Source organism: Plectropomus leopardus, chromosome 7 (genome assembly GCF_008729295.1).
Source record: "Plectropomus leopardus isolate mb chromosome 7, YSFRI_Pleo_2.0, whole genome shotgun sequence".
NCBI lineage: Eukaryota > Metazoa > Chordata > Actinopteri > Perciformes > Serranidae > Plectropomus > Plectropomus leopardus.
Genome location: NC_056469.1, coordinates 757,077 through 829,165, shown reverse-complemented (window position 1 = coordinate 829,165; position 72,089 = coordinate 757,077). Strand labels below are relative to the sequence as shown.

General features: G+C 39.7%; 2 protein-coding genes across 2 annotated transcripts in view; both read right to left on the bottom strand.

Annotated features, from left to right (window-relative positions):
* The window catches only part of LOC121945791 (IgGFc-binding protein-like), a 67,916-nt gene extending 31,097 nt beyond the window's left edge, over nucleotides 1–36,819 (bottom strand). Inside the window, exons 1-21 of the mRNA XM_042490126.1 lie at nucleotides 36,747–36,819; nucleotides 29,812–29,868; nucleotides 29,587–29,720; nucleotides 26,606–27,264; nucleotides 25,488–25,921; nucleotides 23,979–24,142; nucleotides 18,629–18,805; nucleotides 17,163–17,388; nucleotides 15,068–15,313; nucleotides 14,528–14,629; nucleotides 14,018–14,165; nucleotides 12,569–12,689; nucleotides 12,102–12,431; nucleotides 9,974–10,145; nucleotides 8,309–8,406; nucleotides 7,120–7,250; nucleotides 5,110–5,279; nucleotides 3,658–3,872; nucleotides 3,342–3,536; nucleotides 1,572–1,760; nucleotides 814–1,250 (exon numbers count right to left, since the gene is read on the bottom strand). Of these exons, the coding sequence (XP_042346060.1) occupies nucleotides 814–1,250; nucleotides 1,572–1,760; nucleotides 3,342–3,536; nucleotides 3,658–3,872; nucleotides 5,110–5,279; nucleotides 7,120–7,250; nucleotides 8,309–8,406; nucleotides 9,974–10,145; nucleotides 12,102–12,431; nucleotides 12,569–12,689; nucleotides 14,018–14,165; nucleotides 14,528–14,629; nucleotides 15,068–15,313; nucleotides 17,163–17,388; nucleotides 18,629–18,805; nucleotides 23,979–24,142; nucleotides 25,488–25,921; nucleotides 26,606–27,264; nucleotides 29,587–29,720; nucleotides 29,812–29,866 (4,403 nt within the window). The 5' untranslated portion in view covers nucleotides 29,867–29,868; nucleotides 36,747–36,819. The remainder of the gene's footprint in view (nucleotides 1–813; nucleotides 1,251–1,571; nucleotides 1,761–3,341; nucleotides 3,537–3,657; nucleotides 3,873–5,109; nucleotides 5,280–7,119; nucleotides 7,251–8,308; nucleotides 8,407–9,973; nucleotides 10,146–12,101; nucleotides 12,432–12,568; nucleotides 12,690–14,017; nucleotides 14,166–14,527; nucleotides 14,630–15,067; nucleotides 15,314–17,162; nucleotides 17,389–18,628; nucleotides 18,806–23,978; nucleotides 24,143–25,487; nucleotides 25,922–26,605; nucleotides 27,265–29,586; nucleotides 29,721–29,811; nucleotides 29,869–36,746) is intronic.
* A 6,034-nt stretch (nucleotides 36,820–42,853) lies between these two features.
* cnot10 (CCR4-NOT transcription complex, subunit 10) lies at nucleotides 42,854–71,056 on the bottom strand. The gene is given in 19 exon segments (XM_042490708.1): nucleotides 42,854–43,269; nucleotides 43,952–44,027; nucleotides 45,011–45,138; nucleotides 45,400–45,432; nucleotides 45,516–45,646; nucleotides 45,739–45,852; nucleotides 45,960–46,040; nucleotides 48,182–48,357; nucleotides 53,839–53,964; nucleotides 54,374–54,576; nucleotides 55,886–56,035; nucleotides 56,263–56,380; nucleotides 57,609–57,692; nucleotides 59,503–59,586; nucleotides 60,863–61,002; nucleotides 64,276–64,426; nucleotides 64,569–64,730; nucleotides 68,026–68,117; nucleotides 70,879–71,056. Coding segments are annotated over 19 exon segments (2,208 nt in total). The 5' UTR covers nucleotides 70,895–71,056; the 3' UTR covers nucleotides 42,854–43,126.
* Between the last annotated feature and the right edge of the window lie 1,033 nt (nucleotides 71,057–72,089).

The following is a 72,089-nucleotide window of genomic DNA, read 5'->3' as shown; positions in this document are numbered from 1 at the left end:
AATAATCCCTGATCATGCAGGAGATTGGCCTATGGCATTGGCCTAGTATTAAGGATGCAATATAAAAAAATCCCCAGATGGATTCCTGGTTGTTCCTGAAATGGAAAGGGCTCACAAAGTATTTAGGAAATAATGTCAGGACAACAAACACAGGGAGATGCAGGGAGGAGAAGCTGGGATCAGAGTTAACGTATGTTATACATGCATCACTTTGACATAAGACCAGAGATACTCAACTTGCTTTACTTAGGGCCACTTTTACAAAATGACAGGAGCCCCATACATGTTTCTAGGATATAAGGATGTTTCTAGGATTCAAGGGCATTTCTAGAATTTTAGGACATTTCCAGGATTTTATGAGGTTTCTAGGATTTTAGGACATTTCTAGGATTTCGGGATGTTTCTTGGTTTTTAGTATATTTCTAGGATTTTATAATGTTTCTAGGATTTTAGCACCTTTCTAGGACTTTAGGATCTTTCAAAGAATTTGGGACGTTTCTTGGATGTTAGCATGTTTGTGGTATTTTAACACGTTTCTAGGATTTCAGGGGCTTAGCTAGGACCTCTGTCGGAGTTGCTGGAGATCTTCCACTAGCACTTTTTTTGATCAAGAAGCTCTATTTTGATGCTGGTATATGCACTCTGGCATCTTATGTATACTAAAAGTACAAAAACAATTCCCATTGTGAATCACTTTATTTTTATTATGTGTTAGAAAATGGTTTGGGGGCCACCCTCACACACTATCTGGGCCAGATTTGGACTGCAAGTTGAGTGTCTCTGCATTAGAGGTATGTTCAGATATTTTCTTGCCTGATACAAGCTTCATAGTCGGGAGTTGGAGACACTGTCGAGTGGCAATCTGCAAATGGGCCCTGCGGGGCTTCAATGATGTCACAGGCCTTTTTGGCTTTTGGGACCTTCTCTTCATCTGGGCCAGGGCAGGGACTGGGACCACAGCCCGTCTCACATGGAGCGTCATCCTTCTTTTCTACCCAAAGTGCTGCTGTGTCTGCAGGCCCCTTCCCTGCTGATGCCGGCTCATCAGACAGGTCGCCGTTATAGTTGCCACAGAGACCGCGTGTTGAGCTGCCATAGGTGGATGGGATTTGTAAGAACACACCTGCCAGAGTGTCAAAGGCCAGCTTCAGATCAAAGTCCGTCTCAATGATGATGTGGATGCCGTTTTGACTGACTCGCATTTTTCCATCATTGAGTGACGCAGGAAGGAGGACTCTGATGTCATCAACCTGAGACATTGAGAAGAGTGCGCACGTGCATATGCGCATGTGCGTGTGCACACACACACACACACACACGCACACACACACGCACACAAAGACAGTATTTCATTAGATGAGCAGGTACCATATTAGTTCTGTGCCTCTTCAGGAGCTGCAGCAGATTTGGATGGTGTGTCCACTGCTGAAAACTAAAGTTCATCATTGTCTGGAGCCTCACAGAAATCAATCATGACCTCCTAACTTGTAGAAAGATCTAGTCCCTCCCTAATTGTCATGTTCTTTTAAAATCAGTGACAATCCTTTGAGGAAATCACATGTCATTCATACCTTGACTTGCCAAACCACCCCTGTCTCCAGAGTGATTTCCATGTCGTAGACCTTGAGCTCCACACTGCGAGAGACGACACCACTCTTAGAGGTCTGCTGCTGGACAGAGACAGAGAAGGCTTCCATACCTCCTTCCTTCTCCTCCACTTCTGCCAACAGGAACAAACAGTCGCCCCACAGAGGATATGTCTAGAGGGTAAGATAATTCATGTTATGTCTGATCTCAAACTGTGATGGTCTTGAGGGTACAGAAAACTTTGTTAATTGCTAAATGTCCCACCAGCAAGTATCTATCTGTGTCTGTCTGCTGGAAACAGCTGCCTACTGTGGCCTAACAATGTGAGGAGAGGTGTGAGGTTGTGAACTGCACACAGAAATCAGAGCTAACCTCTGTAAAGCTCTTTAAAGTTCAGGGGAGCTGCAAATTCAGGTGACATTTTTCTGTAGGAACATCTCGCCACATTGTCATTTGAAAGCCTACATCATTCTGAAAATATTGAATATGGGCACTTTTAAATGCACTTTTATAAATAAAAGTGCACACTAGACTCATTTTGGGTTGTTCAGCTTTTCCCAATAGGAGAACTCTTTGTGGTTCCTGGTAGAACTGTTTTAGAGGGTCAATATTATAGCTTACACTAGGAACCCACCCTAAGGGGTACTACCAAGAAACCTAGAAACAGGTTAGCTTGGGGTCAGTGGAATCACATCCAGCAGACCTGGTTTCTTGGGACTACTAAATGGCTGGGGCTGATGTGGTCCAGCACAACCTACAACGCTCAGGGTTCACAGTAAAGGATCATGAAATGATTCCTAATCCGTTCCCCCCATCGACAGTGGTGCAGTAGGGTTCAGAGTAGAAACTTGGTCAATAATTAGAACCAACTACCAATCGCCAAGTACTGGTATCCATAAAAATTTCGGCAGAATGTATGGTGTTGTACGGCATGAAATGATGTTAAAGATATCGACAATGACAGGACACAAGTAAAGTGAATTGATTTAGGGGATTTCAGATACATCTATATTTAAAAATGCCATTTCAAATATGGTTATATATTTGAATATTTGAGGGCGAGGATCTTCATTGCTTTCAACAATTCCTGAAGAACTTGTTTTATTGAAAATGGACAAAATGTTCTCTAGATTAAATGGTTCTTAATGGAACCCTCTGTCTTACAAAGAACTCTGATTTCTTCAAAAAAGAAGCAAATGTTTCTGAATAGAACCTCAATACTTCATGAATAACCTTTATTTCTCAGAATGTATTTCCATATTGGCTTTTGCCTCCAGTTGTGCTGGTGTGTAAGGCCTTCACTTTTCTTGTAAAATAACCAAAGTAGGTGTTGACAACAAAGGTATGACTATGACTTGGTATTAGATATGGACATATTCCACCACGTATTGTTGAGAAGATTTTAAACATTGCTTAGATGAAAAAGGATCATCATTACATCCCTAAAAAACTATGTTGATGGACAGATCAGAACAGTTAAATAAAATCCACAATGTCATCATTTAAGTAGATGGAAATAATGTAAATCTAAAATGTGTGTTATATATATATATACATATATATATATATATATATACATATATATATATATATATATATATATATATGTAAAGATTAAATATTATTTTAAAAGAGTTTATGGATTTTATTCCAATAGATCCAGATAAAAATCCATAGCCCGTTGATACAGGTTTTCTACATAATGAAATAAATAAATAAATAAATACAAATAATTATTAAAAAAAGTACTTTACCTGTCCATCAAAGGACCTGACACTTCTGACTCCACTTATAGAACAGGTACCAACGCTTCTGGGAGCACAGGTGGCGGAACCATCTTTCACAACACACTTCTCATTGGCTGAACAGCGGTAGCTATGATCACATTGTACTACTCCAGCTTCTGAACATACACAGCGAACCTTACATGAGTCTCCAGGATAGAACACCTGAGGAAAGAGGAGAAAGCAGAGAGGAAATGTCAGTGGCAGTAACAGTAGTGAGAGAAGTTGCAGCTGTAGCAACGTTATTCATTAGAGGTGACAGTTGATATTGTTGCTGCTCCAGTACCTGTCCATTTTGATAATACTGTCCTTCATACAGACAGCCACACTCTGCCAGAGGTACACACTTGTCATTACTCAACATGAATCCATCATCACACACACAGCCTTCTGTGCAAGGCGCGCTGTCATCACAGCCATCGGGAGGAGCGAGACCACTGCAGGTCAGCTGGCAGGGGGCGGCGCACACCTCATAGTGACTGTTTGCACCACATGATGGCGCTGGCAGAGAAACACACATGGAAAGTGTGTTAAAGTGAAATACAGAGGGATTTTATTCCTTACAAACATGTTTGTGACTTTCCTGGGACGTTCATGATCCGAACATTAACCCTTTGAAACCTGGAGCAACATCACTTTTCTTGTTCTGCTTTCAGAACACCGCTCACAAGTATTTTAACCTCTGAACCCTGAGCAAATTGGTGCAATTTCTTTCAAAAACATTGCAAACTTTTTTTTTAAAGCTAGGGAAAAATGTCTTTTGGGGGAATAAATATTTATAATTAAGTATTTAATATTATGTTGCAAATTTTTTATCAGTTTAAACAGCTTTCCAAGTTTTGTTTGTTTTTTATTTATTATTCATTTTGCTTTGTGTTTCTTCTTTTCTTTTCTTTTTCTTTCTTTCTTTTACTGATTTTCAGGTAATTTTTTGGCACATTCTACTAATTTCTTGCTGATTTTGGGGTCATTTCTTCTATCCCTGCTCTTTACCTCCTTTCCATGTTTATGAAAGAAATCATGTCAGTTGGCTCAGGTTTCAAAGGGTTAAGTAGAGTACATTATCAAGACAGTTTGCCATCTCTAGCAAAATCAGTTTAGAAGACCGACATCATATGTATCTGTAGAGGGAGGCCTGGGTCGAGCTTGACAAAAGACTGGGAACACTGGAAGCCTCTGTCTTCCATCAACTCCAGAGCTGTCTTATTTATTTCATAAACTATATGAAGGTATGTTAACCAATGAGCACAAGCGGCTCTGTGGGGAAGCTTGGCTTGTGTTGTGTAGTCTGTGATGATAACCAGCTTCAAACAAACTGTAGTACAAATGGTTGTCTGAATCAGGTGGGTTGATTTGCAGTTTGGGATCCTTGGTGAGTTTGAAATCAAAGTTTCAGTTTTTAGAGAATGTTATTATGCGTTTTAAGCTCGAAGCACAGTATGTCCTCAAGAAATGTGAGACCAACAAGAGCAAGACGGGTTGACCAGGTACAAGTGGGCTTGGCAGGTGATGAGAGGTGTGGTTGAGGTGGGCCCTGCTCCTACTCTTAAACTCACAAATGGACTTCATCTTAAAGAGTGGCCTTAAAAGTCTTGTCCTCACTCAGGGGTTTCCAGGTTAGTGCATGGTCTGAACTCTGAACAAAACACAGGTAACTCTTGGATAAATTAATGGACGGTGTAGTTCTCATGTTGTGTGTGTGTGTGTATTTTTTTGTGTTTGTGTGTGCATGTCTTACGACAAAACTGTTCGGTCCTCCAACTCTCCACTTTAGCTCCCATGTCTTGACAAGAAGTGCTGAAAGCCTCTAGGCTGTTGCAGAGGGCGGAGGCATGGCCTTGGTACATGCACAAATCAAAGACACAGTCTGTGAGGAAGGAGGTGATGTCCAGTTTACGTTGACACTGTCTGTATGGCAGAGACAGAAAAAGAGAAAAGACAGAGTCAAAGTGAGGGTGCAGTCTATACATATATATATATTTAGCAGGCATTGATCATTAATATTATAAACCCATTCACAATGTTTATTCACAATAACTTCCAGGTAGATCACTGATTGTTTTTAAGTTTGATGATGGCTGATGAAACTGATTTGTTTCATCAGCTGTTGTGGAAGGTAAAGCTGAGTAAATGTTTAAATATAGTGTACATTTAAATTGATATTTATTTTTTCAGGTGGCTAATATAGTGTATGCCTTGCAGCAGCTCCATCCACAGGACATCATTTAGCTTCTATGCCGGTGTTGTGTTGAAGCCTGTTTCTCCGTTGATATGTATTACTTCTACCTAAACCTGACCTGAATACTTTATTTATTAGAGGAGGGGTGTGGCAGGGGTGTGACTCATTTTTTCATGTTGACCAAAGCTATAAATGTTCTTCCACATCAGTCACCCTCTCTCCCCCATAAATAACTTCAAACATTTTTTTTTGTATTTACACCGAATGTAGGTCTTCCTGGAGCCAATGCAACTGCTAAACACCGCGACCATTAGTTATCATCAAAATGAACATGAAATTTTTCAAATTAAAATGCAAAGTCTCCTTTAAATGACATGTTAAAGAACCGTTGGAAACTTGTTTTTCTGTGTTTACAGTTTCTGGCCATGATAAATGCTGTGATTTTGCAGATTTTAAAGAAAACATGCCTTTCAAACCCTGGAGCAGGATTTGGGGCTCAGAGGTCATTTCAAATAAATGCAAAATACCACCACTCAAAGTTGTATGTCCCTCACCACCGTGGTTGACCCCATATCTTAACATGTTACAGCTACGACTGAAAATGACAACAGAAATAAACAAGTTGGCTGAATTTACATGTCCTCAATTCAAAAAGTCAAAATAGCAGCAAGTTTTCTACCCAGAAGTGACTGTTGTTGTCAAAGTGATTCAGTCTGACATCATCTAATCATTGGTTTTTATATACTAAGTATATATTGTTACTTGCTGAGGAGGAGGTAACATTATTAAACTGTTATTGAAATGAGAGGCATGTTGTTCTTTGAGTATCGTAGGCTGTGATGGTAAAAATTAAGTGCTTGATCTGAATGCAATTCTTTGGTGGAATATTATTCCTTTTTTAATATCTGCAGCCAGTTGTGCTTCCATCAGGAGGATGAGATACAGTAGATTCTCCTCACCTTCCTTCCTCCATTCCTCCAAAACACTATTTTCCAATAAAGCGAAATTATGTAACTTTTGCTGAAAGGCAGCAAAGATGCTCCTACAAATGGTAATTACAGACACACTGAATCCTGTTGATATGTGAGAGGGTGAAAGCACTGCACTATTCTAATGACAAAAACACTTTGACATGAAAAAAAGAAAAGAAAGGAGAGGAGACTTTACTTTTTATTATACCACTGTGGCCTCCTTTGTTGTATACTGTATATGCCTGATCAGATCACCATGACAGAACACTGGAACCAGTTGTTTGCTAATATGTCGTTGCTAATAGTTAGTATTACTTTCCAAAGGCCCATAGCCCGAGGGGGTAGCAACAGATAAGGAGAAACAGCCTGATATAGCAGGAAGCTTAATGCATTTACGAAAGATCAGAATCCTGCCCATGTGTATTGTTATTTTGATGATTATTTTCCCCGGAAACACAAATGTATGGAGACAGTGAGCTAGCATGCACAGTATGTGAAACCAGCCAGCATTAGTATTATGTACACCTGTGCTTCTCCTAATGTAAATGTCAAAATGGCCTCTGTAATAAAAGCCCGTCTGTCCTATTTCTATACCTACCTAAACGGTCCAAGCTTGTTAGCAATGAGGCCACAGTAGTTCTGCCCCTGGTATCGCAGCAGCAGCGCAGGCTCACATTCAGGACATTTACCACCAGGACAGTCACTAGTGCAGCCAGCTGTGCCTCCTGCCTGCATTCATACATACATATGCAAAACTGTCAATATATATAGAGATAGATAGATAGATAGATAGATTGATACAGAGAGAGATAAATATACAACCCCAGTTCCAGATGTTGAGACACAATAAATGCAATGACTTGCAAACCTGTTTTGACCTACATTCAACTGAATACAGTACAAGATCATTGTTGTTTTTGTAAAATTATTATTTTGAATTTGATGAAAAAAAAAAAACATGTTTCAAAAAAGTTCAGACATTGGCACTAAAAGAGTGGAAAAGTGGTAGAATGCAAAAAGTCATATTTATATTATTATTACAGTTAAGTTAACAACTGTAATGATAATAGAGATGCTTTATAGTTGCAAACAACTGTAATAATAATAATAATAATAGAGATATGAGTCATCACAATAGACATTAAATTTTATAACTGTTGTTGCTGTGCATCTCTCTCTCTCTTTAAACTCAGCCAGCAGAGGCAAATGGTCACCCACCACCGAGTCCTGATCCTGTTCTGTCTCTGCCTGTTAAAACGAAATATTTCCTTGCCACTGTCACACCACAGAGAAAAATAGTAAGCGCTTGCTCTTGGTGGGAGTTCTTTAAAATGTTGGGTCTCTGTAAATTTTATAAGGTCTAGCTCTGCCTTATATGAAATCTGTCCCATGATATGTTATTATTTGGCGCTATATAATTAAAAAATTACTGACTTATATGTTCAAGACATCCCAAGAAGTCTGCTGCTACTTCTGGAATTATGTATCAGTAAAATAGTTTTATTTCAGATACTTCATAAATTTTTGTAGCAACACACTAAAAAAGAGCTTTCCTTCAGTTAGAGCCTCTAATAAACCTTTCAATGCACATGCCTGTCACTGTTCCTTGAAGACTTTATCAAATATTAACCTGTCCTTGAATGCCTAGTAAAGGTTCTAAAAAAAATCTTTTTTTTTTGTTCTTGCTTTGTTTTGCTATAGCGTATGATCCTAATGGGTTTTTCCTCTCCAGGTTTGTGTGGGATACTCATGGGTCTGTTCAGACCCCAGTGTCAACTACTACACACCTGCCAGCTGTGTCCAAAGGCATTAATGTGTGCAGCCTGAGTGCCGTCAGGTTTCTGTAAGTCATCACCAGGATTTCCATTGTAGTTTCCACACAAGCCTAATGAAGAGAAACAAAGAAGAGCCACAGCAGTCACACATCAGCTCAACACTTCATCTTTTAATTTATGGAAAGATGCTGAGTTTGTGACGCTGTTGTTCCTTTCTGAAACATAGCCCACTGCCTAAAGGACAGTTCAGCATTTTTTAAAAATACACTCATTTGCTTTTTTTTTTCAGAAGTGAAATTAAAAGAGTAATATCAACCTCATGTCTCTGTGTTAGGATACGGTTAGCCTAACTGGAGGCAGAAGGAGTGTCTCTGAACAGACAGAGCAATGCTACGCATGTGCCGCAGCTCCTCAGTGAATCTTATGAAGTATGAAGTATGAAGGTTATTCCAATTTGTCAGAATTACAGAGCATCCTCAGTACTTACAATCATGTTTTGTACCAGCTATATCATGCAGATTGTACATATTATAGTTTCACATTCAGCACATATGTTGTAACTTCAACTTTCTTGATGTTTTTCCATTTTCAGTTTTATGTTGTGACAATGCTGCGGTTAAAACTTAGTTACTTTCCAGATAAAGATTTCTGCATAATAACATAAGAAGTAAAATGTTATGTTTTGTTATGAATTAAATTACATAACACTTTATACAAGAACAGCAGCAATGATTAGTTGATTAATCAATCAACTAATCATTGTCCATTTACAGAAAATTAATTGCCACCTATTTTGATAAACATCTGAGTCTTCTTCTTTTTATTAATTTTTTTTTAGTAATTTTGACTTTTGTGTTTTTCCCCTTCTTTTCAAAAAATACTTTCTGAGGTTTGGAGCGTTATTTTCTATTTTATTTTATAATTTTGACTTTGGGCTGTTCATTTCTTTGTTTTTGTTTTTTTTTCTGTTGCTTGAAGATTATTTTGAGTTTTTGGGGTGTTTTTTTTTCTTTTTTTCTGTCTCATTCTCTCCCTCTCTTTATTTATTTATTTTACAATTTTGAGTTTTGAGTGTGTTTTATTTGCTTGTTCTTTATTTTTGCATTGATAGTCTTACTTTTAATACATATAGTAGTTTTACTTCTGAATATACTTAGTTTACTTTAGTAAAATTTTCAATGCAGGACTTTGGCTAGTAACAAAGTATTTTTACAGTGTGGTATTAGTACTTTTACTGAAGTAAAGGATTTGAATACTTCCTCCACCACTGAATCTTTCTTACCTCATACATATGAAACTTACAAATGTGATTTGCAGAAACATCAAGTGTCAGCATTTTATTGTTGCTAATGGTGTGTTTGTACTGTGGTATTTATTGTTATTTATTTAATGTATTGTGTGTTATTATGGTTCTGACCTAAGGAAAATGAATTTCATTAGACCAGTTACCATGGTGACTCATCCCAGTTACCATGGTCATCGACACCACACAGCAAGGTAAAACTCTGAGATACAGGCCCTGTCTAAACTGAAGACATAAACCATATTTCCTGCTGAACTGTATGACTTGCTGTGCGAGTTTGTTTTCTTCATAATCACAGTCCTGCCGTCATATGTTTGTTGCTTAAATATTGTGAAGTAAATTAAACAACCCCCAGTAAGACACACCCAACTTACCACCAGTAGCAGCAGAGTATGAACTGGGCAAAGTCAAGCTGACGTGGCTGTTCCAGTTGAACCTGAGCGTCAAACCAAAATTCGTTGTCACAATGCCAAAGTAGCCCTTCCGGAACACGGAAAGCTTGCCATCTTCCATCGAGAAAGGCAGGTTCACTGATCGACTGTTGACCTGGGAGGGCATGCACACATAATTAGAAGTGGCCTGTACAGAATCAGTGTGTAGCAGCGCAAGCAAAATGCACAGATCTTACACCTTACCCCTATAACTTCATTTTTAGTTATTCCATGACAGTCCTGATAAGTCAACTATATTTAGGTCACAAGCATGAAGGTGTCAGGTACATAAATATATTTATGTAGAGATTTTATTTTGCAGCAAAGTTGAATTTTTGAGGGCCTTTGGATGCAAATGAAATGAAACAAATACTGGCACACTTAAAAGTACTGGTGAAAATTGCAAATTTCTGCAGTGACTGGGCTGCTCTTGCCCTTAAGGCTGCAATGCAAACACACACCAGGGGTTGGGATAGAGTTCCTTTGGCGATCACAAAATATGAATGGATCATTGCGCTCATCTTCAAAAGCATGTAAAATGTTTATGATATGTTTGTGGACTTCTGGATGCACAAAAAGCCACAAATATTTGTGAAACCAGTTATTATTTTGATTTGGTGGTACTTGGGTTGGCATGTCAGCTCTATAGTGCTTCCAGTATTTTTTTAGCCTTTGAATGTATTTTTGATGCTTGTGGTGTACTTGAAAACTCAGGAAACTTGGTGCACAAATTAAAACCTGTGAACACTGCATGAACACAGGGCTCCATAACACTCTCAAATGTTTGGAAGGCCTCAGTGGGGACAAAGTATCTCTGATATTCACTGAATTTCATATGCAAATACTTCTCATCATTTTTGGACATATTTCCCACAGGGTTTGATTATCTCTGCCCACTGTGGGCATTTTGAAAGTTGAGCATTTTTCATGTATTTTATGCAAACGTTTTTAACTCCTCTCAGAGGGTTTATTAGATATATTTCAAACTTCCAACTGGTACAGACCAGATAACTGTAACATATTTTTGCCACCTAAAAAAAAAAAAAAAAAAAAAATCAGTTTAAGACCATTCAACTCAAGTCAATTTTATTTATGGAGCCCATTATTACAAATCAGAATTAGTGTCAGGGGGCTTTACAGCATATGACATCCCTCTGTCCTTAGACCCTCACAGCGGATAAGGAAAAACTCCCCAAAATAACCCATTTAACTACACTGTACCCATACATTTGAATATGTGCTCTGCTTAAACTCCCACAACAGCTGATGGATGCAACAGTAGAGCAGCAGCTCTGCCATTCAGTGCAGTAAAATCAGTAAAATGTCTGGTGTTTTTGATATAACAGCTTCAAATCCCCATTGGAAAGGGATGTCTTATGGCAATGTAAAGCAGTGAAATATTGTATAGCATTTACTTAAACTGATATTGATATTTTTAGGTGGCTTAAAACTAATCAATGAAGGCAGAGTTTGTTCAGTGCTGTTTGGTTATATGTACATGAAACAGTGGTTTTCTACCCAGAAGACATTGTAAGTTAAAATTGTGATTTGATAAATAACCCTCTCAATAACGTGATGTTATTTGCAAATGCACTTTACAGGCACAGAAGTTTAACAGATCCATCCTTAAGTTGGACAGTAGAATCTTAAGACTTTTATGATGCTGAACTGTGAAGCTCTGTGTCTGTGCTGTGTGCATGGGTGTATAAATATAAACATTTTGTTTTTTAATGTGTATACATGAAAAAACAAAATTTTTATATTCACCCATGCACGCAGTCTAACGCAGGCACCACATCACCGCTCCACAGTGCTCATCAACTGCTGGCTCCAAAATCGTCAATACATTTCAAAAGTCATATCAACACACACACACACACACACACACACACACACACACACACACACTCTACTACATAAATTGAACTAAATGTTTCAATGTAAATGCGATTGACAGACAATAAAAAGTACCCCACAGTGATGGTCTACCGTAACTATACCACAGAGTGACTCATAGAACTTTGGTTAGGAGGTATAGAGGTAAAGGGGGCTGTAGACTGACTAATCTTACCAGTATATTCCCCGATCTGCAACGACTCATGCTGATGGTGGTACCAAATACAGTAAGAGAGATGGACTTGGTGTAAGACACAGCCTTGTTACTTCCTCTGTTCTCGTTTTGGACCAGTACTTGGAACGGTTCCAGGTTATTTCCAGAGACCTTTTTATACTGGGACAGAATATAGGTACAAGTGCCCTGGAAATCAAAGTGCTTTTTGTCAAAGCTTCGGTAATGGGGGTCTCCTGTGCCCTGGCATGTTGCATAGGATGCTGGGTAGCAGTTCCTCACACCTCCCTTTAAGGCACAGTGCTCATTCTTCTTACAGCTAAACTGTTTGCACTACAACAGGAGGAGAAAACAGAGGAGAACAGAATTTTAGATCACAGCAAAGAGATGAAAACAAGAAAGCACACAATAATTGTTGCGGTTATTGTGCACACGAGCACAAAGGTGACAGCACACACACTCACACCAACCTTGGCTTTCCCATAGTAGCATTCACACCTGGTTGTGCAGGTGTTATCACCCCAGAAAGTACTGGCTGCTGGATAATATATGCCCTTATGCTGACACCCACAGTGAGATTTAGGAACACACCTGAAACACACACACAAAATCATATAATGAACAGTACATCATGCGCATGAAACACAGAGTCAAGACTGTAAAGTAGTGTAGTCAGCTAATTAGTTAATGCTATAGGCTCAATAAGCAGACTTCTGTTGTTCATTCATTCATTTATTGATTTACTCATTAGCTGTAAGGTTCGTGGGGGGCTGTAGACTATCCCAGCTGACATTTGGCTGAAAGGTGGGGTTTACTCTGGACAGGTCACCAGACTATCGTAGGGCTGACACATAGGGACAGACAACTATTCACACTCACATTCCCACAGACACACAATTCAGAGTCACCAATTAAAACCTGTATGTCTTTGGACTGTGGAAGAAAGCCAGAGAACCTGGAGAAAACTCACGCTGACACGGCCAGAACATGCAAAGTCCACACAGATGCCCCCTGCCCCCCCACCGCCAACCCAAGGCTGTTGCCCACAAGTAATCCAGACATATTTTTCAGTGATTTCTATTGTTGACTTCTGGCAAGTTTTGAGCAACATTAAAACTGTAATGATAACCTTTTTTTAATGTACATCTCATTTTAGCTCTGCACTTGAAATCCTGGCAGGAGTCTCTGGTGCTACATCACTTTCTTGGCTTCCTTTGATATCATAAAGAGTAGCCACAGCCGCGGCCACAGCCACAACCACAACAATGACTTTAGAAGCAGCCACAGCTACAATTGCAGCCAGCTGGCTTTTTTACAAAGCACTAAAACTCATGTTGGGTTACATCAACAATAAGACAGTTTCTCTTGTGAAAGTCCGTTTGGTTTATTCAGTGTGTAATGATGCAACACATTCTCATCCCTAATCGTCACATATTGCTGCTTTGTAAGTGGATTTCTGGGTCTACACGTACGCTCTGGGTGTCCTTCTGCAAAGGCTGTTTACACTCGGGGATTCCGTGACCATGATGTCAACATTTGCAGCAATGCACATGGTGGGATGACTCTGCATGTGTTTATGTTTAGCCAACAAAAGCACATGGCAACCAATGCTGGGATGTCAACATACGCACATGCTGGCATGGCTGATCAAGTGTGGGCACAAGAGGTAAGGTGTTGGAAAAAAACATCACATTCAGACGAGAAGTGAACACTGGACTCCGGCATAAAAGTCTGGGGTTTGTTTGACCCATCTCCAACCCTTCCCCTCCACCACCCCTCTCCGCCTTACATCGAAATTACTGCAAAAGTGGCGGTATTTGACGACTACTGTTATTTGGTTTTTCATCATGCTTATATTGCATTAGAAACAGTTCAGTATTCTCATACACATGTAAGTATTAGCATCATAGTTATGTTACCTGTCTCCACTAAGCACCAGTCCTTTATTACACTGGCATCCCTCCACACAGGAGCCTTTACACAGCTTCCCACTTTGCAGGGACATGCAGGAGGCAGGGCAAGGGGAACCACACGCCTCATAATGGCTGCCTGCTGGACAGGAAGGGACTGGGGAGGGAGAGTTGAGATCATTGAAATTATGTTTTGAGCTTATTGTTTCTATCATTGAAATCCAGTACTCTAAACCAACTATGTTTACATGACACATGTGACCTCAACTACTCAAGGTGCAAATGGCCCCACAGGGATAAAATGTCTGGGAATCCCCACCAGTCAGTCAAACTGAAAACACCAAAAACTGAAAGAGCAAACGATCAGAAACAGCAAAGTAATCCAAATTCACATATTTTACACAAATACCATGAGAGAGTCTTTAATCTACTGTCAAACTAAATTATGGTTTACCATATGTTTCAGCTCTAGCAGTTATGACAGCATTTACAGGAATAATATTTTGCTTAGTGACTTACAGCATTTGGTAACCATTCTCCACCGAGGGTCGACTTTCACTCCTTCTGACTGACAGGCATCATTGTAACTCTTTAGGTTTTCACAGAGAATCTGTCTGGCACCTGGACAGACAAACACACACATTCAGATTTACAGAAACTCATTACAACATACATCCTGACATCCTGAGGCATCACAGATAGGTGTTGCAGCAGTGCTTCTGTGTTTGTAACAGGAATGCAGTGACTGTGTCAGTGCAGCTACACACAGCTGCTCACCGCATGGCTTAGATCACTTTAACATTTCTCCAGTTACTTGTTGAGGTGTGAAGTGTAAATGACTCTGTGCAGAGGGTTTGCTGGTTTCTTGTTAGAGTTTCTTCATTCATGTTTTTTGAAGATGTGCTGTATGAGCTTAAAGTAGAATCATGTGGGCTTCTAAGCTCTTTCTTACAAGTTTTACACAGACATGAGTGTGTGAGTCATGTGTTTGATATACTGTTTTGATACATTTAATGTGATCAGTGAATATTTTTGGTGTACGTTCAAATATTGGCTTACCTTTGTTGACACAGACATCATAGACACAGTTGTCCAGGTATATGGAGGGGCCCACCTTTTTGTGGCAGGCTGAAAATGGCCCATTTGGTTTTGTCAGAATGCCACAGAGTTTAAAACTTCTGTAATGTTTCTGCAGGTTCAGTGAACATGTGGGACAGCGACCAGCACAGTTATCATGACAGAAGAGATCAGATGTATCCGTCTTCCACTTCTGGATCATCTTCAGCACAGCAGAGAAAGTGGAGCCTGTGAGGGACAAAACACAAACTGCTGTTTGATTTGAAAGCATTTTAACCCTTTGAAAATTGAGAAAATTGGCTTCCTTTCTTTCAAAAATATGGACAGAAGGCATTGAGAAACTTGACAATAGATGACCCAAAAATGAGCAAGAAATAAGAAAAAAAAAAGAAAAGTTTGAGAACAAAAACAGAAAATGACCTGAAAAAAATCTGAAATTAAATTCTAATTATATAATTATAATAATTACAAACATTGATTCCTTGATATTTTCCCCAAGACAACTGACGTTTTTTCAGGTTTTAAAAGGCTTTAAAGGGTTAATGATTCTAATGCACAACATTTGGACTACTGAAGAAATATGCAATTTATTTTGTCTTTTAAAGCTTACTCGTAGACTGTGCCACTCTTTTTGTTTTACAAATGGCCACTACTGAGAGTCTCTGTAAAAGACATATCTATCTACAAAAGCAAGAAATCTGTGTGTTTGTACGTGCTTGTGTGAGAAAGTGAGTACGGGAATCCAGCTACAACTGAAATGCAATGTCTGTCTTAGATTAAAACGGTGATTGTTAATGATCGAGAGAAGTGAGGAAGATCTGTACAAACAGAAATGTTTTCTAAATTGCTTTTAATAGAGTCACCACTGGACCTGTGCTGATGGTAGAGACAGACACAAGTAGTGGGGAACCATGTCTGGTTAGAATTCTGTGTAGAGGAAGGAGCATGTGAGCAAAGTGTAACAGTGAGATTTCACCTCCCCATGAAATCTTCAAGCCTCGTCTACTCTCAATCATCCTTTCAAATGTCCGAACACTGAAAAATAAAATGGACTTTCTACATACTGGATGCGGTGCAACGTTCAGGGAGGCATGTCTTTGCTTTGATGAGTCTGTCCCAGATAATGAGATCAGCCTTGATGGCCATTGGATAGTGCTAAATCCTGCACACTAGACCCTTAACCCTTTAAAACCTGAGTCAACGTCACTTTTCTTGTGTTGCATTCATTTCAGAAGCATTTAAACATCTGGAACCTTGCGATATTGATTTGATTTCCAGAAGAAAACGTGAGAAAGGCATTGAGCAACTTTGTTCGGCAAATTGCAAGAAATTAGCCAATTTAGATCTTAAAAAATAAATAAATAAATACATTCTAGGAAAAATGTCATGAAAGACATAATTATAGATATCCTATTATGTGTTTTAAATTATGTTACAGAATTGTTATAATTTTTAAGTTCCTTTTTTTACTGCTTGTTTCTTTCTTTCTTTCTTTCTTTCTTTCTTTCTTTCTTTCTTTTGTGCTCATATTCAGATTTTCTTGTAACTTTTTAATAATTTCATGCTAATTTTTTGGGCCATTTCTTGTTGCGTTGCTCATCGCTTTCTTTCAGGTTTTAAAAGCATACCATATGCTGAGTGAGGTGCAGACACAGAGATGGTCTTACCCATGCATAAGTCAGAAACTCAAAGTGACTGATAATATCTCATACTCTGATTTATAGAATTGTTGACTTTAAAATACCCGCAGAGTATTTGGCCTTTGACAGTTATATATATCTACCATCTGGATTGTCTTCTTTCAGCTGGACTCTGCTTGGACTGTCAACAGTCAACATCCACTGACTATCTCATGTCATCCTTGCAGAGATGACTCCCTGAGTCTCTCCATGCAGCAAGGGGCTCAAAACATCCTCCACCTCTCTCTCCATGCCCTGCACAGCAGTTCAACACTTCTGTGTAGAAAGTGTAATCTTTACCTCTGTTGGATATTTGCGGTTACATGTTGGCCACATCGGACAACTTGTTGCACCTAAACATCTCTCCTCCTGTTATCCCTTTATGTCCCCTTCCTCACCTTTTCTCACAGGCAGGTCATCGCTTGGGTCTCCGTTGTAGTTTCCACAGAGACCTCCAAGATGATCATAGTAGGAGGATGGCACAGTGATGTACAGCCTCATGTTCCAGTCATATTTCACACTCAGGCCAAAGTCAGTGGTGAGTTGGGCATAGACTCCACTCTGCACCACAGAGACCTTACCACCTAACAGACTGACAGGCAAGTAGTGAAGCTCTCCATTCACCTGAGGGTCATAATATAACGATCAATGTCTGACTCTAACACTGCATATGTGGTGAAAACTGTAAATACAAACAAGATGAGCTTGTGAGAATGTTGTGTGTAAAAAGCAAAGAGAAGTGTGTGAGAGAATAAGAAATGATGAAAAGCTCACAGCCTCCAGCAGAGCAGTGAAGCTGTTCTTGCATTAGCTGAATAGCATCAGCTGCTTTATTCATGTGTCACCAGCTGCTTGTCTACTGGCTCAGCTGGCACAATGTCTGCTAGCATGTTTCCTGCCGGCCAATAACTTTTGGCTGTTAAATAGCAGTGTTATCTTACAGAGAGTGAAAGTAAACCTGGGACTTCCTGTTCAAAATCTTATTCACATTTCTAATAAGGCAAACAAGTCAATTTCACTCTGACACCCACACATTTGGTGCTGTAAATAACTAAACAGTACATTCCAATCATGCTCGGAATTTACAAACTGTGCCAGAGTGTGATCCAGCACGCAGAGTGAGGGTTTCCAAACATACCTAAAGTAGTCATTTGGTGAGAGGGGGGGCTTGGTTAGTGATGTAAGCAGGTTCCTGCTACCAATCAGCCAATAGTAAAATTCAGTAGCAATAGCGGGTTACAACCTTTAGAGGGCAGTCACTTTGTTTATTTTTACACAGTAGAATTTAAATACTTTGCACTCAGATGTCAAGAGTTTGACCTGACTCAATCAACAGCACTAATAAATACCCATGTAATATATATATATATTTATATATATATATATATATATATATATATATATATATATGAGTATGTGGTACAGTTCTTTTCAATTTAGAGAACAGTAGTACATTTTAAAAGCAGTATTGTTGTTTACCTGGCAGTATTTTATATGCCAACAACACAGTGTGGCAGATGCAACAGTGTTCTTCTAAAATGGATATATTACAGTCTGAAACAAATAAAACAATGCTTGTTGTCCTTGTGTTTGAGCTGTTACTTTTCATAATCTGAAATTTCACACAACCACACTTTCTCTTCTGTAACAGATATGATGCAGGTCCTTTTGGCTAAACAAAATTCACATTTGCATGAATTGGTAAATTGATTGATGAAGGCTAATGTGACATGATGTGGGGGAGGACTGCTGGTTGCTCTTTGTTTGGTGTGTTTGTTTCATACAGTTGTCTTTAGATGTGAACACTGGTGGTAATATTGACTGATAGTTACAGGAGATGAAAGCAGATAGAGGAAGCAGTTACCTGTACTCTATTTTTGATTCTGCCGATGATAACTGTCTGCTTGTAAACAGTGACAGTCACAGTCCTCACATATGAAACTCGACGGTTGCCTCGGTGGTCATTCTTAGTTGTCACAGTAAAAGGCACAAGGTCAGCTGCCATCTTTGCAACTGTGGTCAGGATGTATGTGCAGGAACCCTGAAAGGACAAATTCATGTTACTGGCCAACAGAAGCAAAGTCCATTTTTAACATTTTGGCAGCTCCTCTTTCAGTAAGAGGCCATGGCTAATCCAGCAGATAAATAACATGCTCCATTCTACCACTTTTGCAAACACGATTATTTTCTAAATAAGTCATCATGTAGTGCTGATGAATATTCTTACTTGGTGACATGCTACAGGCATTATATGTGAGTGCAGTCACAGTGCAGACGCTCTTCTTGCTTGCTCTCTGCTTAGCTTTTATTTTTCCTATTTTTTTTCCTTTTTTTTCTTTTTGTCACAAACTCTAACACATTCAAGGAGGTTCCCTACAATGATGAAATCATTTGGAGGATAATCTTTGACATTTTTTGTATCGGGATTATCCACTTTTTTTTCAGAGGAAACTAGGTGTATTGATACAGAGCCATGGCAAGGGATGGCTCGGACCAGTGGGAGCTGCAATCTGAACAGACCCTGTGTTACAAGAATGTGTTGAATCCTGTAAAATAAATCCTGTAAAGCCAGAAATGCTGGAAATATCTACAGGGAATCGCTGTGCTACAGACGAGGATTTTTACACTTGAAGCAGAAAGAAGACTTCATGAGACACTCCCAATAACATCCAATGGTAAGATAGCTAAGTCTACCTCAAAAATTTTAAACCTGGATGACACAGTGTCTTTCCCAAAACTTGCTAGAATGGGACCCGAACAGACTGATATCACTGCCGCCTGGCATACACTTGGTGCTAAGCCAAAACAGAAAAGAATCAGAAAAACAAATGCTGGTATCACAGGGAGAATTACAGCACCGCCAGGCATACAGCTAAGAAACAAATATCAACCACTGTCTTAACTAACTGTGAACAAGCCAGAGAGCAATTTTATAAATGGGAAGCAGGAAATTAACAATGATCAGATTCACAAGGGGAAACGTGTAATTTGCTAAGGCATTAAAGAAGAAGAAGCACAAGGCACTCAAGGACAAAGGATCTGTGCCAGAGGTAAGGGCGAGAGAAATCCTGCTTGTGGGTGAAGGTGCTATCAGTGCTGTAAACAATGAGAGGATCATCACATGCAGCTATCCAAGTGCTGAGGTCAGTGACATAACTGGACTTCTTTCCCAAGAGCTGTCAAACCACCCTGGAATCAAACAGGTCATCGTGCATGTGGGAGCTGTTGACGCCAGGAGAGGAGAATCTGAAGTTTTAAGAAAGGATTTAACTTTTTAACAGACTTGACAAGCTGAAAGTTCAGTCATTCATCAGTGGGCCTCTCACAACAATTGACAGAGGGAGCAATAGGTTCAGTCGCCTCCCTGCTTTGAATACTCGGCATTTTAATGTCTGTGAAGGAAGAAACTTTATTGGTAACTTCAACCTGTTTTGGGAACGGGTGAAGCTCTTCAACTGAATGGGTCCCCACCTGAATGGATGTGGACTGATGTGCCTGACAGACAATCTCCTCCACTGTCTGAGGAAGAAAAAACATACCAAGCCTCCTCTCCGTCAGCCAAAGTCTCCCCTGCAGAGGGAGAGCCAGCCCCAGGATAAAAACTTGAAAAATGACACTGCTCCACCTGCCTTCCCTGTGAATTTTCCTTCACCACCCCTACCTCGACCCCAGCCCTGGATCTCATCATCACCCAACCCCTGCCTCTGACCCCATCACCAACCCAACCCCAGCCCCGGATCCCCCCACCTGTATCTTCACTCTCCTCTGATTGTCTGACATCCTTTCCCTCCCCTGTCTCACCTCTCAGTTCACAAGCCAGATGGAGGACTTGGTAAAGTCTGGGATTAAAATGATCCCACTCACCCTAGTATGGCCAGATCTCAGGCACTGTGATCACCCGTACAAAACCCACAAACACCCACCCAGTTTACCTGCCCCCAAAAAGCCTCCCAGGTGCCCTGCCCCTCCCTCCTCAGCCACACATAGTCGGCCACCTCGGCCTGCACCCAGACTCCTGGCTTCTAAGGCCTTAGGCAGCACAGGGTCATCTGCTATCACTGTGTGCAGCCACTAGGACACCCTAGGCCTCTACTGTCCCAGAACTGTTCCTCATTATCTGTCCTTTAGCAATCTGAGGCTCGGGGAGAGAATAAACATCCTGAGTACAATCGCTCCAGTCTCAAGGCAAAGAATAGATAAGAGGGTGACAGTAAGATCCTCCAATCCTAAAAATCTGATTCAAATTCCCTGTCAGCAGAGGATCTCAGGCCCTGCTCCAACAAACACTAGCTGTACTTAATATCAGATCCTTGGGTAATAAATCACTGATTCAATCAATATCCTGCTTGTGGGTGAAGGTGCTATCAGTGCTGTAAACAATGAGAGGATCATCACATGCAGCTATCCAAGTGCTGAGGTCAGTGACATAACTGGACTTCTTTCCCAAGAGCTGTCAAACCACCCTGGAATCAAACAGGTCATCGTGCATGTGGGAGCTGTTGACGCCAGGAGAGGAGAATCTGAAGTTTTAAGAAAGGATTTAACTTTTTAACAGACTTGACAAGCTGAAAGTTCAGTCATTCATCAGTGGGCCTCTCACAACAATTGACAGAGGGAGCAATAGGTTCAGTCGCCTCCCTGCTTTGAATACTCGGCATTTTAATGTCTGTGAAGGAAGAAACTTTATTGGTAACTTCAACCTGTTTTGGGAACGGGTGAAGCTCTTCAACTGAATGGGTCCCCACCTGAATGGATGTGGACTGATGTGCCTGACAGACAATCTCCTCCACTGTCTGAGGAAGAAAAAACATACCAAGCCTCCTCTCCGTCAGCCAAAGTCTCCCCTGCAGAGGGAGAGCCAGCCCCAGGATAAAAACTTGAAAAATGACACTGCTCCACCTGCCTTCCCTGTGAATTTTCCTTCACCACCCCTACCTCGACCCCAGCCCTGGATCTCGTGCAGAAACACTCCTTCTGTAACGCCCAGAAAAGGGAGTGCTGGAAAGCAGAACGAAAATGATGTAGGTCAAAGCTTCACATCAATTTTAAAATCTATAAGGAAAACATACGCATTTATAATTTGACCTTGAGAAGTCATTTTTCTCTGAGATCATCAACAGAAACAGTAACAATTCACGTGTGTTCTTTGCTACAAAGGACAGCTTAACTAACCCTCCAGTTCCAATATCTCCAGAACTAGTTTCCACCAGCAAATGTAACGAGTTTGCAGACTTTTTTAATAGCAAGGTTCAAGGCATCAGACTTGCAATTAACTCTTCAATGCCAAAGAATAATGAGCCATCACTGCAGGCTTCACAAGGTAACTTGCTAAGTATGAAACAATTTAAGGCCATCAGTGACAAATCACTGGAAGAAATTATCTCCCGTCTCATTTCCTCCGCCTGCTGCCTTGGTGTTTTACCCACTAGCTTCCTTAAAACTGTTCTGAGCAGTCTGAAACAACTCACTCTTATATTTAATCTGTCTCTCCAATCTGGCACTTTTCCAAATGCTTTGAAAACTGCAGTCATCAAGCCTCTTCTAAAGAAGAGCAGCCTGGATGCCACTGTACTGAACAACCATCAGCCGATTTCAAACTTACCATTTTTTAGTAAAGTTAATAAAAAAGTTGTCCACCAGCAACTTAGCTGCTTTTGAAGACTAAACAATTGCTATGATAACTTTCAGTCAGGATTTCGGTCCCATCACAGCACTGAGACTGCACTCATAAAGGTAATAAATGATATCCACCTTAACACCAATTCCGGCAATTGACACAGTGGACCACACAATTTTATTACAAAGACTAGAAAATTGGGTCGGACTCTCTGGCACTGTCCTTAAATGGTTCAAGTCCTATCTTCATGACAGGAAGTACTTTGTCTCAATAGGAAACTATAAGTCAGAGAAGATGACTATGACATGTGGGGTCCCACAGGGATCCATTTTGGCACCCCTCTTGTTTAATCTCTATATGCTTCCATTAGGCCAGATTATGCAAAATAACAAAGTAGCCTACCACAATTATGCAGATGACACACAGATATACATATCACTTTCACGTCTGTGTCACTGTATTGAGCAAATCAATGATTGGATGCATCAAAATTTTCTTCAACTCAATGGAGATAATACTGATATCATTGTCTTTGGGCCACAGAAAGAAAGGCAGAGTGTTCGCTCTCACCTTGAATCCCTCTTTCTCATAACTCAGAGTCAAGCAAAAAAGCTTGGGGTTATCCTGGACTCTGATTTCCACAGTCACATCAAATCAGTAACTTCATCTGCCTACTGTCATATAAAAAACATTGCCAGAGTCAGAGATGAGAGATCTTGAAAGGCTCACCCACGGCTTTATTTCTAGTATGTTATATTACTGCAACAGTATGTTCGTAGGCCTTTCAAAACGGCAACTTCAGCTTATTCAGAATGCTGCTGCGAGAGTCCTGACAAAAACTAGGAAATATGACCACATAACTCCAGTCCTAAAATCCTTACACTGGCTACCTGTCACTCAGAAAATTGATTTTAAAATCTCACTACTAGTCTACAAATCAATCTGTGGCTCAGCAGCAAAATATATCTCTGACATGCTTGTGACATATGAACACTCAAGGATCCTCAGAACATCAACGGCCGGCCTACTGAGCATCCCAAGAGTCAGAACTAAACATGGTGAAGCAGCATTTTGTTATTATGCAGCACAAACCTGGAATAATCTCCCAGATGAGGTTCATCAAGTCCAGACTTTGATCACTTTTAAGGCAAAGCTAAAAACATTCCTTTTTCACACTGCCTACTCCACCTGCTGACTAACTAACTTATTTTTAAATTTGATTTTAAATCATTTTAAAATGATCTTTTTATCTTTGCACCTCTTGTCTGCACTTTTTTTTAGTAATTTAGTAATTGATTTCAACTTGCTTATTTTACCTCTTTCTTTTTTTATTGTAAATCTGTATCTTTTATTATGTTTTTATATTTTATTACTTTGTAAAGCACTTTGAATTTCCCTGTGTATGAAATGTGCTATACAAGTAAAGCTGCCTTGCCTACAACAGTGCAACTGTAGAAAGAAAGAGAACAAGAAAAAGAGAGAGACTGAAAGAATTGCAAAATTGAATATCGTCCTGTTCTTGTGGACATGTGAGGACCATTGCCTTGGCCAACCAATGTCGTAACGAAAGATATTGTCTTAGATCGCCCAAGCCTACCTGGAAGTCATAGTGTCGACCATCAAATGTCATGTAGTGGGGGTCACCTATTGCATGGCAGGTTGCTGTAGAAACATGGACGCATTCTCCGTTCACGCAATGTTCCTTTACTCGACATTTCATCCCCTCACAGGGATCTGGGGGTGGTGTGGGAGAGGAACCACCTATAGGAAATACAAACACACCATATACAGTACATATACAGGTGGCACCATTACAGATACATTTTAGTGTGCTGTCATTAAGTGCAGTACTTTTCACATATGCACTAAACCATATCAATTCTTTCTCGCCCTTTTCATCCAGAAATAAAGTGCCATCTCTTCAGTTAGTCAGAGAAAACATTATGCATTGTTAAGTTGGTATGTGGGAAAATTTAACTGAGATAATTAAACAATTTTACACATAAGGGTGTACTTTACGTCATTTGTGGCTTGTGCCAAGGTCCATAACCATCATGACTAGTGCTGGACTGAGTAGTTTTTAGTTTGAAGTTAAGTTTGCCTTTTTATGTTCAAATATCACTTTTATTCAATGTTTATAATGTATTTGTTCAAAACATGCTGTTTTTTGTCATCTTTGTAATAGTTTAGAGTTTATGCCATCAAAAAGTTGCTGGTTACATTTTATTATACCAACAGTTTAACATATTTCCTTGAATTAATGGCAGTGTTTGCCCCAAGATGAATGACGTTTATATGAAGCATCTCTCATCCCTGGCCATACAAACTAAGTCTAAATCAAGCGCCGAAATTGTCTTGTTTAAGCGAAATAGTCAATAAACTGTGCAAAATGGCTTTAAAATGCAGATAATCATTGGTTTTCTTTGATAATTTGTTCATGAAAATATTTTGAAAACCCATTCTTCTCATCCACCTCCAACTATTCAGTCTGAGTGACAGTAACAGTGCGTGCTGTGCTTGTGAGCTATATTCTAGCATCTATCTTTATGGTACTGGTCCTGATGCTGCATTATTGTGACTGTCACCTGTTAAAGGCATTTAAGTTATTAGGAGATGTATTATTATAGGAACTATGGCATTCTGGTGGACAATCTGCTACCCTGGAGCCTAAATGTACACAGGTGCAACTAACCTTGTGTACAGATTAATGTCAACTGTTGTATGTCTGTGTCATATTGTTTGTGCTTTATGTGTTTTTATTATGTTTTTACACTTGCTACAACACAAATTGTCCTCTGGGACAAATAATAAATTGAATTTTATTCATCAAAGCTAAGTCCACCAATAAATCAAAATGAACAACAATGATCCAATTTATAGCAGCTTTGTTGCCCCCTGTATTTTGCTCCAGCTGTGGCAGTTACAATGTTGCCATGGAAATAGCGGAGTAATAGGAAGGTGGAAGGTGTTCTGCTATGCTGATTTCAGCACTTTCCAGATGTCTTGTTGACCAATCAGATTGCTTGGTCAAAACTGCTTGTTGTATAATAATCCATTATTTTCAAAGGTGTGTGTATAGGAACCCTAAGTGTGTGTGTGTGTTTACCTTCAGAACAAACTCCAGCAATGCCATATGAATGGCGGTGTTGTCCACCGTAGGCGTAGACAAGCATTTCGGCATCACCTTCCACCATCACATGACGCTGCTGTGTCCCCATGGGGACATTAGACCACACCCAGCTCCTATCTGCCAGGAGGATTCTCCATTTTGGTGATTGGCAGCGTCCACTCACACACAATTTGACACTTCTTGCCCCCTCCCTCTCTGACAGAATAGAAACAAAATTTTGAAGTCCACCAACTGTATCCACAGCCCAGTCAGTGGCAGACCTGCTGGTAGGAGTCACTGTTATTAGGAACGGGTCATATGGACTGTTGTTGCTCAGAAGCAGCACCATGACTTTCCTGTTGCTCTTGACAACCATTGGCTGTTTTAAGGACACCCTCTGCATGTTGACATCCCCAGGTCTTCTTAGTCTCCTGTTGATGTAGGTGTTATTTTGTTAATTAGTTAGATAAGAGTAGTTCAAGTTTGCACAGAGCAAAAACATTCTCATTTACAGTAAATATTTCTGTTAAAATATATCAAATTAATATGCATCTTATAATATAGTTGGCCAGTACAAGATAAAACCTAATAAACAATATTAAATGTCCAGTGGATCCAGTTTGTTCAGTTGTCAGAGAGTTGACCTAACTATGGCATTTTGATCTTGTGATAACAATTGGTCATATATATGAGAGAGATCATAACAATCACCAAACCAAGTTGAGTCGTAGTGAATGTTTGTGTCAAATTTGAAGAAATTCACTCAAGGTGTTCTTGAGATATTGCCCTGACAAGAATGCGACAGACAAGGTCACATTAACCTTGACACTTGACCTGTGGCCACTATAATCTAATCAGTTCATGGTGGCATAAAAAATGTTTTCCTTGTTTATAACTTATGACCAATATAAGATGGAAACAAGAATACGTGCAGCTATTTTATTTTATTAAAGGATGAAAAACCTGAAAAGAAAACCAAAAAACCAAAACTGAATTCTGATCCTTCTTCTCTGTGGATTGAATGCTTAGGTTGAACAATGGGATGATACATTGTTATATCAGACGGAGGGACAGACCATGTCAGTGTATTATAATAAAATAATATTCAACTCAACTGTTTTACTGAGTGTAGGCCCTTTTGCAGTGTCACCACAGTGTTGCCTTCAACAGCCACTATGGCTGCCCAGTTTCTGGCCTTACAGTAGCCAGTCCTGGGTATAATGTATTCTTTGCCCAGTTGTGCCACAGCGGGGAGCTGTTCATACACATGGTCACAAAAACGAACCAAAGACAGACACTGGTGGCCTGCCAGCACAGCTATGGGCTTCTGGGATCGAATCTGCATGCCTGTCAGACTGTTATGACTTCGCACCAGGTAGGTATCATAGGGTGCCAAGTTAACTGTCACTGGCCTCCCACGATACCACCGTGAAAAACCCCTGAGCTTCACATTAGCATGAGGTATGATGGTGATCTTATTCTGGCTATTGCCATTAACAATAGCCACCAGTTTGTCCATGCAATAGGGGCCTCCTGAGGGTGTGTACACAAAGTATTCAGTACCCAGCTCCTCTACTGGGGAAATCACTGTGCCATCTCCTGTTGCTTTGCGTCGGTTGAAGGACACCACAGAGATTGCAGCACTGGATGAGATTCGAACCGCTGACTTTGCAGTAACAAACTGCCTCTGCAGCTCAGATCTACATGGCAGAGAAACCCAACGGCTTTCACCTGCAGAGAGAGTCAGCCGCTGAGAGAAACCCACTGAAGCCACCTGTAGATCACAGATCATATGTTTAGATTTATTGAACATTTATTAGCTACATGAAAACAAATTGAACATTGTCTTTTTTTGGAAATGCTAAATGAGCCTATTGCTAGTAAGAGTAATGCCAGATATCACAACACAGCACAGTCAGGCTCAGGTAAAGCACATCAGTGATTTCTAACATCTTATACATGTTAAAAATTATTTGCTGAAAATGTGAAAACACAAAAAAAAACTGTGTAGTACTGATATGTGTTATACTAGTTTTTATACAATAGTTATACTATTGCTAAACAGTTAATCACCATTTCTATGTCCAGGATGTTTTTTTGGCAGGCCTAAAAGCCTGCTTGATGATGTACAGGAACCATTCTTAACATAACCCCCCCCATCCAAGTGTCCATCCTTTCACAGTGGCTCCATCTTTATATCAGCTCCCTCAGTAAACACACAGTACTGCTCAGTTTTTCAACAGTTTTAAACCTAATTTTATATATTTTCCAATTCTTTACTCATTTAAATTTAGCTGGGTGGTAATAGTACATTTTTATGTGGTGTGACAGACTCTACACATATATTTTTGCTTTAACTGGACTTCAATTGACTCACAATTTTAGAGTGCAAAATGTTGCCACTTAAATGTACTAGTGCAGATCTCGCTAAAAGCAATACTGCTCGAAACTTTCTTGAGAACTACTCATATAAACAGCTTCACATTTTCTTTCTTCCTGAGCGATACATCATTGTGAGTACATTGAGCTGAAAATGGCTGTCTTTCATCTGGATAGAAACTAAGGAGAGGGAGCTGATACCCTTCCCACCAAAGTTATGTGCAAGCAGGTTTTTCAAACATGGGTAAACCTGCTTAATATGAATGACTGGCTTCATTGCCTCTGCCAGTGACCTCACTGCTTCAGCACACAAGTCTGCCTTTCTGTCAGTTTGTGTGTGTGTGTGCGACGTCAGGGACAGGCAGGAGAACAGGTAAACAATAGACAGCACCAGGAACAGTGGGCTTATTCAGTCTCTCTTTCAAACTTGGTGCAGATGTATTTGGAATAATGTTTTAGTGCTGCTTAGGTGGAGATGGACAGTAATTAATGAAGGCAATCTCGATGGTTGAGGAACTGAAATTACTGCGTTTACCCGCGTTTTGTGTTCTAATCAATGTCGATTGTGCGCGTTCTCCTTGCATTAAAAAGCCAGATGTTAGTGGGTGTTATCAGGTGTTCTGTGCAGTGGGAATGAAGCTTGAGTTAAAGGTCGCCCCTCACTTTTTACTTTTAGTAAAAATTACAATGCAGGGCTTTTACTGTACCTTAGTAATAATTATACTATTAATAATTAACAATTTTACTTATCATAAAGTTTGAGTTCTTCTCTATACCACGGCCAATACCAGCATTCCCAGTTAAAGAAAGGGTGGAAAGAAAGATGGTGTTTGCATTGGACCCCACATCACTGCCCTGATAAACACTGCTAAGTTGCAGCACATACCATGTGTTTTAAATGATCCAATCCCACTTCATCATAAAGTCGATAGTACTGAAAGATAATCAGATTTTCAGCCCAAGGCTGCACTACAGTAGCCCTGAGGGGCAATTGAGAATTTTTTTTTCCTGGTGATCCATTTTCCAAGATAAAAAAAAAAGTGTCATATGTGAAATAGAGTGGTTAAAAAAAAGTTCTCGAAAAAAAAAAACATACAGCAACAGAATTTTTCTTTTCTCACAAATTTATTTCTATTTCTTGCAAAAAAAAAATGTTTTTTTTTTAAGGCTGNCAGCCCAAGGCTGCACTACAGTAGCCCTGAGGGGCAATTGAGAATTTTTTTTTCCTGGTGATCCATTTTCCAAGATAAAAAAAAAAGTGTCATATGTGAAATAGAGTGGTTAAAAAAAAAGTTCTCGAAAAAAAAAAACATACAGCAACAGAATTTTTCTTTTCTCACAAATTTATTTCTATTTCTTGCAAAAAAAAAATGTTTTTTTTATGGTCTAACAGCCTTTGTGCAATTACCTTTCTAGACTATATTTATATATGTATATATATATGTGTATATATTTATATTTATATATATATATATATATATATATGTATATAGTTACCCTTAGAAAATGGATCACCAGGAAATTTTTTTCCTCACTTGCCCCTCAGGGCTTCCGTACTGCACAGTTGAAACATCAGGGAAGAAAATCATCAGAATTCATTTTACATTCTTATATTTGTGTTTTTTCCAGCTGCTGGCATCTGCATGCTGCATGAGTGAAAAGTGTAAAGTGATTAAAACTTTTTGGGACTGCATTTACTTAAAAATATAATTCTCACCTGTATGTGAATTTTGGCTGCCGAGTCCTGAGCTGTCAGAACCACATGGAGGCTGTGATCTTTTATAGTTCTGTGCTTGAAATTAGGAAGAAATGTGGTGATGAACTCCTTTCCTGTTGAACAACCATGGCATACTGGAGAGAGGAAAAGACATTTTGCAAAATAAAAATAAAGCGTTTAGACTTAATGCTCAGTGTTAATATTGTTGGCCTGCCACAGTAATACCTGCCAAGACTGCAGCACAAAAAGCCAAACACACCGTGAGAGGCTTCATGTTCATAGCTGACAGAGAGAGAGAGAGAGAGAGAAATAATGGTGAAAAGTCATTTTAAACCAATATACATGTTACAAAAATAATCAAAGCATCATTTGCATTCACTGTTATGGTCATTATTTTCAAAGTCACATTCTGTTTTTAAAACAGACACACTGAACAACATTTAGAATCATTAGATTGAAACCCACTGTATCAGACAGATCTTGTAATCAGGGACAAAAACTGTGCAGGAGGCTAAGGTTTAGTGAGGGGGTTAGAGAAGCAAAAAGACTATACTCTGAGAAACTCCAACAAAAATCCTCAGCTAATGACTTTACTTGTGTCTGGAAGGGGCTCAGACTGATCAACAATGGCAAACCTAAAGGCCCAGACACACCAAAATGACATCTGAGAACTAGTGGCAACGAAAGCCCGCTGCAGCAATGCATCACGTCGCCATGTCTCAGCCAAAAAGTTGCTCATGACACTCCAAACCGACATCTAACTTGCACATACATTCTGCTCCTGCAAGAGAGGAAATACCCATCCATACCAGCAGACGGGTCTGTCCTTAATTCAGTGTTGAAAGAACAAAGTATATTTAACAACAACACAAGATCTCAACGACTCAAGAAAAACCATCCTATCTTAAATGACAAGTTTGCTTTGTCCTCACCAGGCTGGTCTCCAATTAACCCTCAAATTGCACAAATTGAAATTGTGAATAAAAAACACGCCTAATGGAAACATCTCAATTTCGAAAAAAAAAACCCCTCTTATTTATTGCAAAAAAAGTGTTGTATGCTTGCATGAGGCGGTACTTCAGGTGATTTGAAAAAGCTATGTTTAGCAGAACTGCAATGAACTGTAATGAACACTTTTTTTGCTTTACCCAGTTCTCTGCACAGGTAGCCAGTTTATAATTAGCTATGTCTATGTGCTTGTCAGTAGGTACTGGCTCCCTCATGATGCAGCAGGTGCTGCAAGAGGGGTTATTGCATCACATAACTCTTCAAAAGTTGAGCGGATCATCTGGAAGTTTTGAATCCACAATTCCTCTGTAAAATCGTGGACTATCACCTCCCAGAAATCCCTCATATGTGGCCACTCCCACGTATAAGGGGCTCACCTTTCCATTATGGCTCCATAACACGCCTACATGGCCTTGGATTGAAAATAATGACGGCTAGTGCAGTGGCTGTAATAGAAATAAAGCTGCTGAGTTGCAGAACATCACTTTATGAAAACGCAGTCAACCTTGTATTTTACTGACATCTGCAAAATCTGCAATGTGCAAATCTGTAATGGAAACCCAACTATTCTCTCTTAACTTTAGCTCTTTTTTTTACTTTCCTCATTCTGTTCCCTTCTGAACGGCCAATCAGAGTGATTCCATTCATTGATGGGCTCCACTGTCACCTACGTCGATTCAGCATTTTGAACTGGCAGAAAAGAAACTGATGAGGGTTCAGGGCCAATGGTGCGAGACACACTGAATGCGTGTTTTAAAAAAAATCCTGTGTGTTCAGATAATGTGTTGACAAGAATGATACAAATGAAGTCACTGTGACCTTGACCTTTAATCTTTAAACACCAAAATCTATTTATTTCATCCAAAGTGGATGTTTGTGCTAAATTTGAAGAAATTCCCTCAAGGCCTTAATGAGAATGGGCTGGACCTGGGAAAACATAATGCCTCCATCCTCAGCTATTGCCAGTAGATACATAACAAACCAAACATGGTAATTCAACACATCCCCATTGAATGATACGAAATTTGATCCATACTTCAAGAATAAATGGATTTACTTTAATGAAGGATCAGCTAAAGCAGTGCTCATAGGAAAAATGATCTCCTATGTAACACATTAAAAAAGAGAGAACAAGAGATAGAAAACAACTTAGAGGGAAAAAAATGGAAGAATTACACACAGTGCTTATGCAGCCAATCCCACAGAGCAAACTCTAAAAGATATTAGAGAAGCTAAATTCCATCTTAACAATATCATCAGTAACACAAAATTCACTTTACAAAGATAGTGATACAACCATTTTGAACAAAATGAAAAATCTGGCAAATCAACTCAAATACAATAAAGACAACAATCAAAGACTCAAACATCATCAAAACTATAAATAATGTCTTCAGACAATACCACAGTGTCCTATACAGTCACAACAAGCAAAAAAAACCCTCAACAAATATAGAACATTTCCTTGATGGCATTGCATAACCATCACTGACAAAACATTCTAGATCCTCTCTTAACATCCACAGAACATGAAACAGCACTAAAACAAATGTCTGATAGTAACACCCCTGGACTGGATGAATTCCCCACTGAATTTTATAAACACATTTGGCAAACACTTATGCAACTATTCACTAGAATGGCAGATGAGATTAAAAACTCAAATCCAATTTCTTCACTGCTTAACACAAATTCCCTGAAAAAAAATTGACTCACTGCCCATGTTGCAGACCCATTTCCTGATTAACACAGATATCAAAATCATCAGAAAAAGCAGCAGTAACATCATTCACCCAAACCAAACAGACTTTATTAAGGGCAGACATCAAATAATACACACAGTCTTTTCAACATGATAAATAGATCCCCAAAAAACACAACTCTAAACCATAGCTGTGTTTCCACCAAGCAGGTCGGCTCAGTTCAGTTCGGTATGCATTTTCTGCGTTGACTTTGTGAAAAGTTGTACATGGAACTGTATGTAATCATCCTCAATTTTCATCACCCCTCTGCTTGAGGTACCTAGAACACTTGGGGTACTAATAGGTGGAGCTAACACGACAGTCCATTGATCAGCAGAGAATTAACACTCTGTGCTCAGAGCTGAGCTGTGGCTGCTTTGACCACTGTTCATACTGTGACATGTTTTTCATACATTAGTAAACTACAACTATAAAATGACAGGATGTTTGCAACCTCTAGCAGCAGCTGCAGACTGAGAAAATAATTTAATTCACTAGGCTGACTGCTAGCAACTTTTAAGGTGGAACATTTACTTGTAATGTTACTCAGTACATAAGATGATGACATAAATCCATCAACACACCTTGAATTTCAGTATGACGACTTTGACCACTTCATCTGTTTTCATTGTCTCTCAGCTCTGCAGTGGAAATGCTACACGGATCTAGAGTCTCGGTACATGCTCATATGGTTATTTTTGGTTCAAAAAGTACTATACCAAAAGTTTTGGCCAATCATCCTTTCACTAGACATGGAAAAAGCATTTGACAGAGTAAACTAGACATTCTTCAAAAATCTGTGGAAAAAAAAAACATTTTGGGAGAGTTATTTACTCAATGGATCAGAATATTCCACAACTCACCAAGAACAGCAATTATGACTACCAACTTAATCGCTCAACGCTCGACACTCACCTTCACTACTTGCACTTTTTATTGAACCCATAGAAACAACAATATCACAGGCATCCACGCCAATAACATAACACAAAAAACTAGCTTATATGCAAACAATGTACTTTTTTTCTTTCAAAATCCAAATCTATCAGTGAAAGAACTGATCTCTGTTTATACAAAAAAGTGGAATAAATGCAATATCCTGCCAATATTTGGAGATAGCTCTCCCACTTACTACTCACTACTGGCAACATCACATATTTAGGAATAAAGCTCTCCCTCAAGCTGTCAGACCTGTCTCACCGTAGCTTCACCCAATTACTACAAACAATATCAATAGATGACATTACCATTATTCATTATAGAACACATCTCTACAATGAAGATGATGATATAACCAAAAATAAATGACTCATTCACAATAGTCCCAACCCAACCTACAGCAAACAGCAACTCGGTGGACACACTACTAACAACATTTGACTGGAAAAACAAAACAAAACTAAAAAAAAAAAAAAAAAAAAACCCAGAATAAAGCTAACCACATTACAACAATTAAAACATCAAGGAGGCCTGGAAAGACCAAATTCCGAACAATACTACCGAGCAAATCATTTACAATACCGCAAATGGATCCGTGCAACTCGTCGCATCACCCACAGATTAATATAGAGCAAACCCAACGCCACGAAGACATACTTTTACTCAGTGACAAAATCAAACACTAACACTGCTTCAAAATGTATTGCCACAACTGACTGACAGCTTGGAGGAGAGTCAATAAAATAAAATAAAACACATTACACATATTATCTACTGCTCAAACACCCATGTAGCACAACTTCACCACAAATAAATGGGCACTAGTTGGCAATAAATGGAAAGAAAAAGGATGCACCTCCATTGCACCTTATTACAGTTTTTCTCGATTGCTAAGACACTGTAAATGAAACTGGAATCCACTTTATCTTCATCATCACCTTCTTAGCACAGCAAATGTCTTCTCTTACAAATGTGTGACACTTTGTCATTGGTTTCATACATTTTTCTCACCCTTTCTCAAAACACTCATCTCATGAAGAAACCCACAGCTCTATTGAATTAACTGTGTTAAAAAAGAGGAAAACATCTGTTGGCAGCTGACATAAATGACTTGCATAATTGTAAATCTCCCAATGCATCCTTGTAAAATTTCTTTGCACAATCCTTCAATCAGCAATCAGTCCTGCTCATCTATAAAATACATCATTTCTACATTGCTAGTTCCAAGCATGGATCAAAGGCATACACAAATGAATAATGACTGAGATGCTAAAAAATACTAATAAGAAAACTTTTTTTTTATTAGAAAATGTCTGTCTTTTGTCTACAGTATTTTAACAGGGCATCTCAAAAACAGTGTAAAAACGTGCAGAGTGCAGCAGAGATTGTCATCTCCAGTAAAATCATCTTTGGAGAAAAGAATAATGCTCATGCTGTGAGGTGCTTTCTTGCTTTTTTGGCACATACTACAACTATGTAAATCATCAACAAGTGGCACAGGCATAACCAGTAAAAACCAGTGCTGAACTGGTTCATACTGATAGCTGTATTTTGTATTTTCTTGCACATTGTGTGATGATTGATTGAAATAATGTATCTATTTGACCACAAGTTGTGCTGATTGATGGAAATATTTTGTTTTGTTGCATATGTTTAATGCTTTGAGAGCATTTTGCAAATAAACTGTGCCATTATGACCAGAAACTTTCAGTTTAGGCCTGTGTGTGAACGGTTTTGAAAATGATTCCTCTGAATGTACAAATGTGTTCAAGTAAATGAGAAAAAGTGTGACATGCTAGAAGCAACCATACTTAAAATACACCCAGTTAAAATATTCAATCAAGGCAAAAATAGATGTCTGTAGCACATACCTGGAACAACAACCACAACTACTGGATAACATTAATAAAATAGCATAATCAAACAAACTGCTCTCAAAACTGTATAATCTATTAGCTTTCGTAGACTCGACAGATGCATCCCACATTCCAATAGATAAATGGGCAAAAGACCTCAACAACAACAACTTGAGCAATGCAATAAAATATATACAATAACTATCAAATTAATCCTGCTGCTTTTGACCTAATACCACAACCTGAGTGTAAACGTAAGAATGTAACTTGAGAAACATGTATATGTATGTGGAAGTGTGAATGAATGTATATATAACTTTTACAAAAATGTGTAATACTACACCAAATTTGTGAAATGTTACAGTGTTTTGTAAAAATCCTATGGTTTTGTTGTTTTGTTTTGTTTTTTCCCCATCAAAGAACTTCTGGAAGTAGTTTTTTTTTTTGGCCGCTGTGAGGGTTCATGGACAGAGGGATCTCTCTGAGGCAAATTGTGATTTGTGAGAATGGGCTTTATTTGAACCGAATTGAACAGAATTGAATTTAATTGGAATGTTGTTATGTTTTAACCCCCAGGACCATCTTTAATCATCAGATTAATGGCAGATGTATTAAACCCTGAAACATTGTGACTCTGTCATTGCAGTCTGTCATGTCACTCAACAAAATGCCTGTGGTGTGTTCCATGTAATTACAACTGGTCTAGCAAAACTGGTTTCAATATGTAATACTAATTAGAGGAATGCAAAATCTGCATTTCGACAAGTCTATAATTAAGGATGTACTGGCGTTATGGCAAGTCAGATATGAGCCAATGTTAGCTCTTCTACCAGCTGAAATACAGTACAGGCTTTATCAGTAATAGCAGCAATAGTCATACTACTAGTAGTAGACAAGAGTGCCAGTAGTAATAGTAGTACTGACAGTAGCACAACCATGGGTGGTGGTATATAATGATTATTTTTCTTCTTTAAAGGAGTGTCTTTTAACATTTTTGCATTAGACTTGACCTACATTTGCTTTTAAGGTGTGGGAGGAAACTCCTCTGTCATAAAGACAGGTTGCTGCAAAAGGCAAAATGACTGCCTGAAAATACACATTGCTGTGAATCCATATTTGAAATTTTTTTTCAAGGAAAAAAAAGGTAATTAAACAATAAGTTTGGCTGGTGAATACCTAGGGTTTAAAGTAATAATGTACAGAGGGAAACAAAAACAAGCAGTAATGTTGTACTGAAGGAACCTGAAAAGTGTAATACCATAGTTTTAAAAATTCTTTAAACAGTCAGCTGCATGTCATTCATTGACTGTTGATAAAGCAAATATTTACGATTCCAACAAAACAAATAAGGACAGTCAAAGGTGAATAAAACCTGGTCTGTGTAGTCATAATAACGGAGAAAGAAGAATGAAAAAATTCCATCTTTTCCATGCATCTGACACAAAGTTAGCAACTTCAAACACATCAAAACCCAACTACCATTAAACAGTTGATAGAAACCTCTAAGTATATATTTAGTCATGAACTGCATTTCTTTACCAACAGTTACAGTTTCAAGCGACCATCTCTGTTACTTCACACTGCAAATATTGAACCAAAGGGATCCATACTGTACCTGTAGCTGACCATGAAGAGTGCCTGAGAGGAAGACGGGATGAAGGGATGCTTATATCAGTACGAGTGCTGGGCTGAGACAGAGAAATGTAGAGAGCAACAATAACATGCTGGCGTTCAGTTCTGCTTGAATGAAAAGCATATTGAGTATTGGTGTGTTTGTGTTTGTTGGGTGGTTCCTGTAAGAATAACAGTGAGCATGAAAAAGGTGGAGGCCTGCATGGATGTGTTTGACAATGTCACTCAGAAAATCAAGGCAGGCCATCTCTTCCTCTCGTTGTATCTTCAGACTAATCCCCCCTCCTCCTCCCATTTCACCTCCTCTGTCCTCTATCATCTCTGTCATCTCATTGTGCTGAAGAAACCAATGGTTGAAGTGGTGTTTTTGCTCTACTAGCTGAATATCCTTAGAATGGCTGTGTTAGTCTGGTCATTAACACTTTTTCCCGCACTTTTCATAACTTTCTTTATGTATCAAATTATGCAGTATAAACATTAAAATTTAAGACCAAAGCCACATAGCTGCAATGTCATAAAACAACCAGCACTGTGCATAGGCATTTACAGGGGCTGCTGCTCAAGCAAATAAAAGCACCCCTCTCATAGGTTTATTAATAATAAAAAAAACTAAAAAAAAACAACCAGTAGCACATCTTTAACAGGGAACAAAAACTGCAGACACCTCAGGAAGAGCATCTGAGGAGGGATCCCTCTTCCAGACAGATGTGCAATAGATATCATAAAGATATTCAAGCATCAAACACTGAATTTCTTGCATTCCGCTGACATTTTCTACATCAATGGGTTTTTATTTATGTAAAGGAAAAAACAAAATTCAGGCAGCAGGTGATCATTTTAACAAAAAAAAAAAACATTATAATGCAGTGAGCCTTTCTGGTATTCTGCATTGCTTTCAGGTCTTTATTGTCCTGTAGATCAACTTTTCTCTGTTAATGCTGTTTCTGCTGTGTCAACACACGTTTTACTGTGAATGAATGAGGTACTGTGTTCTGCAGGAAGGTTTACATGCTTCTGGATGTACAGAGGACATGTAGGCCTAGATGCTGTTTGGACACACCAACACACTCTGATGACGAGTTTAACCTCAAAGTTCTTCAGTTCGATACGATGTGTCTGATGACATGTCTTTTCAGGGAGAGTTTGTTCATTTATATTAAATTCACCTCATGACAAAACAGTTTCTTTTCCACATGCCTTTAATGCAGGACTTTTGTATTTTTGCTTGTTGTTACTTTTTCATCAGAACCCTTTGAATCATCTGTGATCCAGTAAAATGTTTATTTTCCTATTGGTTCATAAATTCAATTAAATTTCATGTTTTTTACATTTAGTCCATCACCTTTGAATTATACCCTAAAATGTTTGTATATGAGAGAAAACTGCTGTGATTTAACCAACAAATATTTCTTAGAATCTTCTGATTAGCTTTTAATATTCTTAAAGAATCCCAGAGAATAAATTTGTGCAGCGGCTGACATAATGTGTGGACATGCACACATACACACACACACATATGCTCACACACACCTCATACTTATACCACACAGTCATTGTTAAATAATTTTGTCTCAATTCTTGTTTTGGTCTCTCACTTAGTCTTTGCTCTTATTTTTTTGTCAGGGTTTGGAGGTAACTGAATGCAAGTAACTAAGTTATTTACTTAAAACACAAAATTTGAGTAATTCTATTCAGTTCCAGCTATAGTTAAAATAAGTGGTACTCTGAATACAGCTCTGTCTTTAAAAATAGACTATGTGAGGGGATTACTTTTTTGTTTTTGTTACACTTGCTTTAACACTGTGTCCTAACTGAATGTGATGTTAGCAAGCGTCAGTTTGATTATATTATTTTCTTTTGGAATTCATTTGGAATGTCGTAATTGGCCACAAGCTTTTTTTATTTTATTTTATTTTTTTGTTTTGTTTTTTGAATTATGTACGTTTTAACATTGAATCCTGGTCACAATTTGCTTCAATTGGTTGGGAGGTAAGTGCAATGTCTTTCCCCTGTGAAACTCCAGCAGTGTTTTGCAGACAATAAAACTTTACCCAACTTTCCAACCATGAGGGTGAGTAGATACTGACTGAATTTTCATTTATGGGTGAACTATCCCTTTAATCTCTCTGCTGTGTTCTCACAGTCTTCCTTTTTAAAATCTTACCTTATCTTACAAGATTCCCTCACCTCTTCAGTCTGGCCTGTATCATCAGTGGTCTGGAAGGAGCAGAAAAATCAAAATATGCTTGATGATGTCATATATTTGTTATGAGAGATGTCTGTTGTATCTGAAAACAGAATGTCACCTGATGGTAATATTGCAATTCACCGAGTTATGAGCAAAGGACATAACGTAACACTGACATAACGAAACACTGACATTACATAACGAACACTGGCATTAGGAAATGTGTTTCTACAGACTTCCCTGTCAATCACATACTTCATAAGCCTAATTACCATGGCAACAGACATGTAATTTGACCTTACTAACACCAAAATTACCTCCTGTAATTCTCTTGTCTTTCTTCTGAACATCATTTGTGGCCCTGCCCGTGGTCCCTCTTTCATCCTCGTGGTGTTTTGATTCCACAGTATGGGTCACAACCTGGCATGACTTGACTTCCTTTAAAACTAACATGTGCTAAAGGTGGAGATGGGTACGCCCACTCCCTGTGTACACACAGATGTACAAACTAATCCACTTTGAGACATTTCTCTAGAAGAGTATGAGCTGGCTATCATGTATATATCACATGGATGAGTGGATGATGGCCCTGCTGTCATAACTGCACAAACATATTTGCCACATCAGCCCAGACCTGCCCAGAAGAGGTGCTGTCACCGTGTCATGACCTGGCCTCTGAGCTATGACAGCGACAAAAAACACACCACTTCAATGTTTTGAGTGAAAGTGAATTATTTAACAAAAGCAAATTAACTTAATGTAAAACTGAAAAATAGTTAGGCTTGGAATGTGAGTATCACTCAGATCATAAGCGTGTGAATGACTGTCAGCTTCTTAGGGATTGAATGGCTCATCCAAATGTGGAGCAGGAAGGATCAGAACAGCACACAGAGCGAGTTTTCACATTAACAGAGGTGCTCTGAGAGGAACACAGAAATTCTGCCCTACCCTTCATCCAGTTTGTCCGGGATACAACTACATTTAAGAAGTTAATGTAAAATGCAGGGAAGTAACCAACAACTAGGGATAGGCCTGATTTCTCAATTCTTCTTTTTTTTGTGAGTACTTGAATATCTTTACAATAATTTCAAGTACTTGAATGCAGAAATTGCTTAAAATTCCCATCCCTACCACCACCCCCCAAAAATGCATAATGTTTCATGCAATGCAAACACCAGTCCTGCATGACATCCCTGACCTGACCTGGGACCCCTGTCCAACCACATATGCCACAGATCCCTCAGTAAACTTATACTAAACTGTGTATTTTGACCAAACTTGCTAATTTATAGGAAAAATGTATATCTCAGTCTCACAAGGCTGTTAGATAAATAGGTTAAATAGATAATAGATTAAAAATAGAAAAAAGTTCTGTTCATTTAACTTTTTTTTTCATTTATTCGTCAATTTTCATGTGTGTATTTGGGACCAGCTAGCTAAGCAAGGTATTCCAGACAACTCGCTCACCTGCAACACTTTCTAGCTCCTCCTGGGAGATCCTGAACCGTTCCCAGGCCAGATGAGATACATAGATATATATGTAAAATCCCTCCAGTGTGTTCTGGATCTATTCAGGGTTTCCTATCAGTTGAATGCACCTCTAATGTGAAGCAACTAGTTGCCTGAAGCACCTCAATTGGCCCCTTGCAGCAACAATTAAAGCATACCATCGAGTGGAACCACCATCCTGCTCTGCCAAGGTGGGACTTAAACAGTCTGTAACTCTTAAAATGCTTCATAAATTGTAATGATGAAACAAGTGACTGCTCTGACTCCTTCATACAAAATTAAACCCGTTTAAGTGACTTTGTTTTGATTTTGGTTGCTGTTTCAGCTGCTTCTTCTGTTGAAAGGGTGTGGACCTGGGACTGCTGTGTGCAGATGTTTATATTTCTATATATTCAAAGGGAAAAAAGTGGCTCGCACGCTGCAGGGCTCCTCTTAAAAGATGGCTCTGTGGAAGTGCAGGAAAGATGAGACTGAGACAAGTCGAGTCCTTCACTCTCACTTCCAGCAACTACAATCAGATTCAGGACCAGTTACCTATCGGCAAAGCTAACCTGCCTACCCACAATAATACCAAACTCTATAAACCAGAATCCCCCTCTCTCAGCTCTGCTTCTTAAAGGAGCTGCAGTCTCTGGTGAATGTTTCTACAATGTGGCTCACCTCAGCTCCATCATCCATTTTTCACCTTTTGACTAATGACTTAACTTTAGTCAAGCATGTGCTCCAAGTTTGGATAGGATGTGCATGAATACATTTGCTTTTTTATTTCTATACATTGTAATTTTATGAAGCCACATTATTGATACCTTGAATTGTTTCTCTCTCCTGTTCTGGGGGTGACAGTGGTGGGGAGGGAGAAAGAAGATTATTAATTGTATTTGTATGCTGCATTAGTTTGCGTTCATTGTTTACACACTGAAAAGGTCCTAAAAAAACAGAGAAAAGCACGAAATAAGGATTAATGTATATTCTGAAATTAACGTATCTCAGCCTCTACACGTGATCTGCTTAATCACAGATTACTGCTTGAGATTCTCTGGCAAAAAGGTTACTAATTCCACAGTCTTGAATGGGGAGAGCCTTTTCTCCGAGGCCTTTTTGGGACTCCAGAATCCTCTATTTGTCTTTTATTAAACTTGCTGAACTTATCGCAGATGTTTCCAGTCACCTCTCAGTTAGCTTCACTAAATTTCTGTTTGTGTCTTTTTTTTGCAAGTGTTGGTGGTACTCTTTGTTGTTGGTGTTTGGACTGTAGTGGCGAGCTAGTCCGTTTTTACACATTTCAATCACTCACACACTGGTGCAACAGCCATCACGAGCAATGTGGGGTTCAGTATCTTGCCCAAAGATACTTTGACATGCGTAATGAAGGAAGCCGGATCAGACCACAAACCTTATGATCAGTGACTGATCCCCTCTACTACCTGAGCTACAACAGCCCACATAGGTTTGCAACAGGATACGAGGAACTGCAATATCCTTTGTTTCACCTAAACTTGGCTAAATCCTGGAATACCTGATAGCGTCATTAAACCAGGTGACTCTTTATCTACACGTGTAGAGGACTCTGGGAGAGAATGAGAGGCATGTGCTTTATTGTACTGGTTTGACAGCAGGAATGTGAGCTGCCGTCCTGTTCCTGCATGCCCCGTGCCACAAGCACAGCTGCATTAGGGAGGAGCAGCCATCTTGTTGAGATGGCTGCATGGTCAGTGGTGTCCAAACTTTTTTTTTTTTTTTTTGAATTGGGGCGACATGATTATTATAAAATAATCACAAACAAACTAGACAAATGCAACAGTTAAAACCTTCAATTGAAGAAGTATTCAACTTTCCACAGCTTCTGAGCAGCAGCCCTCCTTGCTGACTTAATGCTTCTTTGCTGTGGCCATGTCTGCTACCTGGAATTTTTGTTGTGAGAGATGGGGCCAATCAGAGCCTGAAGCACGTTCTGGGACACCACCACCAGTGTGACAGATGACATTAAGTAATTCCCTGAGTCTGGTGTAGATTCAAGCTGTTGACAACAAAAGTAACTGTATCCAAAACTACACTTAAATCATCCCACAAACACCTTTTCATGTGACAAATTAATGACTGATTGACTGAACTGATGGTATTGGTTTTAAATGTTTAAATCATTCTATCTTTCATTTTTTATCTTCAGGATTTTATTTACTTTCATGTGCTCTTAATGTAAAGCATTTTGTAACTTTGTGTTTTTAGGTGCTATAGAAAGACACTTATCCTTGTTAGAAAAGAGGCTCAGTACTTCCTGTTTGTCATTTAGATCAAGTAGTATTATGCTGACTGCTGTCAAAATGTCCTTGGAACAGTCACTTTGACTATGTGTCCACTGTGGCTATGTAGTATCACACATGTCATCACACATCTTACAGTAAATAAAATTTAATTTCATTGCTCAGACAACACACAGATTTCTCATTCAGATGGAAGTATCAAGTCAGCTACTGTCAGTCCACAGTAACCGCTGCAGCTCACTATGTTCTCTCCTCAGCAGTCACGCCCGCATTTCATACGGCTCCTGATGCGGAGGCTTTATAAATATCAAGGCTGCTCAGGGGTGCGTGTGTTGTGTGGAGTGGAGTGGGGTGAGGTGGGGTGGGGTGGGGTGGGGTTGGGGGGTCAGAGGTGGTTGAGGATGCTCATTTGCGCTGAACTTGTGTGAAGGATGAGGGCAGCTGGATGGGCTGGACAGGTTTCTTGCGGGTGTCTGGGGAGACCCTCTGGACCGCCACAGGCAGCAGCTGGTTCCGTTTGATGATCTGCAGGGCCAGCTGGGTGTTTCCTGAGGAAGCACCAAACAAATCCAGGGGATTACCTCCTGAGATTAACCCCTCCCTCACATACCACTGATAAAGCATATCATGCAGGTGAGACCGCTGTCAGTGGCTACGGTTACATGGACACCAATATTTCCCGATTTGATATAGTCATAAAAACAGCATATTCCATTTAAATATTCCAAATATGGCCACTGTCGAATTTCGCATTTACATACGTATACACACACACACACACACACATAAACATATACAGTACACACACACAAACATATACAGTATACACACACACACACACAAACATATATACACATACATAAATACATACATATATAGTCTCAACTGGGGCTATTTGGTTCTGTGTAAAACCAGCAGCTCTGTAGTGCCACCTTTATGTATAAAAGGCTTTGAAGTGTTTTCAACAGTCGACGGAAAGTGTTGACCAAGGTGCATCAGGCTGACGATACTTTGACTTAATTGTCTCTGAGTGATCTAGGACATAATGACCTGATGTCTTATTATGCTGTCACTCTTTTACTGTCTAAAACTGTGCTTAATGTGCTGCTGCCTGTCTGGGCTGTGAAAGAGACTTTTAATCTCAGTGCAGTTTTTTTCCTGTTAAATACATTAATAAACAAGATCAAATCAATAGAAATGAAGTGTGCTGGTGTCTGGTGGAGGTCTGACCGTTCTGTAGCTCTAAGTAGACTCCCAGCAGGATGGCTTCGGGTGGAATTTCCTTGGTGTTCACCATAGATGCAGCCTGATGAAGACAACACAAATTTGAATTTATTACCTGACTGTAAAAGGATTTGAACAAGAGAGAGAGAGAGAACTACTTTTCTAAGGTCAAGAATAAACTGCCATGCTGAAGAGAAGCCTTAGTTTCATGGGTTTGAATGCAGCTTGGTGTATTAACACATCACACACTTAACTACCTTCAAAGATATGAATAAAAACCAAGTATAACAGCAGACATGTATCATGTCTATGTTCTGATCTGACCAAATTGGCTGCCTTTATGAAGAAGAAACATGAATACCATAACTACCTCTATCAGCTGCCACAGCCACTGCCGCAGCTGCTGACTGGGACCATCAGCAGACCGAACTTAACCAACATGCACCTGTCCCTTTCACCTTATGCAAACACCTCCACACTTCTCCTGTTTGTCCACCAAATATGATGTGACCTGTGTTCTGTAAGTCTTGGTGACACTTGATGTGTGTGTCCCCCCATAAGTGCTCTGATATTTTACTCTATTTTTTTATACATTTTTTATTACATTTTATTTTTTATTTTCTAATTTGTATACTACCTTTTTTGACATCTTGTTTATTTGGTTTCTCTTCACAAAAGCTATTATACAGTCTTAGTAGTCAGTATTATACAGAGTAAACCATTTTTCAATTTTTTAAACATTTTTAAAGCAACAACATAAAAAAATAAAATAAAATAAAAAAATAAGGAGAAAACAAAACAAACCAAAACAAACAAACAAAATATGTATACAACCTTAATGAAATGTTCTTTGTAATGTCTTGGTTTTTTTTACCCCCATGAAGGCCACAAGCTGAAACATGCTAGTGTTGCTGGAGTTTTGACCACTTTCAGACTGTTTCCTTATCTATGCACTTTGTTAGTGTGTGATGCTGTATAAATGCTGTACAAATGTTGGATCTAATGAAAATATAATGAAGACATTTCCAAAATCTGCTGATGTCATGCAGCTGTTGTCATGGTTACCTGATGCAGGCACTTCCGGGCCTTGTCATATTCGCTCCTCAAACAGTAGGCGCTGCCCAGGTTGAAGAGCATCATGGCCCGAGCTGATGTCACACTGCTGGGGTAACACAAAGGAGTCTGCTTCCCTGCTACAAAGACAGACACAGACACAGACACGTGCACACACACACACATGCACACACATGAAACTATTACAGTAATATTCCTGACACTAATTTGTCTTTGTATGCTGATCTGATAATATTCATTAAACTGTTTTTACATCAGAAATTCATTTGTACTGTTTATTCTATTCTACTCAGGTGCATTATGGAATTTAAATTTCCATTATGCCTACAGATACAGATAAGTAAAAGTCATGCATAAAGGTTAAAACAAGGTGGACTCACAGGACTCGACAGGCTCGTCTCCTTTGTCAGACCCTGTATACAAAAACAAAGCCAAGCATTGAGGAGGAGACACTAATATAGTGTGCTTGCTCGAGTCAGGTGTAAAAGCCACACACCTTGGTCTTGCTCGCTGCTCAGCACTCCCATTGACACGTCGCTGACATTCTCTGGGTTGAGGTGAGCAATAGCATCAGAGATCCTATCCAATGAGATGAGGGCTTCAGCAGCATAGAGGTGTCCCAGGAATCTGAACATACACAGACGGATAATACAGCTCAGAGGAGGACACCGCATGGGAAATCGTCACTGATCAGGGGGTCATCTGGAGCCAGCACTTACTTGAGGGATCCAGACACCTTAGTTTGATGGAGCAGCTTCTGAGAGTGGTTTAGAGCCATCAGGTTGTCTCCCAGTGCAAGCGCCACATAAGCACTGCAGGCCAGGATGGAGCACCTACACATCCAACACTGATTACTGCACAGCTTCTGGGTTCTTTACATTCTTGAATCATGACTCATCATGGCTCGGAGGTGAGAAGAGAGGATGGGAAGTGCCCTTACCTTAGGTTTTCTACCTCCTGTTTTCTGAGAGGAGACGATGGAGCAGCAGACAGGAATTTATCAGCCTCCTGACCTTTCCCACTGCAACACATCATCACAACACTCAGAATGTTTCCATGCACAACTACAGTTATAAATGGTAAATGGGCTGTATTTCTATTGCACTTTTCTAGTCTTTTTGACCACTCGAAGCGCTTTTACACTACATGTCACATTCACACATTCACACACTGGTGGCCAAGGCTACGGTACAAGGTGCCACCTGCTACTCAGTAACCACACACTCCAATGACACAGCATCGGGAGCAATTTGGGGTTCATTATTTTGCCCAAGGATTCTTCAACATGTTGACTGGAGGAGCCGGAGATCGAACCACTGACCTTCTGATTAGAGGACGACGCACTCTATCACTTATACCATCATATACCGTATATCCTGTATACCCAGGTCAAATTACATATCCTTTATTTGACCAGGTAAAAGACTCATTGAGATTTAAAATCTCTTTTCCAAGAGAGACCTGGCCAAGAAGGCAGATTAAAAGGTATGAAATATTATATAACACCTAAGGCTAATAAGTAACATAATACGCTTAAGTCTATGGGCCCTTTTAGTCTTTGAATTTACAAATGAGGGTCTGTAAACACAACAATCTCCATGTGATAGTCTCTGGTCAACAAACTCATGCGTGTAAGTCACTCCATGACTTACACTTGTATATAGTGTCATATATTACTCCCTAAAGGCCTTTACATGACGAATGAACAACACAAAAATGTGACTGCTATAGTGAAAGGTAAGAGCAGAAGGAGTGGATATGGTACGTGATACCTTTGTCAAGGCTGAATGGGAAAGATGTAAAAAAAAGTTTGTTGTCTGGGTTCAGACAGCAGAGTGTCCTTGATGTTGTTTTAGAATCATCCTAATTGATTGGTTGATGCAAATTGTGAAAATTATGTCACTTTTTTTTTTAGATAATATTCTCATTCTGCGTGAAAGTAAAAAAATATACTGACATACAAATTAGTTTCACGAAATAAAAGCCCTTTGAGGTCTAACGTTCTTAAAGCAGAAATATCTTAAAAGCCTCAGTTAGGGGTGGGTGATATGGCAAAAATATCATATCACCATTTTTTTAGAGCAGGATCAACTCTGTGTTTTCATTTTCATCCATGACTTCCCACTTGTGAAATAAAAGGGGAGGGGGAAGAAAGCCGAGACCTGACGGTTTGCTATGATTGGTTTATCTGTGTATCGAAAGGGAAGACATGAAACGGACTAGCAAATAGTGAGCTGCAGCTGAGAAAAAACAAATCTAGGTTAATAAACATATTTTAGTACCCTGTTTACCTATAATAGCAATAGCTTGTGAACAGGATCCCTTCCCATCCTATCCTATCCCATCCTATCTCTTCCCATCCCTCTCCATCCCATCCCATCCTCATCCCATCTCATACTATCCCTTCCCATCCTATCCCTTCCTATCCCTCCCCATCCCATCCCTCTCTCGTCTTATATATTTTCAGGGCCATGCTTCCCGTTTAACTGTAATACGTGATCCAGCTGGCCGCCCCTCTTTTACATGGACCAGTCCACATTATATTACCTTTTTGTTGGTGTGGTGTGGCACAGTGCATTCTGGTAGTTGTAGGTTTTCTACCTCTTGAGCAAAAGCATCCCTTTTCTCTGTTTCATCTGGTCATGTAGCACTAATTTCTACTTTTATTATTCCAAGTCTGCAATACTATGTAAAAAATTTATGGTAAAACTTTCTATGAAGACCACATCTACAATTCATTATGAGGGCATTCTAGGGTCTATGTGCATGTTTGTAGGTGTTACTTTCAGCTCCAAAGGTATTTTACCGAAAGCTTTTGGTGGACTATTGTCAACCCATAGTTGCTATCAGAGGATTACACTGGTTAGTAAGATTGCCTTTCTCTAATGAGTGCTCAGGTGACACCTTCACAATCCTAACAATTGCATTTAATTTTTTCATCGTACAAAAAGTAATATCTTACTGTTTCTCTGCTACAAAACAACCAGAACACAGAGGGGTTTCTCAGGTTAGTCTCTCTTTTGTTATCCAGCCACTGCTGGACATGTTGAGCTCTCTAATCAGAGAATATAACAAACATTTGCTGGCCTTTCCTCAGTACTACAGAGGATGCAATATCTACTTGTGTATTTGTGAGTGTTTGTGTATGTGTGTGTCTCTGACCTGCAGGCATCACTGTTCTCGCTGCCGCTCTCGGTGCTTCCTGACTGACTGGAGCTCTTCGAGCCATTCTCTGTCTTGGTGTCCTGCTGCTGGTGTTCAGGCAGTAGCAGCAGAGCGTTTCTCAGGCAGATGGCCGCAAACTACATACTGGCTACTGGGATAGCTGCTGACTGGCCCTCTTTTTCATCGTACAAAAAGTAATACGCGCACACACACACACACACACACACGCAGACACAGACAGACAGACAGACAGACAGACAGACAGACAGACACACACACACACACACACACACACACACACACACACACAGATCTATTCAGCTTAGGCTGATTCTAGTCAAGTTATGGATTAATTATCAGCAATTACGTGTTATCAGAAATAGAATATTGTGGTAAACATAGATTAGCATTTTCCTCCTGTTTCCAGTGGTTATGCTATGATAAAGTAATTGAAACCCAGCTCTGGTTTCATAATAAAAACCCCTCTTTCCTTTAATCACAGTGTTGAATAGTTGACAAGCAGCACTGCTGCCCTCTGCTGGACAGTGAAGTTAGCTGTCTCAGTCAGTAGATGAACTTGTGTAAAAATGAATAACAACTTATTTATTGCTTCTGATAAAGGTCTGGTCTCTGTAATCCTATTAGATCTCAGTGCTGCATTTGACACTATTTACCATCAAATCTTATCGCAAAGACTGGAACACTTAATTGGCCTTGAAGGAATGGCACTAGCCTGGTTTAAGTCATGCTTATCAGAGCGTTCAACGATCAACCCTCCGCACATACTAAGGTCTGCTTCGGAGTGCCACAGGGTTCTATGCTTGGACCAATCCTTTTTACTTTCTATATGCTTCCTATAGGCAACATAAGTAGAAAACACTCGATAAACTTCCATTGTTATGCTGACGATACGCAATTATATCTACCTATGAAACCAGATGAAACTGATCAGCTATCTAGACTTCAAACATGGATTAAGGATGTAAAAGCCTGGATGAGCTGTAATTTCCTGATTCCTGAATTCAGACAAAACTGAAGTTATTGTTCTTGGCCCAAAACACCTCAGAAGCTCCTTTTCTAACGATGTAATATCTCTAGATGGCATTACCATGGCCTCTAGTACAACTGTAAGGAACCTCAGAGTTTTATTTGATCAAGATTATCTTTTGCCTCCCATATAAAACAAACTTCAAGGACGGCTTTCTTTCACTTGCATAACATCGCAAAAATAGACATATCCTGTCCCAAACAGATGCTGAAAAATTAATACATGCATTTGTCACCTCTAGGCTGGATTACTGTAATTCCCTATTATTTGGTTGCCCCAACAAATCTCTTAGGTCTCTCCAACTGGTGCAGAACGCTGCTGCTCGTGTTCTAACGGGAAGCAAGAAAAGGGATCATATTTCTCTGTTTTAGCTTCTTTGCACTGGCTCCCTGTGAAATCCAGGATTGAATTTAAAATCCTCCTTACTTACAAAGCTCTAAATGGTCAGGCTCCATCCTATCTGTCACAGCTCATAGTTCCTTACCAACCCTCAAGATCACTGCGCTCTGAAAATGCAGGGTTACTTGTGGTTCCCAAAGTTTCCAAAAGTAGGATAGGAACCAGAGCCTTCAGCTACCACGCTCTTCTCCTATGGAACCATCTTCCATTTTCAGTCAGGGAGGCAGACACTGTTTCAACTTTTAAGGGTAGACTTAAGACCTTCCTCTTTGATAAAGCTTATAATTAGGGCCGGCTTAGGTTGCCTGGACCAGCCCATAGTTAGACTGACATAGGTTTAACCTGCCGGGGGACTTTCTGTGATACGCTGAGCTCCTTTTCCTTCTCTCAATGCCGCCATCTGAAAATCATGCATGTCTGTTAACTGCATTGCCATTTGCAAGCTTAGCTTAGCCTAAGTAGTTTAGCTTAGCCTTACATCTGTGATAGCCATGTGGTACTATCACTACCTGGGGCTCGCGATTATGGAGCCTGGGTTTGTTGAACTGCACTACACTAATCCCGTTGCCTCTCCAGAGCATTCATTCCTGCTCCCTCGTTTCCTAGTTTTCCCGGATCCTGGCCGTAACCTTGGCTGTGCCTGACCGTGGTGATAGCTGTGCTGATGCTGTGACTCTGGCTTTGGTTGTGCTCCTGCTGTGGCTGTACTGATACTGTACCCCCCGCTCACCCTGATCGTGGTCTGGTCCTGGTTGCGCCGATGCTGTGATCTTGCCTTTGGACACATCCCTATCAATATACGCATGAGACTCTTATCATCACCCTCAACATCATCATAGAGTGCAATTAATAATTTTACACCTATCGTTACTGTAATATGACATGCGTCTGTTTCTGTTGTTGCTGTGCCTCTCTCCCCTCTCTCTTTCTCCTGTCCTTTTTGCCATGATTGTATTTCATTTGTTATTTACGACATCTATTGCACATCTGTCCGTCCTGGAAGAGGGATCCCTCATCATCCTCTACCGCTCTTCCTGAGGTTTCTTCCTTTTTTTCCCCGTTACAGGGGTTTTTTTTCCGGGAGTTTTTCCTTGGGTGATGTGAGGGTCTAAGGGCAGAGGGATGTCGTACACTGTAAAGCCCTCTGAGGCAAACCATGTTTTGCGATAATGGGCTCTAAAAATAAAATTGACTTGACTTGTTGTTTAGGACTTCAGGATAGACATGCACAAAATAATCCATTTTTGGATTCATTCTGAAAAAGACAATCTTACTATAAGCTGTTTACATGACTAATTATATCAACATATCCCACTTGGCCTGCGGCTTCGTGCCGATGACCGAATCACAGCTGTGCACAACATCACTCCCTCTCGTGTGATATTGCTTTTATACAACAGTTCTACAAGCGTCTTTTATTTGTTGATAGTAACAAGCGACAACATATTATGATTTGTTTGTTTACTTAATGATTATTTGGCTCCACTGACACAAACAGTTGCGCAACCGCTGGACGTCACAGCTGTTGCCTAGTAACACAAAACCATTTTCCTCCACACTGCTTGCTTACCTGTGTTAGCTTGGTCTTCAAGTTCTGCACAGAGCAGCTGCTTAGTATCATGAACATTTATCTCTGTGTTTTCAGTGAAATCAGAGTCTGTTTAGAAACGTTGTCTGCCTATGTGATTCAGATGAGTTAGTTTGATCAGACAGTTCGTCACTGCAGTGTGAGTCCGCTCACTGCCATGTTGCTCAGGCTGTGGATAGTGTCAGACGAGTGTGTCCTGTCTCACTGCACATCCTTGCAGTATCTGTTTAATAGCTGGTTTACTCCCAGTGAACAGCAGTTTACCAAAACCCGTCCGTCACAGTTGCCCCCTCCTGGGCTTCCTCATATCTTTTAGTAACTTCAATGCATGTACAGTCAGTTCAAGACACATAGTAAAATCCCCCTACTTTCTTGAATCTATGCTTACACCATACTCCTATCAACATATCCCACTTTCACTCTTACACTAATTAACGGATTTTGACCTCAACAGCTGTGTCCGAAACCATCCCCTTTCACGGATACACACTATATAGTGTGTTCGCCATTTTGTAGTGGTGTCCGAATTCTCTGCTGTTAATTTCATCCATTATATAGTGCACTATAAAATGCCCACAATACACAGAAAATTTGAGTGTACTTACGATGTACACTCCTCTGCTGCGGGCAGAGCTCTCCGCTGCTGCAGGCAGAGCTCTTCTCTGCTGCGGGCAGCACAGCGGGGCTACAGCACCAAGCTGACTCTACATTCCCATAGCTAGTATGCTAGGTGGCTATGTGTTAGCATTACTAACGTCACGCATTATGAATGAAATTATGAGATTTTAATATCTCTCTAAATTAAACATATCTGGCATTTGATTTTCAAATGAGTAAAAAGCCACATTAAGTTAAATCAATGCTCCGATATCCGCTCTGTGCCACCATTATGAAAATTATTTTTGAAGATCGCGGGCGCGCAAGGAATCTTGGGAAATGGAAGGCCGCGAAGGATAGTAGCGATGTGTCCTCCAAAAAGAGGGAAAAGAAGGCCGCATTTGTGGGCTGCGTAAGGAGGAGCCTTCGAATTGTGACCAAATGGGACAGCCTTCGTGCAGCGCTGTGATGTAATCGGCCTTTGAATGCAGCCTCCGAAGGATGCAGACCCTGAATTGGGACACAGGTATTTCCCGGGGAAAAAAATTCCAACGTAGTGTCGTTTGGTTATTCCCGATATAGTGCACTATTTAATACACACTACATAGTGAATAGTGAGGGAGTGAATGAAGGGACAGTTTCAAACATAGTTAATGAGTGCTAATATTGGAGTACAACATCACTGGGACTTTTAACTCTGCATGTATCACTCCACTTCACGGCCGTTCAAAATCAGCTAATTAGTGTAAGAGTGAAAGTGAATGTTTTAAAAGTGGTATATGTTTATAGTATGGTGTAAGAATAGCTTCAAGCAGCTAGTTGGAGCTGTTCACGTAGCTGTCCGTTGGTCAGGTTGAGGGAGGGGAGAAGAAGAGAGGAGAGAGAGGAGTTGGTGGTGAGCAAGAAAGGACTGGAATTTTGAAGTGTGTCTTGTGCTGACTCTACATGCATTGGAGTTACTAAAAGTTATGAGGAAGCCCAGCAGGGGGCAGCTGTGACGGACGGGTTTTGGTAAACTGCCGTTCACTGAGAGTAAACCAGATGTTACAGATGTTGCAAGGATGTGCAGCAAGACAGGGACACACTCGTCTGACACTGTCCACAGCCTGAGAGACAACGACACTCACACACACCGACACTCACACACACACACACACGCACACACGCACACACGCACACACGCTGTCTGATACGGGACTCGAGGTGACAGAGATCACGGCAGTGAGTGGACACACACTGCAGCGACGAACTGTCTGATCAAACTAACTCATCTGAATCACATAGGCAGCCAAAGTGTCTAAACAAATTCTGATTTCACGGAAAACATAGAGATAAAATGTTCATCAACTTTGCGGAACTATTTGTGTCGGCGGAACCAAAAAAATCATTAAATAAACAAACAAATTATAAACTGTTGTCGCTTGTTACTATTAACCAATAAAAGACACTCTTTACATCAAAATATGGAGAAGTAGCACAGCTGGAGCTGCTTGTCATTTTGCTTCTTTGCATCAAAATAGGCTCTTTTTACATTTTCACATTCCATCCTCCAGATGGTAGACTTGTTAGACCATGTGAGCTCAGGCTCCCTCTGTCCTCCCTTTAACCTCCTTCTTGAAAAGGTCAGTGCTGCTATTTGTGCATACCTAAAAATTTGTTGATATCCAAGTCTTTCACAAAATTTTAAAGCAGATGTGTTTCTCCTTCTGAAGGAAATGAGGGCCCTTCTGCATGAATCTCTACCCAACCTTTGCAAACTGCCGGTTGGTTTGTGTACAATTTATCCATGACAACGCACAGAGCCGTCAAGAGACCGTGTGTTACAAACTGCAGTAAAAACCCCAATTGAGAGGCATACTCTGAATTGGCTGTATAAATGTCAAAATTTTGCCATTACAACAAGCATATACAAATCATACCAGCATATCCCACATGCTTTAATTTAAAAAGCTTAAATCAGAAAAAAGCCTGATTCTATCCAGAATAATAGAAGAATATAAGTGAGCATGTAACCGTAGCAACTTACCTGTAGATAGTATTCTGGGTAGACTGGGATGCCAGGACGATCTTGCGATGGTAGCCTTGACCAACAATAGACTGAACTATACCTTTTTTACAAGGTAACCCTTTGCTCTCCTGCTCTGACCCCTGGAAAAGAAACACAGAGACCATGAAAGAACTGCATGAACCTACAGCTGTACAGGGCAGTAGCATAAATTTAAAGTAATTTAAAACCATGTTCAAACACTACAGCTCTTTCAACTGGTAATGAAATCACTAAAGAAAACACTGAGCTGCCTATGGTTGTCTCTGAATAACTGCTGAAGCAAAACATTACTGTTATGAGATAATATGCTACTTCAAGTGACAGAGACATTTCATATGTAGCTTCATTGTTACCCAATCCATGACATAACCCACCTTTCAAAAATCAATTTAGGGAGTGCAAGGTTGTCGTCTTTAACAACATATACTGAGACTGTCAAACAAAATGCAAAAAATATGACAAACTCCAATAAGGCAAAATGCTCATAAACATAACCTCAGGATGTCTTACCCCCTTGTTAGCTGAGATGCAGCACTCTGCCAGTCGCAGCCACAGTCTGGGGTTGGAGTGGTAAACCTGCACTGCCTCCATCAGACACTCAAATGCGGCCAGAGGCCTGCCAATGTGCAGCAGCTGAATCCCACAGTTATACAGCAGCTCATAGCGCTTGTTGGCTAGTAAAGCACACATGGGGATACCTGTGAACTTCTTAGCTGAAGGTGAAAAATCAAAACAGAAGGAAGGTGCTTGTTAACACAGAGAAGCAACATGTATGTGCATATATTTTACTAGTTCAAACTGAAGCGTGCACCTTACACAACAGGATAGCACTTGTTTGGATAATTACCTTTTCTTAAAAGTTTGAAATAGTTAAAAAGATACAGTTTATCACACAAAAAAGGGAATAAGTACATGAATATTCTAAATGTCAAAGTGATACTCTTTCAAAAACAGTCCTGTGAGTTTTACACATGTAGACCACTGTACACCACTGTAGACTTTTTAAAGAGTAACTAAACCCCCAAATGACTTTTTTCAGCCTAGAAGCAATTATTATTCTAAGTACTGTTTATTGATTTAGGTCCAACTCTTGACATTTGTGTGCAAAGTAATAAATGTTACATCTTGTGTTATAAATATGCACAGTGACTGCCCTCTAAAGGTTAAATTCTGGCTATTGCAACTGAACTTTGCCATTGGCTGATAGTTGTCCTGGCTGCAAAAACACCCCCAAGCTGCACTGCTCTCCCACAACTCTATAAATTCAGCTCCAGTGACATGCTTGGGTTTTATACATAAAAAGAACTTCCATAAAGATGAGGCTAGTAACAGGGACTTTCTATTTGCAAAGCTTTGATGCACAGAGACACAGAGTGCCGCCATCGTCAACTCTTAACTGTCCGCTGTCTCTCTCTTTTCCATACTGCTGATGAATAGCCTCGGCTGAGCCTGATTTCAGATGATTGTTATAGTCTCTGGCGTTTTCTATGGCGCATGGTGTTTCACCGCGGGCTGTGGAGAGTCAGACTGCAGTCTGAAACACTCACTAAGTGTAAAAAAAAGCCTTGTGAACAAACAGCCAAAAAGAGTCAGATATTAATGATGCCTAATTTGCGCAAAAGATGCACAGACGACTAAAATAAACATCAAAGGTCCTTTGTGATGAGAGACTGCAGTCAGTTTGGATTCAGTGATTTCACTGGCAGCCAAATATAACAGTTAAACATGGCAAGTATATTAAGCTATGTTTTGATGAAAATTTACAAAAACTTTGGAAAAATAATGACAGTGAAGACCGTGCTCCAGTGTTGGACTGAGATGCTTCTTGGATTTTAGATGTGAAGCTAGGTCAAGCAGAAATCACTGTAACCACACTGCTGTCCTTTGAAGGACCAAGCTACAAACTGCTAAGACCCAACGTCCAAGCCTATAGGAGGTGAATGCCTGATAAGCTGCGTTTCATGGAGTATCATTTGAAAGCTTAGCAGACTCAGTCAGGAGATGGTGCTCGCTGTGACTCACATTGCCCGCTGCTACCGTCTCCCAGCTGTGCGCAGGTGTGGTCGTTTTCCTGCAGTGCCTTCTTGAAGTAGAAAATGCCCAGGTTATGTTTCCCCATTGCAAAGTGAATGCAACCCAGATTGTTCCAGAACATACATCGAACACATTCACCTGAATGAGACAAGTCGGAACACATGCACAATCCATCAACGAGCACAGAAAAATTATCCACACAGACTGCTACAGACACTTCCAGCTCCAGTGAAGACATCTGGAAGCACCGTTTAGCCAGTAATACGACATTAACAGGGTGAGTCTAACCAAAACTAGAGGTATGGCTTTTTATCACTATGGTTATCAGAATAAACATCAATTTTGAGATGCACAGTAATTGTCACCCGTCTTGATGGGTCCAGGATGTTCTGCGATGTTGGAGCTGTTCAACAGCTTCACTGCTTTTCGGTAGTTTCCTCTCAGGTACTCAAAATTACTCTTGAGGAAGAGTGAGGGTGCAGACTGATGGAGGAGACAGGAAACACAGGTCAGATAGACACTTCTCCACTTTAACAATTTCATCATCACAACATTACCATTCTGTTAATGCCAGTGTTGTATTGGATGAGTGATCACTTCAGTTTGCTATATGGCAATATGATGATGATGTAGCACCTACACTACCCTGAACCATCAGGCACGTAACGGATGTCACCTGGTTAACGTTTGAGGGTGAGAGGCTGCAAAAGTTCATAATTCATAATAGTATAAATAGGAATGGGACAACAATTCATAGTGACCTATGTTACTTTGAAGACATCAAAACATGCAGCGTTTGGTGAAGTTGTGGGTTAGGGACTTTTTGTTTTATGTTTCTAACCTTCTTCAGGGTCGACCCCTAATTTTAATGACTTTCAGGCTCTTCCTTTACAGAGAGGACAAGAGGTAACTGTCCAATGATTTATTTACTAAAGCAGCATCATTAACCATAATCAAAAGGAATGGTTGATGCATAAACTACAGACTGTATATAAAGATGAACACATTAATGCTCCCCAAAAGTTAAGCCAAAATCTGGATCCCCCCTGGATTCTGGCCATAAAGCCCACCCCTCTATGCACTTTTAAGCTACAAGTCACATTCACCCATTCATACACACAATCACACACTGGTGGGCGGGGCTAAAATACATGTTACCACCAGTCACTCAGTTTTTAACATTTATACACTAATGGCACAGCCATCTGTAACAATTTGGGTTCAGTATCTTGCACAAGGATACTTTGATGTGTTAACTGGAGGAGGCGGGGATCAATACGCCAACCTTCCAGTTAGCAGACAACCTGCTACAACTCCTGAGCATCTTCATATACAGTCTATTGCATAACCTATGTTTGTAATATAGCCTATGATGGCATTCCTCAATTTCATGTGCTGTTAATGGACCACCTTTATTTCACTTTGTAAATGTAAACACAGGTTCAACACCAATGTGTCATTCTGCCTTGGTAACGGTTTCTTTATTTATTGTCCTGGTAACCCTGTGTTTTAACATCACAACGCTATGAATTGTGAGTAATTCCCTCAGTCAAAGTATTATGAGCTTATGGAAAGTGTGTGTAAAGGGCTCTTTGTGTCTTTGGGAGAACACTGGTGTACAGAGGTACAGGCCTAAGCCCACACACTCCCCAACAGGAACATATCCAAAACTCTGTGAGTGTGTAGATTTGGGATTGGGCCTAAAACTCACATTCCCCGCTGTGTTCATCACTGATTTGATCTCCCGTTTACAGGCCTTGGAGGATTTCATCTGGATATAGGCTCTCACTTTGTACTGAAAAGGAAACAACAGTCAGTCACAGTCAACAGGATGGAGAGACAGGAACAGTGGATGTCGAAGGTTCTGTATGTGATATTCAGAGCATTAATACAGCAGCAAACTGCTTGCTATGTAAAGATAAAGTGGAGCAATGGAGTCCTGAACAAAAAAAAATTTGGTTTTATAAATTATATGACATGGTAAATCATAAATCATCATATAACCCTAACCCTAAACTCACTCTTGTTTGTTTTGTGTGGTTCTTAATTTAAGTCAGACGGTTCAATTTGTCTCACAAATGAAACAATCTTTGCATAATGTTTTAAAATAAGTAGTTAGTGCTTTAATTATGGCATGTAGCATACACCATGTCAGTTAAGCCTAAAGGCTATATTTTCAAAACATTGACAGTACAAGTATCACTTGCAAGGTAAATGTAGAATATATTGCCTGCTACAGTTAGCAAATTATAATGTCAATCACTACTACTTATGTACAGTATATTAAAGTAGCTTTAGATTTAACAGAGAAACAACAATAAATCATTTCATTTATAATGCAAAACTTAAAAAAAAAAGCCTAGTCCTACTTAGATGCCTCATCTCTTTTACTAGCTGAGTGTGGCGACACATTTTAAGTTCTTTGGATGTATAGAACTGGGCTGTTGGCAACCTACTGGAGATAACATTAGTTAGTTGCTTAGATCACACACACAATATGTATACTGTATGTTCACACTGTATGTTTCACACTCCAAGGCCCTCTCCTTACCAACTTCTACTATGTTTCTGTGTTCCCGCTAAGTGTCCGCCACATTAAAGTGCCAAACCAACTGGCCAGTGGAAATGGGTTATTAACTGTTCCAGCTGCGAGCATGCATTTACGCCAACTTATAAACTGCTCTATGAACTATGTAAACTGCTCAAACTAAGATAGACTTTTAATATTGCATACAGATGTTAACATCCTACATGCTAAATTTTATTTAGGATCAAATACACCTTTCTCTAGTCTCTAAAAAGCAGTAGTCAAGTTAATTTTATCGTAAGGGGTTTTATAATTACAGGAATGCTTATAAACATCAAAGAAAAAAGGAGAATATGTTTCAAGAAAAAGAACAGAAATGTCATTTATCAAGCTCAGGACTATATTTTATGCCTATTTAAGTATAACTTAACTTATTTAAAAACAATTCATTTATTTATTTTCATGGCAAAAGGATAACAAAGCCAAAGGAAATTATGATAAACAGCAGCAACTACATATGAGGAACATAAAATGGGAGTAAGTTTTATTTTTCTCGATGGTCATGAAAAGTTAAAGCAGGTCTTGCTTCTGTTGCAGAGAGGGAAGTTTGTCCCCAATCTTGCTGCTGCATTTACACCCTACACCTTGATGAAGGGTGCTTCATTCAGCTGTAAAGGGGACTGCAAATGGAGTTACACTCTGAAATGGAGTGGGAGTGGCTAGTGTCCAGTTTAGGAATGGCCCATATAGAGGTGTAATGGCACCCTGGGTAGAGACTGAAGTCATGCTGCCTCTGTGTGTATTGTAAGCTGAGCTTCTCTGTGGTTTGTTATGGTAAGCTGGTCAGGCCGTGCGTGCATGTTTGTGCATGTGTGTATCCAACTGGTTCTCTCACGGCGCTGATTTGCACTGTGCTTAAACAGCAGTTACCACTGATATCGGGACAGTGTCATCACAGAAGTGTAGCACCTATTAGTGGCAAGACGTTGGCTCAGCCACCTCCATGTTAAGAACCATCCAGACAACATATATGCCCTTAATTTCACATAAAGCCCCTTTATGATGTATGATGTTTTACCTGGTGCATCTTTGATTTGGCTGCCTCAATCATGGCTGTGAACTCTGCCTTCTGGTTGGCTCCATCTTTGTTTGAAGTGTAGTTCTGGAATCAAGAACAGCACCAACAGTTAACTCCAGGCTCTGCTTCATGTCACTGATGTAGTGAGTGGCCTCAGATACAGTGACAACTGCACCACTAAATACAGGTGTAGGTCTTCCCAGCTGTAAACAATCAGGACACAGCTCAGATATTTAGTCTGCTGATTTAAATAATGGAATCAAACACTTTAGTCTTGAAGAATAACTCTGAGTGTGTTCTCAAGACTTTACTGACAACTTTCGTCATACAAACAGTGACAGTAGGAGAAAGTAGTTTGCATTGGGGGCTGCAGATGATGCAGTGGAACATGGAAACTGTTTCTCCAAAGACATACTGCACTTAAGGTTTCTTTCATTTTAATCCTACAATGCAGTGACCACCACAAAGTAAATTCCACTCATCTTAATTTGTCTATAACCACACACCTCTGCAACAAGGCCATCAAGTCACATGTTACAAGAAACCAAATGAAAACAGGAGCAGAGAAAGTGGGGGAAAAGAGGCAGGAATTAGGCTTTCTGAATAGGCTTGGGGGGGATATTTGCAATTTTCAGTGGTCATCACCATGGACGGGGGAGAGAGCATTGTCGGAAAAACAGAAGTTATTTTAAGATCTTGCACATGGAAAAATAAAAAAACACAAGTGTGATATGCTAACGACGATGTGGAAGTGAACCATTTTTAAATATTTTGGAACTGTCTAAAACTCAAATTGTACTAGGAGGGCATTCACAAAATCTAAACTTAGAGACCCTTTATCTGGGTTGTGTTGTGTGGCTAAACCCAGTATCACCCACTTTGGAAGACTGGTTAGGAATAATTCTGGAAAGATTCAAAATGGAAAAGCTGACCTTCTCTTTGAGGATCCAAAAGAATAAATTCTATCATATTTGGAAAAACTGATTGAATTTTTAACCCCATTACAAGCAGACTTTGTATGACCCCACTACTGTTGAACCTCCTCCCCTCTTCTTGATAGGACCTGTAGAAATGTACACTCTCTGAGGTCCAGTGCATATAGTTAAGTTTACTCACAGAGCTCAGGATGGACAGATATGCATGCATATGTGAATGCTTATGTGTACATACATATATGTGTAAGTATGTGAGCATATGAGGATATGGGTGTATTATATTTTATTTTATTTTTGACAAAAACAATAAGAAAAAAATAATTGTAAGTACTGTGAATATATTTTTAGCTGTTGTTGAAAGAACATTTTAAAAAAGAAAAATAGTAGCAGAGAGTGAAAAAGTGTTATATAGTGTGGTTGAGTACCTCTCCTTTGCCGTTCTTGTTGCTTCCTTGTACAGAGAGTTTGTCGAGCACAGCCAGCAGGTGAAGGGCCTTCTCAGGCTGGAAGGTGAGCAGGTACAGATCCACCAGCAGGAAGCATACAGCTTGAGCAAACTTCTCTTCTAGGACAAATAACACAATGACTACATGCCAAAGTCAAGGCTGACACATGGTCCCTTAAGAAATATCAATCTATCACAATCACATTAACTGGAATACTATAGTCCAACTCCTGTACACAAACAGGACTGTGCTCAATGCAACTGATCTCTGCCTCATTGTACTGACAATACCAACATTTCTCAAAATCAAGATCACATTCTCATAAACTCCATTAGATAAACTTAATGTGCAGAGGTGGATGATATGTCATAGATGTCATACATGACATTAAAACATTGTCGACCTATATGTTAATTAAATAATTCTTTTTTTTAACATTTTCTGAAGACACTGGGGGTGTGACATGAAAACAGCTGAAACATTTATTAATCATTTAGTCCATGATATGTCAAAAGAAATGAAAAATGCCTGTCACATGCCATCTAGGCACAAAGTCCTCTCGTCTTCAAAGTGCTAGTTACTAGTGCTGTGCCAAATAGTTCAAAGCTTCGTTCATAATGTTGACATTCAAATTGTAAATCAACATTCAGATGCTACACCGCTATTTTTTTCTGCATGCCCATCTATTCTGTTTATATCCCCGTTTCTACACAGTTGCAGAATAAGATTAGGCAACACCAGTGATGATGCTAGGTACGCGTCAAACCTGAAAGGATGTAGTAATGTCACCCTCGCCACTTACAGGGGACACACTGTTATTAAACCTGCTGATGCTACACTGTGAAAAAATCTTTCTGGATATCACAGAAGCAGTGGCTTTTCTCATTTTGAAAGTCATAGAAACCTCTGAGAGTGAATCTTGTGTGTTGGATAGGATAACCATATTCTTGTTGATGTGTTGGGTGTTTTTGTTCAGGTGCTCTGTACTCGAATTCTTAAATATGAAAGATGTTACTACACACATTCCTGTAATCTTACATTGAGCAGATACTGTATTTACTTAGGTCAGTGACAATGATGCGTTACTGGTCAGGGGACGCACCCTACCTTTTTAACCCAATAATACTATATTGAGATACTGTGATTGTGCAACTGATTGATGTTGTATTGACTCATGTTGCTGATGACCTGATGATGCTATACTGTGCAGGGTACAGGCCTTGTTTTTTCCCTGAAAATGCTATATTATGATAATGTGAATGTGCAACTGAGTGATACTGTACTGACTCATATCGATGATGACCTTATGATGCTATATTGTCGAAATGACACACTGCGTTAAAAACTATATTTTCACCAACAGCGGCCATTTTCCCCCCTTCTGAACATATACATCTCATATGAGACAAGGTCCTATTCTCTTTCATGGTCATCATAAATAACAAAACAAACAAACAAGCAAATACAAAACAGATTTCTCAAAATGTTGAACTATCAGCTTCAGTTTACAACTATTCTTATACAACAGCATATTAAAAATTGTATGCTATCTCACATATCACCACCATATAACATTTGATTAACTTGATAGTGGGTTGATGATTTTGGTCATCTAAAGATGTGACACTTGTATGATGTTTTGCACAGACTGTATGTAAAGATACATATTCAGGATGTGGTTTGTAAATGAAGTTTTCAGATTTGGGATTTTGCTGGTTTCATTTTCATATACATTTCCAACCAACATGAAAATAACTAAATAGAATTTTGTTGTGCATAAGCAAACAGGCTACTCAACCTCACGCTTGTTTGAAAAACTGCTCTGCCTAGCTTTCTTTTCAAAAGCGTTGTGCAGTTCCAATCTATTTTCAAAGGAACAGAGGGCTCAACAGACTCCCTGAGTGTTGCCATCGCTCGTCGCTCCCTCGCTGTACGTTAGAAAGAAAGGTGACACTGAAGCTCTGTTTTGTCAGTAAATTTTTAAGTATTGAGCAGCCAAATGTTGTGTGCAGTGTGCAGTTTTTCCTTTAATATGTGGGAGTATTCCTTATCTATTTTTCTTCAACACTGATGCATATGAATGTTTTGTAAGAGTAATATGAGCTGAACTATTGTTGTACGCCCTGTTTCTATGTATTCTTGTCACTTGTGCTGAATGCGTCACACCGGACAAGGAACAGCTGATTCATCAGGTCGAAATGAGGAGTCCTCTACAACACCTCAATGAATGTCACACTATAAAACCTGTTTTTGTTTAAAAAGCACAATGAAAGTACTCGCTCTTCCTTAAGTGGTTATGTCTCCAGTCTGATCTTGACTGCACAGCTGATAGCTACGTACGTTGTTTGTTTACACCAAGTGCATATTTAAAGGATTCAGTGTGGACAGAGAGTGTCCAATTTGACATAATGTGACACCTAACAAGACACGGTGGACACTGCTGAGACGCAAACCTACATGCTCAAAAGTTTAGATACACTTGTGAGGAACATGTATGTCATGGCAGTCTTGAGTTTTCAATAATATCTACAACTCTTTATTTTTCTGTAATGGAATGATTAGCGCACATACTACTTTGTCACTTAAAAAAACATTCATCAATTTTGTTTCTTTCATGAATTTATTAAGGATTTTGTGATAATAAATTCATAAGAACCAAAACTGATGAATGTTTTTTTAAGTGACAAAGTAGTATGTGCTCTAATCATTTCATCAGAGAAAAATAAAAGTTAAAATAAATAAATTATTGAAAACTCAAGGGCTGCTATGAAAAACATGTACTTTAAAAGTGTATGTAAACTTCTGACCGCAAGTGTATCTCTTACATAAGCGGTCTGTGTGGAAAAAACGCTGATACACTTGGGGTCTAGACACAAGGTGATAATCATTTGTAATCATTCCAAAAATGTACAACATGTTTTTATCTAATGCAACATTCTACTTCAGTCCATATCTGTCACCATTTAACCTTTCAAAAACAACATTTTCACTGCAGTCAAAAAGCTGTTTGCTCTGCCACTTACAGCACAATAAGAGGCATACATCTTGTCATAAATTACATACATTAAAACAAAGATGGAACTTATCTAATCCAATCAATCTTTTTTTTTTTTTATTACGAGAACAGACATTTGAAGTGTGATTTAGAAATCTCAGTAGAAGCTTTGAATGTTTGGTACAGCCCCAATCACTATAATAAGATGGCTTTAAAGGGCAGCAACTTCACATATTTAGGAGTGATCACTAAATATTTGGGATTTTTATGTTTCATAAATAATTTTTTTAAAAAAATCAAAGAGGCAATGGATCAACTGTCTGCCAGTGAACCAATTGGTTATCTAATGGCATGAGCAGTACACTTTACCAAAACCACATAAAGCAGCACAACATACCAAATGGTTCCAGAAACTGGTAGAGCCTCTCTCCAATGGCGATGGCTTCGGAGTACTGGCGCATGTGATAGTGGATGATGGCTTGATTGTAGTACAGCAAGCTATTTTCAACATCATCTAATCCATCAATGTCCTCTGCTGATGTGTGAACCTGAAACACAGAGACAGTGCGCTTGATGAAACCTGAGACAGCATGAGGAAGCAAAGAGCTGTTCACCTCCAGCTGTCAATGAAAACACATTCACCATCAACTGGAAGCATGAGGAAAATATGACCCACATGTCAGCAGTTACCTGGTTCTTCATAGCCATTAGTGCTTGCTTCAGAGTCCCCGTGGTGGTCTGATTACTTTTGTAAAACTCAACGACAGCTTTATTCATGGAAATCTTGTAGTCTTCTTTGTTGAGCTCCTGCAGGGCTTCCAGGTGTTTGAGAGACTCGTCGTACTTCCCAGTCTGTGAGCAACAGAGGGGTTGTTTCACAAATCTGACAACATGCAATCTGGGAATTGTAACAACATGACAGAACTTCTTTCATTTTTAAAAACCGACACTTATCAAGGGCAGCTCCATACAAGCCCACAGCCCCGGGATACTGTTCATCACTTATCCACAGTCATCTCACTGTTATCAACAGCTGTCATTACAGCACTTGCAAATGGCTTTTATGAAAGGTCAGTACAGCATGGACCTATTCCTATGACCTAGATGTTTACTGAAGTGTCACTGAAACTACAGCCATGCTTTATTCTGAAACACATCTGTAAGCAGCTGCTCCATGTTGTCCTAACATCATGTCTGCCTCAGACACAATCATAATGGGCTTGTGTGTGACTATTCCTGTCATCTTGCCACGCACGCACGCACGCACGCACGCACGCACGCACGCACGCACACACGCACACACACACACACACCCTCATTAGTCAAACCAACGTACAAACCATTGCTTTTTGTGTCACGTATACATTTGTTTCTGTACATTTCATGAGATTCTAATATATTATGCTGAACACAAACTGACAGACAAGGCCAAAGCAAAATCTGAAGCAAAATGATTTCAATATAATGATATTCAAAATAGCACATCACAACCTCAGCATATGAAGAAGTTCCCTGCAGTAAGCTGTGATGCAATGTGTATGTCTAGGGCTTTTATTGACAAAAGTGAAGCTGCTGCTGAAACATGGAAGGCAATAGAGTTTGTCATCTTGGTTCAAACTATGAGGCTTTTTTGTTTGTATTCCATTACCTTCATAAATATAGGCTGGGGTTTCCCTAACATTTGTTTATTTGTGGCGGGTTAGGGTTAGGCCACCACAACTAGATGTCTGGAGCTGGACTGGTAATTAGGAGCGCTATTGGAATATATATACAGTAGGGTTAATCATAGCACACTTCGGGCACAGACGGAGCAACAGAACATCTGCCGCATTTAAAGTGAATCTGCTGAGGAAAAAGGAACTCATGGAGGGCCAAACTAAAACGGAAATACAACATGTCTCTCCCTCTTCAAGGTGGTATGTATGTATGTATTATGTTGTGACCACACTGCAGGAGATTTAAAAAGCAGCTGTAGCTATTAGCGGCTAAATCAAAGAAGAAGAACTGCGACCGTAAATGTCAACAAACTTGGAAAACGATGAAATTCAAGAGCTCCTTCCCCTTTGAGCAGATGACAAGATCAGCTTGGACAGAGACAGTAAAGGATTGTTATTGACATGTTTGCCTTTGTTATTTGTTTAGACAACACTGCTGACACATTTGTTAGATGTAACACTTGAGGCAGACGCTGTTGTGATACATGTCATGCCCGTCATGCCTCTTTGATTGTGGGATGTAGTGATACAGTATATAATCACATACTGGAGTGGAATGATGCCGCCGTTGTTTTTCCTTAGTCCATGTGAGGGTCTAAGTTCTAAGGTCACTAAGGTCAAACTTCGTTGCAGCTCTTTAGTGCCACCTCCATATAAAGCAGCTACAGAGAGCACAGGAACAGCTTAGGAGCAGCATGTCCCTAAATGACATCAAATTGCTGCAGACACTCTAAGCATAGTTTTTTAATGCATGACTATTTCGGTACCAACATTTCCCTGCCAGTGTGGCAGATTGTCTTCAGAGATTTACTCGCCAAGTGAAAAATCTTCCCGCATTTTGTGCTTGTTGGGTGTTTATTTTGGACCCTGCATGTGTGTATGTGTGAACTCAACACACATACACACAGTTAGAACTTTGCCAATACTTGTATTTTGCCAACCTGGACATCAGAAATCAGTGAGATCAAGGTACCCAAATTATTTTTCATGTTCACACTCTAATTTTCACCAGCATCTGCAGTGAAATGCTCACACTGTATCGTGGAGAGACTGGCAGGCTGAGATGGACTAAAAACAGCAGAGTTCAGTCGACATCAGTTCATTAACATATGGTGGCCCCAAAACTAATCATTAGAATCATCTTAGATCGCTATTTTAAACTGACCAAGTACACTAATTTTATTATCATTACTCAGAGAAGCAGGAAGCTTAGTCACACGGTGTATAAAATTTCCACTAAAGCATTAAAGCATAACATTTTTAAATAGAGACTGGTGTTATCTCTCTCCACAAAGGTGAACCAACGCTTCCTGCTCAGCTGTCATTCTCCAAGAGTTACATCTCCAGCAGCTGCGCCGAGCTGAAGCACAGACACTGGGCCTAGTTTTGGTAGGAGAACAACCAAAATAGTTGAACTGGCTTTCTGACAGGGTCTCAAATTAACACCCGCCAAGCACCAATACAGGTAGATTTTCCATGTGGCTATCTGCCACACTGGTGGGTAAATGTTTGTACCAATATAGTCATGTAATAAAAAACAATGCTGAAGGTCTGTACCACGTTGGATTCTATTTATAGATGTGCTGCTCTTCTGCTCCTCTCCTGTCAGTGTGTCCAGGGGCTGCTGGCTGTCCAGGGGCTGCTGGCTGTCCAGGGGCTGCTGACTGTCCAGGGGCTGCTGGCTGAATGCTCGAGACTGGCTGTCTCGAGCATTCATTGATTTGCAGCAATATTAACAAAACATGACATCAGCTGATGTGCTAAACTATCGCTCACCGCCAGTCTGCTGCTCGCTGTCATCAGGCTCATGTGTAGCAGAGGGTTATGAGTTACTCCCACACTCATGAAAGTCATACAACAATAACAAAGGCTTCGCAGTCTGAACTAAGACAACAAACGCTTTATTGCCTCCTGAAGCACATTACAGCTTCACTCCTTCTGTTCTTACCTTTCACAATAAAGATGTAGACCAGGGACACTGCACTTACTTGGCTTCGGGGCCATTTTTGCAAAATGACAAGAGGTCAGGGGCCAGTCACAGCAGCTCCATACATCGTTCTAGGATTTCGTTCAGGACATTTCTAGAATTTTAAGATCTGTTTAAGATTTTAGGATCTTTCTGGGATTTCAGAACTTTTCTAAGATTTGAGGGCAGTTCTAGGATTTTAGTATTTCTTTACATGCTGAGGCTGTGCTAATGTGCTGTTCAATATATTATACTGATTTTGCTTAAATTTTCTCTGGCCTCATCGTTATGTTTGTATTCAACATAATAACAATATAATCTCTATGAAATGTACTGAAACAAACACATGTGACACAAAAAGCAATTTCTTATTTTGGCTGGTAAAAACTATGCTAAGCAGGTGGATTTTTTCATTCACCAGCTCCTTGGCCAATGAGTCAAAAAGTTAATTTCTGAAAGGTTTTACCAAAAAGGCTTCATATGCACTGGCTGCCATTTCTTTCTCTTGGTCCGTTATTCCAGTGAACGATGCGCTGTCATGCTTCGCCTCGTTTTGTTCTGACAAAAGTGAAAAAGAAAGAAAAAAGTTAAATTTATGTAACAGATCACTACTAAACAGGCGCTATAGATGAGCAGCACTGCCAGCCTGTACACTGAAGCTACACTCAGCTGCCACTTTATTTTTTACACCTTTACAATATTTAATATTGGCACCCTCTATCCCAAGACCAGCCTGATTTCTCACTGGCATGAACGCAACAATTAAATAGAAACATTTCTGACAGAATCTGCTCCATACTGTGCCTCTGGCACTGGCTGCACATATGTCGGCTGCAAATTCATGAGCACCCCAAAGGTGCTCTATTGGACTGAGGTCAGGTGACTGCCTTTGGAGATCACTGAACAAATGATCAGCTTGGTGGAATGACCTGATGATGATGTGTGATTTGTAGGGATTTCATGATTTATCAGTCAAACATTGGTGTTATTATAATTATAACCTTTATTTAACTAGGTAAAAAAAACCCATTGAGATCAGGATCTCTTTCACAAGGGTGACCTGGCCAAGAGGTCAGCAGCACATGTCATAAAGAGTAACATATAAGTGACAGTACAGATTAATACATACAGTTTTGGTTGTAGATGCAATACTGTTTTCAGTAAGAAGTGCGGGAGCTAAAACACAACAGCAAATAAAAAATAAAGATTTAAAACACAGGCACTGTTCAATGGTCTCACGCTGTCTGTCCCTCAGGATAGAACAGAAAGCTCCAAGTGGAATAAGTTCAAAGAGTTTCAATTTGGAGTTGTTGGCTGATATCTGCCAATAACATGACATTCACTGATGGCAGTGGACATGTTATCTGTTGTGTCTAATCAGTGTTACACTGGCTAAATTTTGAGTTGGTTACATGCAGTCATGCGGCTGTTTAGCTCTGTGTCTACCATCTTGGATGGAAAGAGAAACAGATTCAGCTGCATCAAGGTGATGTGCTTATCTTAAGTGCTTATCGGGAGTTTTTCCTTGGGTGATGTGAGGGTCTAAGGGCAGAGGGATGTCGTACACTGTAAAGCGCTCTGAGGCAAACCATGTTTTGTGATAATAGGCTCTATAAATAAAACTGACTTGACTACTGAAGTTAGTTTAACTATTGGTAGTTCAGGGCTGGGCACTGGCTCTTGCCATGGTCAAGTAAACTCTGCTTTCGAGTAAGTGGAATGCCTCGCGCAGTTCTCCAATTAGGCAAGTGAAAAATAAATGTGAAGTTTAATCTATATATCTGAAAGTTAGCTGCAAACTGTATTGCTGAAGCAGAGCTTTTCTAGCTGAGCTGATCTACCAGACCCTAAATATAGGACCATTGTTTTTTTGGCTAGTAAGGAAACCAAATCTAGCAGCCACTTGTACATTTTACCAGCATTTGGCTGGTGGCTTGTGCCTAATTTCCAATGCTGGGTGGGATTACGCTGCACATGGTTGTGTGCTTAGACAACAGCACATGGAACCCAATGCTGGGACCTCAACAAACACACATGCTGACACAGATGGTAATGTTATATGGTAATAACTCAGATATAGGCCTACATTATGTCATTTAATAAAAGGTAAATCTTGAACTCACTGAGGTGAGGTTTTGCAATAATGTTTAAGGTGAGAAAAACACTACTTTTGATTCATTAGATTTACTGCTATTTTTCTGTTTCTTTTGTTGCCATTAAATGCATGTGTATTGACACATAATGTATAGTTATTGTAGCTGCCTCTGAGGAACAAGTGAGAGCCTCTACTGAGCAGACAGCTGACAGCCAGAGAGAGGGACTGTGGGGATGAGCAGAGTGCAGATCAGCAGGTTTTTACATGTAACTATGTGAATTAAAGGTGTTTTTTAACCAAACCATAGTTGCTCATTTCAGTATTGTTCTGTATGATAAGCTTTTCATATCAACTAAGCCTACATGAAAGAGGGTCATGTTAAAAGTTGTTTCCTACATTTGTATGGCTGAATTCTTGCTTATTCAAAGTCAGAGTAATGAATGGCTGAGTGACCATAACAGTTTCAATATTGACATTTTATGGCATCGGTCACAACAAGCTTAATCTAATATTTAATTATATTTAACCCTTTAAAACCTGATGAAATTGGTTTGATTTCTTTCTGAAAATAAGCCAAAAAAAAAAAAAGAAAAAGTAAAAAAGAAAGACTAACAATAAAATGACATGGAAAAGTGCAGGAAATTAAATAATTAATGTATTGTTATTGATAGCATTTTTAATATAATCATAAATATGGGTTTTTTTCCTTTTTAAATTTTCTGTTAATTTTCTCCACGTTTTAAAAACTTATTTTCATGTCATTTTCTTCATTACCTTTTACTAGTTTTTTGCACTCGGTGAGACACCCCTTGCCGAGCTCCGTTTTTTCTTCCAGGTTTTTGAGTGATCACAACAATGTGCTCGGGTTTCAAGGGGTTAAAAAGTTAGTGAGAGGCATCTTAACGCAGCTCAAGAAAACGTCGTTCGTGTTTTGTCAGTATAGAACACACTTGAAGGTAGCACTTGTGTAAATTTAGCCTGAACGTGTCTTCAGACTACATGCATCCCGGCTCGGCTAACGTTCAATGGGACAGGCTTGACTTTGCGCTGGGCTCCAGAGCCCAGCAGAAGCTAACCAACAACTGAGCCTGACATGAGTGATTCCTTTCAAATATACTGCCAGTTATTTGACCAGCTGCATTCAAAGGACAGCTATACAAGCAATTACAGCTAGCTCACTTGACCACAACTAGCTCCCCAGCTAGCATTAGCTAACACACTTACCTGGATTTTCTGCCATTTCTCAGACCTTTCCAAGGACAATTCTAAATGCTGAATTTTTAGTTTAAATTAGATTAAATTAATTTCCGCTGGCTGTCGGAGAAAACGTTAGAATGATACGTGAATCCTTAATCTCCAGTGTTTAACACAGAGGATGCTAGCCAGGAGCTGTGCTGTGTGCTCCGCTCTAAACACACTCTTCTTCTTCGGCTGACAGGTTGCAAACAGCTAGTGAAATCCCCACAGCGCCCCCCGCTGCCATGGACCTCTACTGCTTCTACTGAGGTTCGGCAGGCTGTAACGCCACAAAAAGTTTTATTTCTCCTACATAAAGCCTTTAAAGCCAACAGTGACATCACTTTTGTTTTGCTTTATTGAGGCAAGAAATTATTAGATTTAGTAAATATTTTTTTTGAAAAAGCTTGGGAAAAATTTCCAGAGAACTAGGCTATATTTATTATTATCATAATTATATATTTAAAACTATTTTAAAGAATTAAAATAATTTTCAAGCTGATTTTTAATTTATTTTATTTATTAATGTTTTTTTTTTACTATCCCATTCGTTGTTTGTTTGTTTATTTGGGTTTGGGTTTTTATGTGCTAATTTTCAGGTAATTTGCGTGTACTGTTTACTAATGTCTTGCTTGTTTCTGGGTCCTTTCTTCCTATTTTGCTCATTACCTTCTTCCGATATTCTCTGAAAAAAGCCAATTTGCTTGTGTTTCAAAGGGTTTAATGTAGACCAGAGACATGGAGAGATTTTAAGACTGCTTTGCCAATATGTTGAAACTCCACCTCAGAAGCCAAAAAAAAAAAAAAAAAGATTTTTAGGGATAAGACCCAGATCTGACAGACCTGACAGCCTATTTCCTCAATCCAAAATGAGCTGCATGAGACCTCCGGGAGCACATGGGGGCAGGGCCTGACATTTCACCTGTCAGAGCCAGCAAAGCAGCAGCAGAATCTCAACAGATGACACTATTCGGGGGTGTGACCGACTCATAAAATTGCTGATAGCTACAGAACAACAGATATGTTGTCAGATGTACAGACACTCTGCTGGGCTTTTGTTCTCCCAGAACTTGGGCCTTAGACTGGTCAATAAACCAGTCTAACATGCAAACAACCTCTTAGGTCATGTATGAATGCCACTTCTTCAACACATATGCACTCCCAGTAATGGCAATCATATCAAATGGTTATTTACTGTA